The sequence below is a fragment of the Ammodytes marinus genome (assembly GCF_949987685.1).
Source record: "Ammodytes marinus genome assembly, chromosome: 16".
Taxonomy (NCBI): domain Eukaryota; kingdom Metazoa; phylum Chordata; class Actinopteri; order Uranoscopiformes; family Ammodytidae; genus Ammodytes; species Ammodytes marinus.
In genome coordinates, this window is record NC_137220.1 from 22,455,671 (window position 1) to 22,521,197 (window position 65,527).

General features: G+C 44.1%; 1 protein-coding gene across 2 annotated transcripts; it reads right to left on the reverse strand.

The window, feature by feature from the left end:
* Positions 1 to 1,683: 1,683 nt before the first annotated feature.
* Positions 1,684 to 45,778, reverse strand: tnrc6c1 (trinucleotide repeat containing adaptor 6C1). Of its 2 annotated transcripts, none has more exons than XM_080043277.1 (20): positions 45,689 to 45,778; positions 39,121 to 39,223; positions 38,085 to 38,106; positions 25,647 to 26,033; positions 12,832 to 15,339; positions 10,493 to 10,690; positions 10,169 to 10,335; positions 9,977 to 10,054; positions 9,262 to 9,492; positions 8,115 to 8,285; positions 7,620 to 7,739; positions 7,245 to 7,328; positions 6,790 to 7,024; positions 6,550 to 6,714; positions 5,930 to 6,106; positions 5,670 to 5,819; positions 4,529 to 4,747; positions 3,638 to 3,711; positions 3,373 to 3,512; positions 1,684 to 2,907 (listed from the first exon to the last, which is right to left on the reverse strand). In XM_080043277.1, the coding sequence occupies exons 2-20, from the start codon at positions 39,181 to 39,183 to the stop codon at positions 2,517 to 2,519; spliced, it is 5,580 nt and encodes a 1,859-aa protein (XP_079899403.1). In that variant the 5' UTR covers positions 39,184 to 39,223; positions 45,689 to 45,778; the 3' UTR covers positions 1,684 to 2,516. The 2 variants fall into 2 exon arrangements, with proteins under 2 accessions (XP_079899403.1, XP_079899402.1); XM_080043276.1 differs by having other exon boundaries at positions 8,115 to 8,288.
* Between the last annotated feature and the right edge of the window lie 19,749 nt (positions 45,779 to 65,527).

Consider the following 65,527-nt stretch of genomic DNA (forward strand, 5'->3'; position numbering starts at 1 on the left):
GACAGACTCTGGCGCAGCAGTAGTAGTAAATTGAATACTGGTGGGCCAGTTCTGAGAGAGCTGCTCTTGTGGGGAGGAGGGGAGAGGAGGGCAGCCAGTCTGTCGGGAATGGGCAGGGAGGGATGAGGGGGCTGCTGCAGAGCGCTGCACCCTGCAGCAGGCAGGCACTCAGTGGCCACACTATCACACAGGTTGGCAGGGCCTCCAGTAGAAAGACAACAAGAAGAGGAAAGGGGGAAAAAAAGGACAAAAAAAAGATGGCGATCCTCCCTGCTGGACCCAGTAGAACATAAACACGTCGAGCGTTTTCTTTTTTTTCTTCCAGATACCAAGGCTAAAGATTTCAAAGTATGCAATGTAACAGTGATATTTACTTTGATAGAGAGGGTGAGGATGAGTGCTTTTAGGGGGGTCCTTCCCCTGCTGCACCCAGCATCAGTTTGAGTTAGTTCTTTCTTTGCATTTCCCTTCACTTTGCTACCAAGTTTGACATCCTTCCCTGGTCCCAGCAACTTGAGGGAAAGAAGGATTGAGGAAAAAAAAAAAACATCTTCACATCCAAGTTCAGTTCAAAAATAAGTAGAAAGAGAAGCCACAAAGCAGATTGCTTTTCTGTCTTTTTTTTCAGTTTTTATTTGCCAGTGTTGCTTCTCCTTTCTTCTAGAAGTTGGCATTAAGGGTATAACGAGCTGCGACGCTCTTGCTAAGTGCTATGATAGACCAACTGTTGACAAAATCTTTGCTTCATACTTTCCTACAGATGCAACATTTAGGCAAAAAAAAAAGAAAAAAAAAAGGTCATCTGGTCTTATGGGTGAAAAAGGAAAAAAACAGACTCCTCTTGTTTTGGTTTGATGCCTTCTTCCCAAGCAAACACACACACACACACACATCTTTCCCTCCTTCTCCCCCCAAAACTAGTCACTGGCATAAGTGTGGAGAGTAGGCTGGCTGAAGAAGTGCTTTGTTTTGTACGTCCTTGTATCTTGGACAGAGGGTGGTTGAAGACCAGCTTGATACTCTCCTGAGCTCATGCACTCTTGTGGGGGGGGGGGGGGGGGGGGAAGGGTGAAGGGTAGTAGTGGCAGTTTAAGGGTGGGCCAGGGGGATTTGGGGGTTGGAGGCGGGGGGGGGTTAGATTTTGCTTTTGCAGTTCAATCCTTCCTTTATTATCTCCTCTCCTTTCCGTGTTAGAGGGCATGGTAGGATGCTTGGACGGTAGTAGAGTCTGTGGCTTTATATTGCACGTCACTTGAAATGGTGTTTTTGCAGGCGGAGGACAAACCAGCGTGGGGAAACATTTACGACTTGAGGTTTTTTTCATCCACAACATCAGTGAGAAGGTCCGAGACTGAGAACCAAAAAGGTGAGTTGAGGTGCATTGAAGTATTCTGTCTTTACAGTTCCATAGTAATAATAGCAGTGGTTCATTTTAGTCATCCATCACGTCTTCAACTGTACATATAACGACCCCCCCCCCCCCGCCCCAAAACTCCCCCCCCCCCCCCTCTTCCTCCAAGAAAGATTGACAAACACATATTTGAATAATATCAGTTCTTAGCATTTGTTTGCAATGCTTTTAGGAAGGAAAAAAAACTATTAAAAGAAATGGCTTGAACACGGTCGAACAGAGTTGCATCATTCCCTTTGAGCGTTGTGTGTGTGTGTGTGGGGAAAATGCACTGAAATCGTGAGCTGTGTTTTTTTTTTTTTTGCTTAATGTGAAGCCGCAGCAGCAGCATCATCATCATCATCATGAATTCTCCACTCAGGTTTCACTGGCTCAGAAATAAGGGTGTGCAAGTGTCCGTATGCTTCTTCACCGTAGTACAGAGTGAGTGAGGATAGCAGTGGCAGGAGAGAGAGATAGAGAGAGAGAGAGAGCGAGAGACAGACAGACAGAGAGAGAGAGAGAGAGAGGGGGTTAAGGCTAGAATATTAGTGCTGCTGAGAGAGTCTAGACCAGCTGAAAAGTTCAACAACCACTCTGATTGAAGGGTTTTTTTTACTTTGGGAATGATGCCTTTTTTTTTTTTTTTTTTTTTTTAATGGATCTCTGAGGTGCAGTATGATTGCCTCCAAAAAGGCAGAGAGGGATTTTTTACGCAAGTTCAAAGATGGCAGCTCGTCATTGTGTCAGTTTGACTAAAAAGGTACATGTTTCACGCGGCGGCCACTTTCTCTCAAAAGTTTAGTTCTGTAAAAAGTGATCTTCCTTTGTCCAACGAAAGACTTCTTTCCTGTGTCTCCAAAACGTAAAGAACTGAAACAGTGTGACCACAACAATCTCTCACTGGAGATTCTCACAACAACTGCAAATGAAATGTAAAAAAAAAAAAAAAAAGGAGTCGAGGAGGTTGGCGGGGGGTGAGCAGCGAGGATGTGTCCCCGCCCTCCTCTCGTTCTCTCCTTTGTTTTCTACCGCTACGTCCACACTTGATTATCTCCACAATGATTTGCAAGGTTTTTTTTTTGCTCCTGTTGGTGTGTTTGTTAAGCCTGGGCTCTTTGTTTTCTTACATGGACTCCCCACTCAGCAAGTCACCAGGCAGTAGCGTATTGATTGGTGTGGGGCTCCCCATGACGCGGCCTTCCTCACCACTGGGGGGCCCCCATAGGCTGGAATACTGCTGCACACCGCCCCACAGCATCTCCCCACGGTCCTTTGCACTGCTGCTATTGCCGCCGCCGCCATTGTTGTTGTTGTTCCAGTGCGGTGAGTGGCCGATGGGATGATGGTGGGAGCCTCCAGACCCGGAGCCACCCATCCTGGTCTGATTAGCGCCTCCGCCCGGTGAGGCCTGCCAGCTGGTCGTTCCCCCGAGCAACTGGCCCTGTGCAAAGAAGCGGGTCACTTCCTCTTCCCCGGCAAACTCCGCCAGGATGGTGGTGTTTCCCAGCACGCACCTGGATGTAGATGAGAGAAAATACATATTGATGAGAATTGGTTGAAACAAAGTCAAAGTCAATACAGCACATTTAAAACAACCTCATTTGACCAAAGTGCTGTACAAGCTTTAAACAAAAGTGTTGAAATGTCAAGCTCAACTTGTTATAAAAGCCAGTGCAAAGAGTCGGGTTTTTAGCAACAATTTAAAATTGTCAACGGACTGGGCAGTGCTTATATTTAAATGTCCTAAAAATCAACACTTTTGGAGCGTTGCGTGGCATAGTGGGTAGAACGCGCACCATATTGGCTCAGTCCTGGTCGCGGGTTCAAATCCGACCCGTGGAACTTTACTGCATGTCCTCCCCCTCTCTCTCTCCCCCCATTTCCACTCTGTCACTACCTACTTCAAACTGTCAATAAAAGGTTGAAATATATATATTTTTAAAAATCAACACTTTGAGGCCGTTTATTAAGACACGTACATGTGCAGGGACTTCTGAGCCTTGGCAGCTTCGTCCTTGGAGCTGTAGCGCACCACAGCGTTGCCTTGTGTCAGGTTGAGGTGGAATGTGATGAGGGGGCCGTGCTGCATACACAGTGTACGCAGAGTGGAACCGTCAATCTGGCACACAAAGCAGAAAAGAGTAAAGCCATTAGGTTTGCAGGTCAATTCACTTCTCTGTGGGGCTTTAAGGGCTTTAAGGGCTTACAAGCTGATAGAAATGATGTTGATTGGACATAAGTTACCTGTGGAGTGAGGTTCCTCAGAACCAGCCAGCTACTGGTCCTGGTGGAGCTGTCAGTGCTCCATGTGGTACCGGCTGTATCGGGGGAAAGACACAAATATTTAAATGGAATGGTGGAGATTTGTTAGCCTTTAAGTGTATGCTTACCAAGCTAGCCTGAAACCAAATCAGATACCAAAACTGAATGGGTGTTGTCGATGCTACAGTGATAAAGGATGCACCACCCCATTGTCAGTTGACACTTCTTCAACCACAACATCTTCTTACGTTGGTGTCAATGTTGTCGATGCTGTACCTTCAAAATCGGCCCGTGGTTTTATGCCACATCAAAGCGCGTGTGCTCATAGTGTTAACTTCACAACCATACTTCACGTGCTAACACACTATGGTTCCACACCCTGAACTTTATACAACTCAAATGACACAACAGCATACGAGATATGTTGAGGTCTGTGTCGGAACTCTTCAGTTTGTCTCCACTCATTTCTTCATTTTCATTCTTATGTCAAATATTTTGACATCATTATTACATGTCTGTGCTGCCAAATGGTCTACAAAAATGGCGATACATTTAAATCTATTACTCACTGATAACAGAAACTAATAAACCCGTTACATTATATTTTGTAAATAAGTAATATTACAGTATTGTAAGTAGTAATACACTCAGTTAAGAAGACATGCTTTTCATTGAAATTATTTCTTTGCATGAGATTTTATGTTTACCTAGGGGTTTAAAGCTATTTATTGTGATAACGAGAGATAACAGTAAAATATGCCCGTTTTCATTGTAAGATCAGTCCTTTCACTTTTGCATACGGAAGCCATTAAACAGTGGAGCATAGAGTAACTGTAATGCCCGGCTCCCTGAACAGTTGACTTTCAGACTGACCTGAGGTGTAATTGCTGCTCCAGCCTTGAGCCAGCCCCAGGGAGTTGCCTCCCCATGTGGAGGAAGGCTTGCTGCTGGTGAGGCCGGGCGGGGGGCGTGAAGGGGCCACGCTGCTGCTCCGCGGGCCCTGGGGAACCTTCCACAGCTCGTGGGACAGAGAGGCCTGGTTGTGAGAGATGGGGCCCGGAGACCAAGTAGATTTCATCTCTGACAGTTTACCTGCATGGAAGAAGAGCCAGGGAAACGTTAGCAATGAACAACAGGACAGACAGACAGCTGCTACCACACAAGGGGAGTCCTGCAGAGCTAAATGATCCCACTCAAGGGTTGTTTCAGATTTGCCCAAACTTCCAATGCCACACACAAGGAGGAGGGACATAGACTAGTTACACTAACACCACAGAGGAAATATGGGCTGCATGAGAGGCAAGGTTGACGGGGAGAGAGCTCAAATGAGGGTCATGTTTAATCAGGAGCAGTGGCTTGAATGGGCAGGAGAGATGTGGTTCTCCAGTGAGTGGTTTAGGAGGGACAGGATCAGGTTAATTTGCAGTGATTCAGACACTGAGGGGAGAACGGTGTGGATAAACCATGTACCTGCATCGTCTGTCTCCGGAGACGAGAGACTGAACGAGCTAGTGTAGGCACTGACTGGCCAATCAGAGGAGGGAGGCGGAGCCTCGCTCTGAGATGAAGTAGGAGAGGAGCCTAAGCACAGCCCATCAACACAAACAAATAGACAAACACAAACAAATAAGGAAAAAATTGCAGAGAGAAAATGGAGTAAAGGAAATATGCACTACATGATGATGAAAGTAAGCTCATCAAGAAGAGAAGAGTATTAACTGGTAAATGACAATGATAACAGAAGCAGTTAAAAGTAGGAAGATGAAAAACAGAAAAGAATAAGAAGCATGTTATCTGGAGGAGGCAGCAGCATGATACTGTGAGACTATTTAAGTGGACTTCAAATTTATTGGGCCTCAGCTAATTCACTGTATTTCTCAAATTGTGGGGGAAAAATATGTCCAAAATATATTCTTGGATTCACTGTGTTTCGCCAAGCTTCGACCCACACAGACACGTCTTACCAAGACCCATTTTCAGGCCTTTCTCTAAAACCCTTTGCCTGTGCTCTCACCTCCACTCCTGTCCCTCAGCAGGTAGCGGTTGACATCCTGGATGTTGGTGTTGATGGTGGGCCCGCTGGGGACACTGCCGGGGGTCATGTTGGGGTCGTTCTCTGGGTCAATATTCTGGAGGCCCTTCCACGGCACACCGGGGCAGAACTCTGAAAATGAAATGTTTGCAAATGTTTATTTGTTTCTGCCATGATCATGATTTAGAGCATTCATTTTCCAAATCGAAAATGTGTTTCCAAACACTTCATGTGTTCCTAACCTGGTGGCCAGTTGATATTGGTCCCATTGGCCATCTTGTCATTGCTGCTCTTGCCCTGGCCCCAGTTGTCTTGTTGGACCAGGGGGCTGGTAGGAGACTCGGAGCTGGACATCAGGTTGTACGGGCTGTATGAGTCCTCCATCTGATGGGGCTTACCATGGGGGCCCAGGTTGACACCTGGAATGAAAATAAAAAACATTGATCAAAGTGTAATTGTTGATATAAGTGAAATGAAGAACTGTTGAGGATTTCTCCCCATCAGGATAAAATCAATAATTGTTCATATTACCTTAGTGCTTAGTAGTCTAATGATATTTAAATCATAATTACATTTTAAATAACTTAGCATCTTTCTTGCATATATCATGGTGTCACCCACTTATTCAGTAGAAACTTCCTGCCGGACCCAAATCTTAAAATCTGCACCCTACAAGCTGAACAAATGTCCTAGTGTGTAAAAGGGGCTTGAGGGGAAACAGTAAATGAGATTTCATTTAGAAAAGGAGTACCTTTTTGTTGTCGTCTATTACAGAAAATGACCAGTCATCACAAACACAAAATTGGCATTACAAAGTGTTCCCTAGTGGGGACTTCATTTAAATGAGCCCCTATCTTCTTACCATGCTTGCCCAGGTGTGGCTCTAGAGGAGAGGAGTTTCCAGAGAGGCTTTCCATGGAGTTTGGATGCGTCCACTGCGACAGGCGCGATTGAGGCTGGGGGGGTTCCTTCATGGACAGCCCTCCCACCTCCATGCAGTTTACATTCATGTTTGGATTCAGTCCAGCTGAGGAGAGAGAGTCATGTCACTACACAGCCTTATGTATTAACCATTGAAAGACAGAAGGTTAAGGCCACTCACAGAGAGAGTAGGGGCTGTAGGCGTTGAGAGATGACTGCGGCTCTTTGGTCTGCAGGTCAGGGAGGCCTGGAGCCTGGGGGTGACCTGGGTAAGAGTCCAGGCTGGATTTGGCCCCAGGGTGCAGGCCGGAGTGGGAGGGAGGCGGCTGCTGCTGCTGCTTCATCAGCAGGGCCTGGGCCAGCTGACGCTGGTGTTGTTGGATCTGCTGCTGCATGTTATTGATTGTACGTGCAACCTGGGAGGACATCACAATGGAGACATGCTTAGGATCTATACAGGTGGCATGCATAGAACACTGAAATGAACATAGGTTTTTGACTGCTTTTACAATAGTTTTTTCTTCAATTGGCTTAATTTTAGGAAATATAATTATAGGTCAGTAAAGTTTGGATTTCCCCAGTGATAGATACATACTGTATCAGGAACACAATCTCAAGGTTAAGGTTCAAACTTACTTGCTGCTCTTGTTGTCGAATGGGGCCAGAAACGTTGCGTTGCGCCTGCAACATCTGCTGCTGAATTTGTAAACGCTGGTATGCCTGTGTATCAGGTATAAGCATGCTTTCAATGTCACAAGATGTTGCTGTATCCAGTAATAACAACTTAGAAATTCTCAAATGTAATACAAATGGCATGCAATAAAGTGTCTTAATCTGTACATACTAAACACACTACATGTACAGCCCAATCAAAAAAATGCTCCCAATGCATTTGGTCTTTGTACTGTAGGTTTGGTGTCACAGATATTGGCTGTCTGCGGTCCAATACAGGCAATTCTATCCGACAAGTTTTACCAAAACTGAAAGGAGAGAAGGCAAAAGGAGACTCACCAGTTGCAGCTGGTAAAGTTGGTTCAGAAGGGTCATATGTTGAGGGTTTATTGGTGAGGTTAAAAGTGCAGGATTCAGACCAATGTTTTTTGCTGCAAACTGTAAGAGCTGTGCTTGAACCTATGGGGCAAAGTATCAACACATTAAAAACCCAATTGAAATGTAAAAAAAAAAAAAAGAAGAGAGAATGTGTTTGGTTTATGCATTCCCTATGTGAACAAGAAGTCGCAGAGCACTAATCTGCCCTATTTACTGGAATATCTCAGTTCAAGGAGGTCTAAAGTGATTCATAATTAATGAGAACCCCATAGAGGGTGATGTTTTTAAAGACTGTAATATGGAGGTAAAATATTTATAATTGCATACATTAAAACACTTTGCCTACTAATGTGTTTGTGCAGTAAGTGAGGGACGAAGCTGTGTCTCTGCTTGTGCTTGTGTGTGTGTGTGTGTGTGTGTGTGTGTGTGTGTGTGTGTGTGTGTGTGTGTGTGTACCTGAGGGGAGAGAAACGGAGGCACTTGCGCACGTAGACTAGGCTGAGAGGAGCTGGGAGGCGGCACTGGCGGCTGAGGAGGCGGCGGCTGCTGCTGCTGCTGCTGCTGCTGCTGCTGCTGCATGGCCCGGGCTTGTGCTGCTCCAACACCACCAAACATTCCACTCTGCATCTGCTGGACATGGCAATGGTCAAAGGAAGGGATAGTCAGTCAACCTCTACTTCAGCCAAAACACACAGGCTTGATCCACAACAGTTTATTGAATGATCCATTTTCATGTTAATTTGCCTCGCATCTATTCCACCATAGTGATCTTCAGAAAGGTGCCAGCAGAGCCTGAAGAAGCCTTGAAATCAATCAATCGTGGCTTTTAAATGTCTTGATTATTTGATCTTAAGTTGCACCAGACAAATTCAGATGATGGGGTATCACAAAATGGCAGCGTATCATGTCTTGCAGTTGAAGAAAATATGTGATATCCAACGTGTAGAGGAGGGGGAGGTTAAAGCTGCAGTTGGTAACTTTGGAGAAAATGGCAAGAGAGAGAGAGAGATTTTTTAAGAGAGATTTTGAACCCTCACGTAACTGACGCAAGAACAACAACAGTGCCAAGATGTAAGGGACGGCCCCTCAACCAATCAGTGCGGAGAGCCAGAGCGAGGCTGTGATTGGTCAAAGAGAATGCGAGCGATGGAAATTTCACACTGCAGCATACAGAGGCAGGGGAGAACACAGTGATGAGGATTTACTCTCAGACCACTGCAGTTACTGAGAGCTGGATGGCTAGTTATTTTATACTGCAGCTTTAAATAAAGGTTTAGATTCCATTTGAATACATAGGGCAAATTTAAGATGTGTTGTTTGTTTGAGGATAGGATGCTATTCTTTGTTGAACACCAATGTAAACATTTTTGATGAAGGGTTGATTTTAGTTTTACAGAAACTTAAGAGCAGCTTGCCCTGGATAGGGTCTCTCAACTAGTCTTACAATTTACAGACTTACCGTTTGATCCAAGAATTTCCCCAGGAATACCATTCAAACAAACCATTTTAGATATTGCCTACACCGTGCATGGGGGCTAACCAGCATTACAATCCAAAACTTCTTAATGAACACTAGATAGTTTATGTGAATGAAATGCCTTACTTTATCCATGTAGGGCAAGCGGGGGTCTGCGGAGGGGTCTTTGGAGAGCAGCGGAGGCCGGGGGCAGCTCATGGGCTTGTTGATGAGCCCGTTGTTGTAGTCGTGGCCGCTCATCCCCATCCCCATCCCCATCCCCCGCTTGTCCAGCTCCGTCTTCTTCTCCAGCAGGGCGCTCATGGCCTGGTCCAGGTTCATGTTGCTGCTCTTTAGAGCCTCCTCTGCTGGATCCCTCTGGAGGACAACACAGAAAAACATTAGCATTGCACGGGAAAAAAAAGCAATCCCAAAAATGCATGGTATGAACAATGCATTGCTAAAAAAAAACCTCCCTATTGTAACCAATACAAATAATATAGTTCATTGTAAGGTTACTGGTCTCGTACATATTGCAATTAAAAGACCAATTAGAAAAGGAAACCAGAAAATATTCCCATCCGAGATGATCAAAACATTTGCAGATTCATTTTCTGGACATGACTAATATATGAATCAGCTAAATGTAGCTCTTTTTTTTTTTAACGGCGGTCCAAATGAATACAGTGGACAAAGGCAACCATTAAGAATAATCTTTGGAAAAACATTAATAATTTTTTTCGTGAGTATTAAAGATACAGGCGTGCATTTGCTGTCTGTCAAAGTTATTTTCTGACATGTCACAATGTTATTTCCTAGAATTGACTGCCGGCAATGTGAGCGCAGTTTCACTTCAACTCACAGGGAAGCCCATGTCCGTCAGCTGTTTGATGAGACGATTCATAATCCAGGCGTCCTCTTGCTTCACCGGGACCTTTATCTGGAAGAGATGGAGACAGAGAGTGGTTACTATTACCATACTAACTTTTAAAAATATATTTTCATAGTAAAATATTAATGAAGGGACTAATCTGTATGTATGTCTGCTTCACACCTTCTGCGGGCCCTTTTTAGATGCATTGCCCCAGGAGTTACAGGAGGAGTTGCTCTCCTGGGAGGCAGTGTTGTTCCACATGTCTCCCTCCTCAGCGTCCCACTGACCCCCTGACATGTTCATCTCTTCACCTCCACCTCCCCATCCTTCTTGCATAGGCTTGGGGGCTGCAAAACACACCAAAAGGAGATGATGTCATTGTCAAGCAAGAATACGTGACATGTTACACGTTACATAAAAGTAATCTGAAAACACTGCATTAAACTGCCACTAGGGGTCAGTGTGGATTCCTGGGTAAAATCGTGGAGGACCAAGCTAGATTACCAGGTTTGCAAGATGCAGATGTCATGGCGGGGTTGCCCCTTCCGTAGCCGTCCGGGTTGTTGTCTCCCCAGCCCCCACTGTTCCCGGTATGTTTGCCCCAGGCAGACGTCCCATTGTCCAGGCTGACCGGAGGAGGTGCCGGTTCCCCCCAAGAGTTATCGGGTTTAGTGTGGGAGCTAGGTATCTCTCCCCCCCATCCTGTAGGACAAACAAAAAGAAAAAAGGACATGTCAATAAAAGTGCACTGCAAAAATACTATCATCTCAAATAAGTCAATAATACCTGCAGCCTCTTGTCTCATGTACCTACATTGTTTTTGGGGATGGGGGTTCTCATTCGATGGACGATTGATTATTATTAAAGTACTCCTTTCCAAATTAGGTATTTCTTTTCTAGAAATATCAGAGGCACTGACAAATAGAGCTGTTTGAAATTAGCTGCATTTTCACATGCTATTTTACAGTCCAACCCGATGGTATATTTACTTATGGTTACTGTTTTTTTTATTTATGAACATTGAATTACTTTAATAATTGTACAGCTTTAATTGCATTGCGCATATAACAAATAGACCTACAAAAACATACCACTTGCGTTTTCCTTTTTTTTTTTTTGCCTCAAGCCCAACTAAGCATTTGGTTAAAACGATCCCTGTGTTCATCCTTCTGTTTTGGAGTGTGAAGTGACACTCTTGGAGGTAGGCAGATAACTGAGCATGGTTTAGCAGGTTGGGGAGACAGAGGGAGAAGATGCCCATTTAATACTTGGCACGAAGCTGTCTGTCTTGGCATGAGAGAGACAGTCCTGTCTCTGGGCCTGTGGCAGTGCCAGGATCAGCTTAGCTCTTTCCACAGGGAAAGGTCAAGTCCTAGAGGCTGCTCCAGAATTACAGTTAACATTTAACCTTCAGGTATGACTGGCTAAGGCGCTACACTGATCTATATATGGCATACTGGGACAACCAATTGTACTCATCTTTCCCTTACTTTCTGCCCTCATGTATAACTAGTAGTTAGGTGTTGTACCTCTTTGTTTAAACCCTCTAAAAAAGGTCAACAGGCCATCATACCAGCAAAAGGGGCCACTATCAGGTGTTACGAGGAAGCAAATTAATCCAACGTGGAGTCAGCAGCATGCAAAGTCAAGTGAGTGACAGCAGGGGGCATCTGCCCAGCTCCTCGGGACTTGCTCCAGCTACTCCATTCAACTACTGACAGATGGCGGCTCCCATATAATCACACACTTCCGATCCGTCTCAAACAGTTTGTGGTGAAACGCTATTTGCACAAGGCACTTTGTAAACAGCATTCTTGTGCTTCCTTTGGGTACCCATGAGAGGTTGCCAGGGTTACCCACACAGACGTGTCCGGTGTTGTGAAATGTGAGGAGCGGGACTGCCACTGCACAACTCAATTGGATAGTCGATTAGATGTAAATCCAGAGAGGGGCTAAACTAGGTCAAGATTTTACCTTTAAGTGGATCAACAGATTGGAGCTTACCAGTGCACAGTGCTAACCACCAAGCCAGCTTTCATGTATGACACCTCTACTTTGAATGGTTAAAAAGAAAATCACAATATGACATTTAAACACGAAGATAAAATAGCATTTACCTTGAGCTGCAGTTTGAATGTCTGCAATCAAATTCCATTAAAATCTAAATTGGACTATGACAACATATACTGCCCGGCCCCAGAAAAAGTCACACTCAAATATTTAATTTCAAACACCTTTAGCTTTGACTATGGCACAGATTCGCCGTGGCATCTTTTTGTTAAGCTTTATTTGGCACATAAGGTGACTGAACCTAGACCTGGCCAACTGAAGCAACCCTTGGTCATACTGTACACTGCCACACAGGCTTGTACAGTAGGCACTAGGTATAATGGGAGCGTCACTTAATTTGCCTCTCTTCTTACACTGATGTACCCATCACTCTAGAACACGGTCAATCTGAGCTCATCAGACCACACAACCCTTTTCCATTGTTCCAGAGTCCAACCTTTATGCTCCCTAGCTAATTGAAGTCTTCTTTTGTGATTCACCTTACTGGTAAGTGGTCTTCTTAAGTCTACACGGATGTTTAGTCCCAATCCCTTGAGTTCTCTTTGCATTGCGAGTGAGGAAATGCCCGTACATTCACTAATAAACATAGCCGTGTGTTCTACTGTTGTTATTTTTACAATTTAACCATTAAAACCAGGTGGTGACTTTTTTTTGGCATGGCAGTGTAGTTTATCGTTATATACTGTAACCCAATGATTGATAATTGCTTAAACAGGACTGTTTTGGGCTATGTGGCACTATTACACACTATTCAAATCATTATCTTTTCTTACCTTTAGCTATCAGGGGTCCCCTGTTGTGAGATTGTCCAGACTGGTGGTGTTGGACAACAGGATCCATGGGCCCACTGGGGGGCCCTGGGTTTTGAGAGTTCTGGGTGTGGTTCTGTAAAGGTGCAGGCGGCCCATGATAGGGGTGATTGTGAGAGGGAGGGTGGTTGTTGTTAGGGCCTGGGGGATTATTGCCTCCAGGTGGGACTTTACCCTGGGATGTTCCTGGATTGTTCTTGTCCCACAGGTTGACTTGCTTGCTGTAGGTACCGGGATCACCCCAAGCTGAGGTCCCATCATCTATCTCCATTTTACGTCGGATTGAAGGTGGGGAAGGCTCTTCCCAGCCTGTAGGCTCAGCTGTGGACTCCTGCTTACTGCCACTCCAGCCTCCAGGCTGCTTTACTGGGGCTGAGCCACTCCAAGAGCCAATGTTCCCTCCTCCACTACCACCACTACTACTGGGCCCATCTTGAGGTTTGCCCCCCCACCCTTGTGGAGGGCCACTGGGACGCTGGCAAACTTGCTCTCCCCAGCCTCCATTTCCTCCAGGTCTAGGTTTTTCAGGTCCTGAAGAAGACCAGCCTCGAGGGTTTTCCTTCCAACCTCCTCCTTCTCCCTCCCATCCAGAGGTGGCAGGACTCTTTTTGCTCTCTTCTGGTTCTCTCCAGTCCCCTGCATTATTGCTCCCTCCACTATTGCCCCAGTTCTGGGATGCTTTGGGTTGCTCTCCCCAGCCCTGGGATGTTGTTTTGGTGTGAGAATCATCCCACCCAGTTGACTTCTCTTCTCCCCAGGACTGACCCCCATTCTTGGGTAAAGTGGTGGTAGGGCCTCCTGTTGGAGGGTTGCCCCAGCCACTAGGGCCAGCTGGAGGCTTAATGTTGTTTGGTTGCTCAACCCAACCAGAGCTAGGCTGGTTGGTGGCAGCTATGCTTCCACCCCAACCTGAAGCTCCCTGAGAACCAGGCACATCATTTTTTCTCCCAGGGTCAGTCCTCTGAGAGGGGCCCATGTTAGTGTTGGAGGGCCCCTGCGCATCGCTGGGAGTGCTTGGGCCGGAGCCCCATGATTCAGTGCTAACAGCATTCTTGCGTTTACTCTTCTCCATGTCCCAGGAGGTGTGCTGGCGAACAGGGGTCTGTCCCCAGCCAGTGTTACACAACACCCTGGGGTCCAGATCCTGTGCAGGCAGAGGAGGAGGAGCCTGATTATCTCTTGATGAGCTGTCTCTTTGCTGGGGATGTCCTTCCATGCTGTCACTGCTCCCTTCACTGGCACCAGCTGTGTTCACAGCTCTGTTCCAAGGACTAGCCTGTTGATCCTGGGGAGGAGAGCTAGGAGCATTCCAGCCTCCCTGTGCCTCTTCAGTGTGCTGCTTCCCCCAGCCTCCACCAGACTGGTCCCCCCATCCACTAGATTTATCTGCTCCACCTCCTCCGTGGCCCCAGCCAGAGTCCCAGCCAGGGGCATCCTTAGATGAAGGTGCCTTTGAGTCAACACTGTTACCCCAAACTGGGCTACCATCTTCTCCGTTGACCTGTGGGCCCCCTGGTGGGGGTGGGCCCATGGAACCCAAGCCTACAGGTGCAGTACCCCAGCCAGGCAAACTGCGGATGGGGCTGGGGGGTTCCTGCTTGTTAGTGTGATTTGGTCCATCAGTTTTAAGGTTCTGAGGTTCTGAACTGAAAGACACATTCGTGGACGGGGAGGAGTGTGGCTCTGACGTATCAGATGCCATCATGCTACCCCAGTTGCTGCCAATCCCCGATGAGTTGCTGTTAGTGTTGGCTCCGGTACAGGTGCTGGTCTGCGCTGGTGGGGGGCCAGGTGGATTACAGAGGTTTGGTGTGGGTTGAGGAGGTGAAATGGTGTTGGCTCCCCCTGAGCTGCCTCCCCCTGTGCCACCTGCTTCATGCCCCAGTGCAGGCCAGGCAGAAGGGTTGGCATTAGGGTTTAGGTTCAAGTTAAAGTTGGTGGTGGAGGATGATGAAGAGCCCCACCCCCTGCTGCCTCCTGCCCCCACTGGGCTGTCACTCTTCCCTTCAATCCCCACTGAGGACTGAGGGGGGGGATGGGAGGGTCCAGGCCCAGAGCCCCAGCTGCGATTAGCTGCAACCTGGCTAGAAAGCATGCTGGTTCCAGTATGATTGGCAGGGCTGGGCCCACTGTTGGCCTTGTTGCTAAGGTGGTTGGCAGGGAAGTGGCCTGTCTGGCTATTAGCCCCCGTGGCCATACTCAAAGTACTACAACAACTACTACTACTAGTACTACTGCTGCTGCTGGTCAGGCGACCAGGGTCAGTGTCCAAAGGGCATCCTTCTGGAGGGGCCTGGCTCTGGCTGAGTGTGATAGAAGGCCAAGCCTCTGAATCCTTCTGGTCAATTATCAGTTGATCCCAGCCACTGAGACTGGTAGAAGATACAGCACTTGTGGTACTCCTGTTGGCTGGCAGGTGTCCCCAGAGGGGATTCTCATACTGGGCTCCCTGGCCACTCTGTGTGGGCAGTTCTGTATGTGAGGGAAAAACACAAAAGGACATAAGCATGATCAATTGGATGAATAGAGGCACAAGTTATTTACGTCATCACACCCACATAGGAAGGTTGAAATACCATGGTAACATACATGTCTACTTGTGCGAAAGGAATGCTTTATTAATATAAAAAATAAATACCACCCACACATTATATGCAAACACTGAGTGGATACTACTTTTATGATTTATGCCTAGGAAGCTTTAAATGCGGAAATAAATGCAACTTTTACAACTCCATTTGAACAATTCAAATGTATAGTCACTCACATTTTTTTTTACACGCTTCCAAATAGACCTTGACTCAGATACGGACCAATGCCCTCCATGATGTAAGCTTAAAGAGTATATTGCTGTATCTGAAAACTAGTTATTGTTTAAAAAAATATATATATATATATTTTATTTATCAATGTAGTGGGAACTTAGACATGAATGAAGCTATTCAAGAGTCTTCAAAGTACATATTATTCATAGTCTGAAGGGCCTTGCGTGTAGTCAACCTCCTGCTCAGGTTTTACAAAAATATTTAATCTCGTGAAATGTTTTCAAACCAAAAATGTAAATATAACCTTTAGACTTCACTGCAGTTGCAGGCAACACCACTGATACTATTGACAGTTGCAAAAAAACACTTTATTGTGGGCAATAAGCTAAATAGGGTCAGAAAATAACAAATTGGAAATTACAACATGCAACTACGTCATCAAACCACAATGGCTGACACAAACAGTTGCAGGGGCCATGCAGCGGAGTCACCCTTAACTACTGACCTCCTAACCACTGCAGTTTATGACCTCTGTTTGACACCAAACATAAATACTCAGCACTGGCCCTCGGCAGCCTATATCTTGACCAACACGTCAGCCTCTGTTTGTATGTACAACTGCACTGACAAAGTATTCTGCTTTGGTTTATTTTCTCTTAGATCCCAATGGAGTGAGTGACGCGATCTCCATGGAGTTCCAGTGTGCATAGGGGTCGTGTTAGTTTGAACTGTTCCCAGTTGCAGATCATGATTGCTGCAATAATCAATCCGCTGCCACCTCATCGCCTCATTTCTGCTGTCCCTCGTTCTGCATCAGCTTGTTGTTTAATGTGCCTTCACATAGGCCTAGACTGACAGTGTAACAACTACAGGAGGGAAATGACTGCGTGTGTGCACTACCCCCTGTTTGCAAGCTTACTTCAATGCTTGAAAGTACAGGAGAGAGAGGAGGCAGTGAACGAGTAGGGGGGAGACAGGGCAGTGTGTTTCTGACACACACACACACACACACACACACACAGCGCTGTCCTTCTGTAGCGTCACTGTGCTGAGAAGTGCAGGACCGCCATTTTCTCAGTCCTGAACCACAGCCAAAAAGACTCCGTCTGTATCTCTCCACCGTTGCTGCTTTAATAGCATGCATGTCTCACTCACAATAACAAACACAAACCATTAGAACTCAACACTGCATGCCCAGAGTCCACTGTCGCTGCAGCTTTAATGTCTAGAAAAGTGCTCCTCCGCACCGTGCAAACACACACACCATCAAAACAACAACACAGAAGAAGCAGGGAAGAGAGGGAAGAAAAGGGTGACTGAAAATAGAAAGCAGGGGACGTGTGAAACATAGTAGTGAAATACCTGTGGAGAGATGCCTCCCAACCATCCTGCAAAGAGCTAGGTTGTGTGTGTCGCAGCCACCATCCTTGTTTCAATATGTCTGCGCGGCTCGCCAAGCTACTGAAGCTCGTTTCTGAAATTGTGCCAAGAAGTTGCACAGCTCTTGCGCGGCATGAGACAACCTCCCTCCCTCCCTCCCCACCACCCTTCCTTCCTCACCCCTCATGCTCGGTCCCTCCCACCACAACACTGCCTTGGCTGGGTCTCTCCTCTTCTATCTATTGCCTCCCTCTGGCTTTATTTATATCATGCTCTATTCCTATCCCGACGGAGGATATTCTCACTCTCTGGAAAAGCACTGTACGGTTGTGTGGCGGCTGGTTGGGGGAGGGGAGCGTTGGGGAGAGTATTGGCAGTGGAAAGGGGGTCAGTAGTTAAACAGCTGAGTGAAATAAGCCTGGATACTTCCATTATGCACTCACGAGACATGAGGTAAAACAAAACAAAAAAGGGGGAGACTCTTCTTCTAATTTCCCTCCTTTGTTGACGTCTTTCAACCTTTCCAAACTGTCACTAAATATTTAGCCAAGAACACTTCATTGCAATTAGCAATACCACCCACAATGGAAAAGCTTCTTGAAAAGCAGTGGCAAGAGAGAGCAAGAGAAATGCCCACAAAATCCTGCTACACCACTGGTTTCTGAAATGCCATTTTGTCACACTTGTGCTTGTTTATGTCTTGTAACAAGCATTTGTACACAGACAGAAGAACAATCATACTTCATGAGTTTGCTTTGTGATCACAGGGCAAGGACATGATACGAGCAAGCTGTGCATGATAAGAGGCCGGTGATCTGGTTCATACCATGGCCCTGGAGCTACAAGGTTGCTTAGAGAGACAACAGAGGAAAATAATGAGACGGCAGAGGCTGGGAGCTCTGCAGAAGAAGAAAAAAAAGTGCAGCAAGCAGTCCCCTGGATCAAAGCTGGTATTGTTTACAAATGATGTCGGCGCCCACGTAACAACACAACAAGTCAATGTTTGGTAGAGAACAGAGTGTCTTTATGGTTACGCTTCAGCCCACTCTGCCTCTCCACTGCGAGGACCTAACATGTGGTGAGGTCATGCCGTGCCACTGCATTGCCACTTGCTCTTTTGTGTGATAACGTACACACAGTGTAGATACTGCATTTTTTTTACTGTGTGTGGATGCATGCACACTTGCAAACAGAAGCAAACACACAAAACTTCGGTGCTCGGATTAAAAGGCATTCCATGCTTTGTTTCAGCCTCCTTGCCTTTTCCCTTTAACATAACCAGTGCACTTGTGTATGACATGTGGGTGCAGTAAGGTGTGCATGCGTGTTAGAGGGCCAAATATAAGGAAAACAACTAGAGGAATCACAAGGACTGAACACAGATGGAGAGGACAGAAAGTGAAGGGCATGGGTGGATGGATGAAGGAGGAAGTAATCTAGGAGGGCTGAGTGGGTCTCAGCTGGACTGATCCTGGCCTAATGAAGTCCCTGAGGGGGCAGAGAGACGGGATGGTATAGAGCTGACAATGCACACTGCCAGCCAGATGAAGCATCCTCTCTGACAGACATGGACACATGAATATGCACCTCACAGGAATGTGCTAACACACTGTTTAACCACCACAATCGCCACCAAAGATTGCTGCTGGTTGTTGTTTTTGATTTAACATTAAAATACATTGATTTTAATTGGACTGATGAAAAATTATTTGGAATGTATTGTTGATAATTGATAGGGGAGAGTGGCCTAAGTTGTGCAACTTTTTACTCAAAGTAACTTTAAAGTGAGGCCTTGACAGTAAAGTCTCCAACTCAAATATGTACATATATTTCGGGGTGTTGTGCATCCCTGGCAATAAAAACTTTGGATCTGGAATAAACTGTTGAAGAAATATAGCTTTCGGAAAAAAAGTTGTCTTGTGGCACAACTGTGTGTGGTGTAAGTTGTGCCACAAGAGAGAATACCATGGGGTAAATTGTGCCATTGATATATATCTCATAAACTGTAATGCAAGACAAATCCATTAGACAATCACTTATTTAAGGTTTATTTAAAGTAAATATTTTACAGAGATTGAAGGTCAATTTTCTTAAACAAGGCCTAGCAGATGTAGGTGGTTTTACCTGCTAAGCTCACACTGACAAAGTCACCATCATCATCTTTCTGGCCATCTGAACTCTCATCAGTGGTGTCGTTAAGTGGAATGGAGATGTCTGTCTCTTCTGAGCTACTGTAGACAATCACTTTCTTTTGGTGACCAGCGTATACAGCCATGGCAATGGCACAACTCTCAGAAATGTACTTTGCACTAGCTGCTCCGCCTTTGTAGAACCAACTGTCACCTGGCATATGCGATTCCCCCTCCATTTCTGCCTTTAAATCAAGGTTCAAAACCCATCTGTACACCCTGGTTTTTCCTCTTCTTACCTTTGCACTACTATCTTTGTTTATATGTGGATGTCTGGGCTTTATGTCTTTTATTTTGGTTATTGTTATTTTACCTACTGAATGCACTATATAAAGCACTTTGGACAGTGCAAACTGTTATAAATGTGCTTTTATAAATACATTTTACTTACTTACTTACTTACTTACTTATAACTCACCTAGGCCCTTTGGCACAAATCACCCCATCCCCAGAATTTTGGATAATAAGCATGATGCAGCAGTTTAGGGCTGACATTGTGATAACTGTATAGACTCAAAGTGAAGCATACTAAAGCACTAAAACATATGTCAAATGCTTTCAAACTTGTCTATCATTGTTCAGACACAGTAATCAAAAAACCTTGATCATGGAAATTATACTTTGAAAGGCAAAAAACTGTTTTTTTTTTTAGCTTAAATGTGCTTAAATCTTATTCCATGTTTCTCCCTTCTTTACAGGATAAGTTAAATGGATGGCTCTTCTTAAATAGGTGGTCACATTTCCAATTTCTTCTACGGTTTTCCAGAAACAAGGGGTGGCACAACTTCCCCACCGGCACAACTTAGGCAACTCTCCCCTATCTGAAATAAATCTTTATGGATCGCGTTCTTTGCATCTGCTTTGCTGTTAATCAGTGTTTCCCCTAGAATTTTTTTTAGGCCCGGTGGTAAGAGCTGATAAAGAGTATGCGTGCCGCGTGCGTACCAAATTTCTAGAAGAAATTGACCAAAACGAACCCCATTTGGGATGAGCCTCTTTTGACAGCCTGTTAAAAATAAGGGCATAGGGTTATGCTTTCACATTCAGTACGTTTGTACATGTGGTGTTTCTCACAGGATTTTTAGATCCTGCTGGGTGAGAATGGACATTCTAGGGGGGTCTGGGGGCATCCCCCTGCAGAAGAAAACCTTATCCTTTTTAAAGTTAAATGCATCAATCTGGTGCACTTTGAGAGGCGAAATCTGATTAATTCTGTGCTCTGTAAACAACATATGCCCTGCCTATAACTATTTTCTGTAATAATTTGGAGACACAAGCCACGTAAACTATTGAAGAAAAACACATGGATTTCAATAAAAAAACAATAAACACTAAGATCTAATATAGACAGGTCCTGTTTAGACTCATTTCTGGAATAATCTGAATCACCTCACCTTGAAGCTAGCCTATTGAAAAATGTTCTTTATTTTTTTTTAATGCAAATAGCCTTGTTGAAAATAAATGAATTAACATAGGCTACACATCATGATTAGCCTATCAACATGTGTGCTACATAAGGCAAATTCCCTATTCCGACCATTATATTTCATCTAGCCTATTTCTCAATTTAAAACATACAAATAAAGTAGCATTGAAAATACAAAAACATAAAGCTTGTAGGCCTACAATAGCCTGCTGTTTTCAAGATAACTTGACAGTTAAAACAATAAATAAATTAATATGTCCCTTGAAAATAAATGAATGCTTTTCTGAGAATGTCAAAGGCAGTAGCAGTGTGGCACTTCGGTAAACTTACTGAAACGAGTGCATGCCGTTTTTTTCAGCGCTGTCTCAGCTGTTGATACAGATTGGTTGTGTTGCCACGGCGACGTAGCGATTTTAACTTTCTAAACTTTGCGCAGCACTTTTTCCTGTTCAACGTCCCTGTTACTGAGTCCTTAGTATCTCCATAGAGCAGGCGCTGGTTTTATTTTCGCCACTAGTTCAACGTTTGCTTGCTAGTCATGCTCCTGCTCATTGTCTTCCGTGTTTTAACAAGTGCGCACCCGCACCGAATACACACGCGCATCGCGCCGCGCGCAGACACACATACACACACGCAGACACACAGATCAGCTGATGGGATGATCAGACGAGAGGTTGTAAAGACAGGCGCACACGAGGGGTAGACCGACAGCGCCGCGCAGACGCTCGCATATTATTATTACGGAATCAATGAAAAATTGATAATCATTTTTTTTTTTTTATTATTATTTTTTTTTAAAGTTAGGCTGCTGTTGGCCTGGCGGGGGGTCCCGTTGGCCTGGCGGCCCCGCCAGGCCTGTACAATGGTAGGGGAAACACTGTGTTAATACTATCTCCACATTATCTCAGGGACAAAACATGTATTTAAAAAAATAATAAGTTCACATCTAAGACATCTCTCTCGGCTCTCGTGTTTGTCTGTGAGTATCCTCTTTCTCTACTCCCGCTGAAAGGATAAACCAGGTCAAGGGCTTTCTCCAGCACGTCAAGCCTTAAAATAGATTGGTCGCTCACACCTCCTCTCTACATGAAAGGGCCCTGGGATGTGGATTGTTACTGGGGGGAGAGAGGGCTATAATAATGGCGAGATTGAAGGACATACATATAGGGGCACTTTACACGGTGAAAACGTGACAGTTTTCCCGTTTTTGGTTTAAAAAAAAAAAACCCCGTTCAGACACAGTTCATCTGACATCTTCACTCGTACACATGTTTTCAGAGGAAACGGGACAAAATCGCTGTAGTAGCAGTGTAGCAGCCATGCCAAGCCAATAGTCAGCGGTGACTTAGCCAAGTAGATAGCTCTTCCGGTACAATTTGATGCATACAACCTTACTGTAACCGAAAAGTAATGCCATTAACGTTCATAAAGCGGTTGGTGTAAGCTTGGGGTTACAAGTATTGTAAATTACAAGCTTTCTGTCCTCTTATTTTTTATTTTTTTAACCTTTTATTTATACAGGTAAATCCCATTGAGTCCGAAGACTCTTTTGCAAGGGAGACCTGTTCCCATTTACACGTTACCATTCACACACACATTCATACACCGATAGCAGGCTAACTATCGACATTCACACGAGGCAAGGTGGGTGAAGTGTCTTGCCCAAGGACACAACAACTATGACACAGGTGGCAGGGCGAGGATCGAACCTCCAACCCTTTGATAATTTCACCGCATTGAACTCGTGAAAACAGAAGACATGCTTATAGTGAAGGGGCTTTGTGAGCGGCTACTTTCCTGTTAGGCGTACTTCAAAATAAAAGTCGACTCACGTTTGTCCAGTGAAATGCTGTTAATGTTTAGCCAGTGAAATGCTTTTACTGTGAAGCCGTAGCCTTAATGCTCCTTTTGTTGAACAGTAACTTAACCGCTGCGCGCAGAACTATGGATAGTGTTTTTTTAATGTAGAGAGCCGTGTCCCTGGCATATAGAAGCTACACACGTTTATTTTGCAAGAAAAACCGGCAGAGCACAAATCTTTCCCCAGAAAAAGTGTTGGGTGGTCTCAATAATTTACTAATCGCTTAGACTAAATTGGCGAGTGTTATATTTGAGCCCTGCACGACACTCTCCTCTGAACACAGTGATGGTGCCGCGAAGACACCTTTCATGTTATGTTGTCTTCTAACTTTATAACTCGCATGTGGGTATTTTGACAGCAAATGTTATAGACTACGCATATGTGAAGTGGAGCCGGGACGTCAGCGTTACCAGGGAAAATGGTTTCGGTGTTTACAAGAAACCAAAACCGTTGTGTTTTCCAAAAAATCCTCCCTGGGAGTAGATCTCAAAAACTTGCGGTTTCATGCTTGCGTTTGCTGTTTTCATGTAAATTATATAGTGCAACCGCGAGAATATTTCCGCGTTTGCACCGTTTCGTGTTGTCGTGTTGTGTGCAGCATGACTAATCCTGGCTAGCCCGGGGCAAAATGAGCGAATGTATGATGATGTGGTGTTTGTATTGCGGAGGTGGAGGATGTGAATGCATGGCAGAGAGAGAGAGAGCAGCATGGGCACACAGAGCAAGCCAGACAAGATCCAGCGCTGAACAGTTGTGGTTAACAGAGTCCTGATGTTTAATCACATCACAAGACGTCCCAGTCCTCTTTGAGGGGATTCCCAAGGCTCTTTCACAGCATCATCAGCGGACTTTAAAGAGCACATCAAGTCGAGCATTGCATACCCTGTCTCCGTTTCTCTACTAGACGAGCTATTAGCAATTTAGCTGCACTGTTTTCACTAGACGAGGCACGTTTACATTAAGATGTTTTTTATTGTTGGTGTTGGCCCCTGTTGTGCTTTAAGCAAGTACAGTGCCTGCTGGTTAGATAACACCTTGATCATTACTTTATGGTCTTTAACTAGGGGATATCAGACAAATGAAAAGGGGAGTTGCTATAAATCTTGAGTGCTACAGCCGAGAAATTAAAAAGGACTACAATTAACGGTCAAATTAAACATGTCCGGGCCTGCTTAGTGCATTATTGCCCACAGAGAGGCTAATAAAAGGCACTTCATTTGAGAGAACTGTGTGCTTAAAAAAGGGATTTCGCTGTGTAATGTATTCAATGAGGATAAGTGTAACGTTCATTGACTGTCACTATTTATCTGAATTCTGGTTCATTTACCTTGGTCAGTTAAACACCCCTATAGCTGTTAGTGCTGCTTTCCTTTACAGCGGAATAAGACTATTCGAGTCCAAGTTGAGCAGGGAAACATGATGCTAAGACCGCAGAGTGAGATAATGTTTGTGTTTACATACGGACACACAGACCACGTTTATCAGCCCTACTTTTAAAGAGAGCAGACATGTGACCGGGTAATGAAAGACGGGCTAAGGCCGGGGGGGGGGGGGGGGGGGGGGGCGGCGGATGGAGGGAGCAGAGGAGGGAGAGGAGAAGGAATGAATGCAGCTAGTGTGCTTCTACTGTCAACGTTTGGCAAGAAGTGAAAGCAGGCAGGAGGGCGACAATCAGCAGACAAGAAGACTGCAGGGACGCCGTTACCGAGGCGGGTTTACCTGTGTGGCGCTCTGCACCTTTGTTAAAATGACACAAGGTGTGCAAGAACCTTTTGCCGTGCACCTTTGACTTGCTTTGAATGTTAATGTTCAGTATGCAGTATTTAAAAAGAGACATACACAAAACAAACCTCCCACTGTGACTCGACTTCTATCAGTCTTTCATATCTGGAGGGTCCTCCTGCTCGTCTGTCCTAATGTAAGCAGCCAGTTCAAAGACAAGTCACAGAGAGCAGAAATCAGTGCAGAGCGAGGCCTGCCAGCGCGGGGCGGGGAGACGCAGCAGCTTTTACCGTAAGCCATGAGTCACTTCAGCCCACAACACTGGACCTCTGCCATGTTCGCTCTCTCGTTCTCTCTCTTCTTTCTCTTTCTCTGTCTCTCTCTATAAGCGCCAGGGCCAGCCCACTGAGGCGGCCAGCCAACGAGCTCGCTCCGTTTAATGGCTCCTCCCTCCAAAAAAAAAAAAGACAGGAAATACTGTAGGGCTGGTCAGCAGTGCGAAATGAAGAACAGCAGAAGGATGACAAGAGGGACAGGATAAACATCTGGTTGCCATGGAGACGGGACTTGCATTCAGACAGCAGCATCAAAGGGGGTTGGATGATGCCCAGACACACACTTATGGTAAAAATGAGTTTGTCTTTTCCAGACAATGAAAACTTCCCTTAGAAAGATTTGTCAGCATCGTCTTCAAAGAGCAGACGGCACTTTTATTAATAACGAGTAGACCTCCACTGCTTGAAGACACATGAGAAACTGGTGTACTGTGACATGCAGAGCCTCAGGAAGGAGAAACACACACACACACACACACACACACACACACACACACACACACACACACACACACACACACACACACACACACACACACACACACACACACACACACACACACACACACACACACACACACACACACACACACACACAGCTGTGTTTACTCCCCATCCCCTACCCCTGTATTCCTCCATCCATCCCCATTTCAAATACCCAGCCAGGGCAGAGGCAAATAAACAACAGTTAGCAATAACTTTGATGCGAGTGCTTTTGCGATGTCTACGACCACTCTCTCATAAATAAAAATTCAAACCATACAGCCACTGTCTCTCAAGAGGCCGCAGTGCCAGTTTACACAAAACACATCCACTTCTTACATACTCGACAAATATAAAGGGAGAATGTATTCCCAGCTTCAAACTACCCTATCTCCAACTGAATTCCACTCACTCTAGGTGAAAGTCAAGTTACATGACTAGTACTTCATGGCAGGTCATGGATATTGCCAGATACATTGAAAGTCACACACAACAACCTTCAACTCTCTCAGCGTGTTAAAGAAACATTCAAAAGGTCCCTGCAATCAAAATGAATTGCATTCCCCCTTTTATTAATATCTAGGAAGTATGAGATAGATAGTGACTGTGTGGGCTGACCTGTGTGTGGGCTGGCTATGGAGGAAGAGGAGCAGGAGGGAGAGGACTGTATGGCTAGTGCTGCTGCAGGTTCAGTAGTGGCAGCAGGAGGACGTGCCCCCGTGTTGGTGAGCGTCAGGGTCCCAGAGGAGGGCAGAGGCTGGCCCCTCTTCAACAGCTGCTTGTGCTCCTGCTGGCGGAAGCGCGGGGGCACCTCTCTCGGTGGGTATCGCTGCTGCTGCTGCTGGAGCAGAGTGTGGGGGGGCTGCTGCGGTGCTGTCTGGAGGGGTGCTCCGGAGGGGGCGCGCTTGCCATTGCCACTGCTGGGGGTCGGAGGAGGGATGGCACCGGGGTTGACGGGGGGAAGAGGAGGAGGAGGGGCGGGGTCGAGCTTGGCAGAGTCTGGCACTGTGGGGAGAGGGAGGGGGACAGGTAAAGGTAAAAGGAGCATTAGCCAAAGCACTAGTGTCAAAACAATGATGGACCAGTTGATGACTAGTAAATCAAATCGTCCAAAAACACATCGCTCCCCCCAAAAAGGTGAGTTAATGCCCTATAGCAGATATAACCAGTCTCTGTCACTTTATAGATCAATAGTCACTTTTGGAAGACGACCATCATGTTAAAAGGTGCACGAGGAACCTTCTTAATATGACTGAAACGGTCTCATTTGTCCTCTGATGATCATGAATTACATGTAACAGCAAAGGAGACCATCAGTGCAAAGAATGCTATTTTTGTATAGTTATTCTTAATGCCTTTGTCATGGGTAGGGCCGCCCATAAGGGGTAGAAAGTGGGAAAGCTTTCTAGGGCCCAGCCACCAGGGGGGGCCCAGAAAAAAAACATTTATTTTTTCTTTGCAGATGAACTAACTTAGCCAACCTTTATTATGAACGCTATATTCGCAAGAGAACTTTCTATAATAAAAGAAAACATTAGGTGAAAGTCAAGTTACATGACTAGTACTTCATGGCAGGTCATGGATATTGCCATATACATTGAAAGTCACACACAACAACCTTCAACTCTCTCAGCGTGTTAAAGAAACATTCAAAAGGTCCCTGCAATCAAAATGAATTGCATTCCCCTTTTATTAATATCTAGGAAGTATGAGATAGATAGTGACTGTGTGGGCTGACCTGTGTGTGGGCTGGCTATGGAGGAAGAGGAGCAGGAGGGAGAGGACTGTATGGCTAGTGCTGCTGCAGGTTTGATATTGTTACTTGGGTAAAATATATCAAATTTTATATTGAAAAACTAAAAATATCATGGGTCGTTTTTCCCCCCTCAAAACTGTTGCATGCAGCAGGTCAACCAAACAAGCGTTAGCTATGTATTGATGATGAGCAAGCTAACCTAGCAAGCTCAGTGATGCCAGGACCTGGACACAAATCAAGGTACCAGAAAAGAAAGGAAAAAAAAGAGGGAACTTTCAAGGGCTTTAGACCCCCGGAAAATTCCTTAATATATCAGTATTTCTGCCAGCAGAAGTGGATTTTCAATTCGGAGCAACTGCGATATTTCATCAAGTTTTGAGGTGTCTTTGTGAGGGTGTTCTGCAAATTATTATGTATATTTGATCTATTAATTACTAAGAAAATTAGAAAATTACATATTTAGCCTTTAAACGAAGGTGGCAGATGGTTGTTATACTGATGCGGAAACCTTCTGGTAGCAGTGCTATCATGGTAGACCCCCCCTACAGCATTGGTGTGTCTAAAAGCTTACATTACAGTAAATGTTACAGTAAATGTGCCAAAAAGCAGGTACAGAGATCTTGCAAGGGCAAAAAATGTCCACTCGCGCGCTACACACGCTCTCGCATCATCAGTATCTCTGCCCACTATTATTTCAGTAGCCCACCCTAACCTAACTGGCTAGAACCGGCCCTGTGTACAGGTATGTGTTTATGTAGGAATAAGCGCATCATGCACATTGATACAAGTTCAGTATGAGTAAAGGGGGCCCAATGACTGGACCTTCTCAGGGGCCCAGTCATTTGTCTGTTCAGGCCTGGTCATGGGTACTCACTCACCCAGGAACTACAGCTGGTGTAGTAAAAACACTACCTCTTTTGTCCAAAGGGGGTGCAAGACTCAACACAAGCTGAAAGTTCCTCGGAGCACCTTTAAGTTCAGAAAGTCAAAATCAGGCGAGATGTCCATAAACGCACCATATTGGCTGGATCTCCTGGCTTTGTGAAGCTTGACTCAGTGGCTGATTTTTGGAGACTCAGAGGACTGAAATAATGTCTGAGTGGTTCTGTAATAAACCTTCAGTTTTAAAGAAAAAAAGCCAAGACACACAACTCTCACACAGTCGCTGCTGGTCACAGATTAGAAGTGATAAGGAGGTCAAGTACGTACCAGATAATTGACTTAGATCCAACTATTGCATTACTGTCTGTAACGGGGTTAGTACTGTAAAGAGTGCTCAGCCCCATCAACTACTCGTGCAGCTGCTGAAGCAAAGTGGCTCATGTCCCACTAGCTTTAGTTACCCGTGGCAACAGAGTGTGATTATCCCTCTCACTCTCACTCACACAGACACAGACTAACCTTGGCCCCTGCAGCCATTTCCTATGGTCTGTGTTTGACTAGGAGTCAATTAAATGTTCTGTTCTCATCTTTCTTAAAATTGCGATGAATATGCTTGTTGGCCACTTGGGGGCGACATAAACTATTTGTGAACACAACAGCAATAACAGGAGAAAGCTTATCCTTCATTTGGACACGTGTGTGGCCACCTGGTCGATGGAAGTCTAATATCCACTCTCTCTTACCTCTGGCTCTTTAGCTGCTAAATGTTTCACTTTGTGCATAAGTCGTTAACTTTGTCTCTCTGACATTTGGTCCTAAACTGGTAGTGTACAAGTTTTTTTTTTTTTTTTTGATTTTCACTGTAAATGACGTGCTAAATGCAAATCAGGGTGAACCAAAACAGTTAAGTTGCAAGCTGCATGGTTAAACAATGAGCTGAGACTGACTCCAGAGCTCAATAAAGCCAAGTGAAGCCGTGGACTTGGGTTATACTCCTAAATTAGGTTAATGACCACAAGTGAAGCCTCTCATCTAATGATTTGATTAATCGTTATGATGAGGATGATAGTGTGTAGCCGGTTTAAATAAAAGCACTAGATTGAGATCTGTGCACTGTAATAAAAGGGAGGCCACGTTGTTTCAAGAAGAAAAGGGCACTGTGCGCTGTGAAGTGTAACCTCGTCAGCAGGCTAATGAGTTGAATATGGAAGTTAAAGGTTAGGAGGTCACCACTAAGTCAAACAGGATGATGAGCTCAGGGTCACGTACAGGCCGCTGGGTGAAATGCATTATGGGACACACAAAGCACACTGGATAATCGCCTCAGTACACTTCATTACATAATACAATAAGCCGGTAAACTACAATGTAAACAGGTTGTGGGAAATCTACACGTTTTGTACAAGAACAAATCCAAACATCAGCTGATCTGACAGACTGTGCACTCTAAAAATGTATTGGAGTTGTCGCTGGGTAGTAAAATACAGTGGGGAAGAATCCTTGTAAAAGGCGGCAGGCAAAAGCAAAAGCAAATCTTTGTGTGGCCTGAATGAGTTATGAAGAGCCGTGCTCGGCCATTGGCTGCCATCCCCGAGTCTGTGTGCAGTGAAGCAATGAATAACTGGCACACATGCGGCTAGCCCCGACGCACACAAACACAAAGAGTTATGTAATGCTGAGGCCCACAGTGAAGGGGAGAGGCCAGGATGGTGTCGTGGGGTATATATTCACTCAGCCTTGTAAAGGTTGACGGACGTGTTCGCTCACAGACAACAACAAACTGAAGCTCTTCCTCATTTTCCTGTGTATGTTTATGTCTGTCAAGCATGTGTTGGGGGGGGGGGGCTGGGGAGGTGGAGGTGGGGAGGGATTTCCCATGTCATTTTTTTTGCCCAGTGTACAGCAGCCCCTCTATGGGCTACAACCAAAAACTGCATGGTCTGATTGGGTTTCACCCATATCAGTCTGCGCGTCTCCCTCTCCCTGCAGCTTCAGAGGTGGGGAGAGGGGGGGAGGGGCTCTACAGCTTTAGCTTGCCTCTCATCGGATTTCTCTACATCTGCTCCATTTGCACTGCGCGCTCCATCCCTCCCCACCTTCCTTTTGATCTCCTCTCCCTTTCTCCTTGCTTCACTGTGATCTACTATTATCCTCTGCTCATTATTACTGTATTAGGGCCGGCAGATGGACACAATAATTCCCTGCCAATTCTCTCCGCTGATTTTACGAGGTGATTTCCTTTTCTAAAAAACACATAGGACTTTGTGGTCATGCCACACTGTATAATAGTAGTTGTGAAAGCCGTGGTTATACAGTTCGGGACTCTCTGATGTGTGACGTAGATCCTTCTGGAAGCTGGGGGAAGGGGGAAGCAGGCTGCTGTGTCAGCCAATCAGACGGAGGAGACGAGGAGGCAGAGGAAGAGAGAGAGAGAGAGCGAAAGAGAGAGCTGATGTACAGAAGAAAAGGAAGGAGGTAGAGAGGGGAGGGGAAGTGTCACATACACACACACACAGACACGTGCACACACATACACCATTCTCTAGTTCAATCTCCACCCACTTGCGCGCTCCACTGTGAGCTCACGTCTCGCTGACTGAAACAGCTTGGATCCAAATCCGCTTACAATTAGAACACTGTTTGTGCATAGTAGCCATGCTGTGCTGGATTCTTCCTTTCAAAAGAATGACAAGTCCTGCACATTTAAAAGTGGCTGATGCATCAAGAACATTACAAATAATAGAATTATGATGATGATGAAAAGCTGATGAGGGGGATCAGGAGAGAAAAACAAACACACCTCTCGTGTCAAAGAGGTGCTTTGCAGAGAAGAAAGGAGTAAAGAGAGATCAGAGCCACTTGCTCTGACAGCCTATATGCTAAAACAGAGTCATCAGCTGCGTGGGTGCACAGGAGAATTCCCAGTTCATCAAAGAGGCACATCAAACTGCGGCCTCGGGGCTGTGTGCACTTTCACGCAGAGGAAGATATCCCATTTTCTACTTTAAAAAAGGAGTCTTAATATTCGGAGAGAAATGATGATAGCATGCATGTTTAAGACCTAGAGGTGTTTGGAGGGGGGAGGGGAAGGGTGAAGAGCTTCTGTCTCCCTTGTGTGTGAAAGCAGGAAAACAGGCACCACATGACCTTGAAGAATAAGGATCCTTGCGTGTGTGTGTGTGTGTGTGTGTGTGTGTGTGTGTGCGCATGAGTTGTATGAGTGGAGGCCCATTGATAGCAACTGTTCAGGTCCCACAAGGAAAACGTATACTACTGTCACTGGTAGATTGTCCAATGCAACCATCAATATTGATAAAAATGAAAACGCTCCTGATTCCACACAGGTCTCTGAATATCACCGGTTGGGACTGAAAATAAACTGAGAGCAAGCTACCTTATAAAGACAGTAGAAGAGACCACGCTGTTTAGCCAAATGTTTTTCTACACAAAATGTGCTGCTCATATCAACTTTATAAAGCATTAAGAAAAAAAAATTGTGCTGAATTTTGTAGAGAATGGTTTTTCATTCAACACTCAATACTAATAGTAAAAGGGCTTGGGATATTGAGCCGAGTCCAATACTACAAAAGCAATTCTATGCGAGAGGTTTAATAATGCTTTCCTTGCACAGAAGTGGACCAACTTGCTCTTGAGTGGACTGTACAGACAGATAGACTTGCCATAGCTGAGCCTTTTATAGGCCAAGTTCAGGCCTGAATGAATCTTGTTGCAGGTTTGTTGGATAGAGTCATCAAACAGACGTACAGCTATTGTTTTAGAAACCTTTTGATTAATAGAAACGGCAGCGCAGACACAAATTCTGTATGAACAGTGCGACGGAATCAGGGCTGTACGCTTATTTTTTAAAGTGGTAGCACTGGTGCTAGCAAGCAAAAAAAATCAGTAGCACAAAAATAAATTTGGTAGCACACAAAGTATGATCGAAAACTTGCATAACCTTAACCCTTGCATTTCGCTCTAATTACCTTTGAGCATGTCATCTTGGTCTCATTTGAGATTCTCAATTAATATTATTTCCTAGTGTGTGCAGTAATAATTGTAGAAAAATTAATAGGGGTGCACTGATTGCAATTTAGACAAAATAATCTAACCTGCCAATTGCAATTTGGCAGGCTGTCGCACTAGTTAGGGTTGCCACCTTGGATTTAGGAAAAAAAGGGACACTTGAATGTTTGGGGCGGAGGGCTCGGCCATTATTAGGCTACCAGTTCAGACTGACCAGTGTAATGACCTATAATAACCATACACACCTACAGTGCTTTTTACAGTATAGGCTAAATAGGGAGACTGAGGTGGGTGGGGACCCTGGACCTTGTAGGGGGGCCCCGGAAGAAAAAAATGCAACCTTTTAAAGTAAAATTCATCAATCTGGTGCACTTTGAGAATAATATTGCATGCAACCATGCCCAGGGGCCCAAGGGCTCGGGGGGGGGGGGGGCCTAAGCCAGAAATACTGATAGTAACTTTAAATGTTGCATTGTCAAAGAGCTCAGTCACTCATGTCAATAACAGGGTCCAACAAGGAATAGCCTAAATATAAGGAAATAAATCATCATGGCCCCAACTAGGTGACAAATAGAAAAGCAAGTGCAAAACAAAAGCATTATTAGCTCTGTCTAAGGGGCTTCATGAGGGACAGCTAAGCCCCCCACACACAAACAGGAATAAGCTTGCTATGTGTAAATTCTATACTGTTCATGAAAAGTAGCTTTCCACCCTGTATATGTTGCAATGGGCCCCTCCATCATATAACATGCAGAGTAAAGAGTGCCTGTTTAAGAAAAATAATGTTCCTTCTGCAGCTCAAGATTTGATTAAAATGTTCCTCTGCTCTGATGCATTTAACTTTAAAACGGTACAAAGAGTCTGGGCCCATTATCTCATAATCCGTCTATGAACCAACTGGTTTCCACAATCTTTTTTATTTTCGCGGGCAGCATGCACAAGCATTATTTATTAAAAAAAAAAAAAAAAAAAAAAAAAAAAAGTGTGGGGCCCCACACAGGGTCTTGAAACGGGCCCCGAGATCGTTAAGACCGCCCCTGCCCGCCCGCCTCTCCGATGCAATAGCGGGCGCAACAAACTCCTCGGCCCGTGTGAGACGGCCTTAACTACTGAACGAAGGAAGGAAATCAAATGAGGTTTTGGCATTTTCCCCAAAAAACGGGTCACAGCTGGTGAAAAAAAGAGAACAATTCTGGGAAAAACGGGACGGGTGGCAACACTAGCACGAGTGCGATTGGAGTTGTATTCATCATCGCACGTGATCAATTTCAGTAGCAAATGCGATCAAAACTGTCGCACTGTACAGCCCTGGACGGAATACAGTTTTGAAAAATGAAATACTAATTGACGCAATCTGGTGAGGGGGGGATTTTAGTTAGCCACACTAAAATGAACACCCATACACAAAACACACGTATCCTATCTCCCCTTTCATCCATTACAAATTCTCCATCATGCATGTTATCTCTTTAAGTGTAGCATATAATCAGGTTTTGCAGCTAAAGTAGTACACTCCTCCAATTGAAGTTAAAACAAAAGGAAACATAGAAACCCTAGATCCTTATCTAATGAGGAGGAGAACAAGGAGTATCAGCCAATCACGACTGAGGAAGGGAGGCATGATGTCATAAGGGTTCTCCATCTCTTTCCTCCTGTGGGCTTTAAAATGTGAGCAGCAAGAGAAAAGATTAAAGGGCTTAATTAGAAGGGAATAAATATGACACTGTAGTTAAGAGAGGGGAAGAAAAAAAACCTCCCTCCCTCCCTCCCTCGCCACATCACATTCAACACAGAGATAAGTGTAATTTAAAAGCACTTAATGTCCTGACAGCACAGTGTGAAGAACACAAGGCAATACACTACGGAGCATTGGTAGAAATCTGAATGGGGCGACATAATCACACACCTGAGTGGTGTAATATAATGCAAGTCGACTGGAAGCTCTCGCCAGCAACAATCGCTCCCATCGGTTAAAAGGAAGGGGTTGTCTGTATGCACACGCTGCTCTCAGGGATCCAGGTGGCCACCCAAACAAACATCCTTCATATGACATACAGTAATATAATAAATAGTTTGGTTTAAACTACTTAACAAATTCAAGTAGGAATATCTTTAACAAAAACACTGTAAAAGGCATATTTTTGTATAATTATAGGTTTTGCACTGTGCAGCTTAGCTCTGCCATAACCAAAATAATCCATCATCCCTCTGCATCACAGCTCCCTTTACAGCCAGCTATCCCCATCACACCTTTTAATTCAAAACCACTTAATGTAATATAAACAACATACATCTCTGAGCCGCTAACCTCCGTATTCAAAACTGCTCTTTTTGAGGACGGATTGTAGCCTGAAAAGACTAACTATAATAAAATGTATTAATTTAACAGCATTAAATAAGCTTGTATGCACAATGAATAGTGCAACACTCCACAATGGCAGAATCCAACCAGTGTAGATCTTTAAAATGTGGTTTATCATCATCACCTCTGCTTCATCCATCAAGGCTCTGCTGCTTAGGATAAGACATGTAGAAGAGGCGGAGACCACGACAAGAAGCACATTACAGTAGAAATGTCCCCCACTGATCACACTGCAATTTATGACTCTCCAACACAAAGCGCTGGGCGTAATTAAGTGAAAGCAATACGGCAAATTAATCTCTTTGGAAATGACTGCTGTGACATTACTTTATAACAATGCTATCTTTTATTGCAATATTTAAATGTGCGCCTTGATGTGTGTACTTTGTGCACTAATTGTATGGGGATACAAACAGAAATGCAAAAGTTAATTTGTTGGTAGACAAGGCCTTTGTTGTGGTACACAATATGGGGGTCAATACAAATCTATCTGGTACTTTCTTGAGGACGTTTGGTCAGTGGCACTACACAGAAACTAATGGTTCAAGGTTGTGAAGTTCCAACACCAAACACACGCACATTTTTGCCTTTTTAGTTTTGGGCCCGCTTGTGCTGAAAGCATGAAGTCACATTGACTGGCAACTCTTTAATTGGACAGTTCTGTCGACATGATCAGCAGCACTACATGGCTAGTACTAGCCTGGTCCAACCAGACCATCGTACTTCATTTCATTTGTACAGAAGGTCTGGAAGTGCTGTAATTGGCAAACGTTCACTCACTTGGAGGCGGGTGTCTGTTGAAGTTTAAAACTATTGGATCTGCCCAGTGCCACTCTGGATTAGCCAACCAATCGCATAACGTTTGGTAGTCACGTGTGTCATGAGCCGGCTTCTGACGGTGCGTTCCAGTTGTACAGGCAACTCGGAAATTTCCGTCTTCACTACATATTGTCTATGGATCTACCGGTACCTGGCAACGGTAACTTGTTAGAGCCTAACGTTTAGTTATTTGGACGAGAAAGGTTGTCGCCGTCCATACTTTCGCGAGCAGATGCACTGGAACACAGACAGGTCGGAACTCGGAACTACCAAGTCGGAAATCTCTGAGTATAAAGGAACGCAGCATTCAACTGAAACTGGAGCGCGACTTCGACGTCATCGTTCTCAGCCACTCGCTCTGTTCGCTGATTGGACGGCTGTAGATTTTCCTGAGAAATTCACCGCACCCCCAGACTGACTACTGAAGGGAAAATAAAATTTGAGCGGAAGTAGGTAGGCGGGCGGAGCCAGGCTAGGCTAGTACTACATGGCTATAAAATGGAGATTATAGTACTGCTGCTGGTTGGTCTGTTATGCTTTCGAACCGCAAAACTAAACACATTGAAATCTTGGAAGCGGATTAGGACCCTCTTTTTCAGGCTGTCTCGACGTCGTCTGGTTGTCAGTGTTCAACAGAAAGCTTCACAACACACATGTACTAACCAAGCATTCGCATCAGGGATTTAACTGAAGCAACCAGGATAGGTGGGAAAGCCCCCTAGACAGAGGGGTCTGGGATGAATTTATGAGTAGCAATGTAAAACTATATGATAAAAAAAACATAGTGTGTTTGCACAGGCACACAATCTGTACATAGGCTGCTGGTGTTTGCCTGTCCCATATGGGTACTGCTAAAGTTAGTGTGTGTCTGTGTGTCAGAGAAGGGAGCCAGTACAAGTACCTACAAAGGGCCCCCTCAGCTGTGCCGGCAAACAGGAAACTGCAGTGCATTCTCACTTTCACATGGCTGCCTTTTCTTTGCCTCTCAAAGCAACCAAAGGCACCATATTTTACCAGCCCCCCTCCCTTCACTTTGCACAAACGTTACAACAACTCAGCGTTTCCCCTATCATTGTATATATAACATTTATATAGCCTATATTTATAACAGAAGTCATCTATATACGGTCTCTTTTCATATAGAACAGGTGCTTTTTATATTAAATAAACTAAACGCTTATGTTTATCTGATTAATGTGCAGGCAGTGTCACACACACACACACACACACACACACACACACACACACACACACACACACACACACACACACACACACACACACACACACACACACACACACACACACACACACACACACACACACACACACACACACACACACACACACACACACACACACACACACACACACACACACACACACACACACACACACACACACACACACACAAACACACACACACACACACACACACACACACACACACACACACACACACACACACACACACACACACACACACACACACACACACACACACACACACACACACACAGTCAGAGAGACAGAGAAGAGAACTCAATAAATGGACCAAAGGTGTCTGACTTCACATATCTATTGTAAAATAATGTAGTTGTAATAAGCCCCCAAAGCAGAAAAGCTTGCTGGTCCCAGGGTGGGCCTCTCTGCTAGACCAGCCAGGGGGTGGTCTAGTGTTACTATGGTGCCTGGGCTCTTCTGGGAGACCTCCTGTGCATGGATGCCTGTTTATTCAGACTATGCGCCAGCCATGTTGTCCTAATTGGTTCCCAATGCACCCTGCACTAGTACGAGAGACAATCTGCTTCTCTTTGTTGACTAATCAAGCATATGTCAAAACGTGTATTTCTTCAAACGGTGTTCCATGGGACCTCTCTTCCTGCGAGGAGAGGTTGTTTGTTAAGTTATGAGAGTATACCATGGACAATGTTGCACGTCTCTGACACACCCAAAAGTGCTCCTTGAAACTGATCGGTCAAGAAAATCCTAAAATGAATCCCTAAGTGTGAACTGCTTTAGTCAAGAACTAAACAGACCACAGCGTCACATGGCTAAAGACAACGGGTATGTATTCACTAAAGTACACACATTTACATAATGTGCTATAAAATCAAAATGTGACCACAAACAAGGTTATGGCACACTGCAGAGAACATAATTGTGCACATCACAGGCGAGCTTGAATGTGGCAAGAAAAGGGCATAGTATGTAGGTCAATTTGCGGATCTCGTCAAACAACGCTGAAGTAGATAAAAGACAAAGGGAATGCTCACACAGCTAAGCCAGATCACATTCATTAGGGCAGGACTGTGAGGGGCTGTGGGCTGATGGTGACTCAGGCTAGAGGAATAAGGCGTGGGAGGGAGCACCTCTGTGACATTACAGTCTAATTAACTCATCCTTCAGGGGGAGAGTGGGACCGACCAGAACCACACTGCACAGTGGAAACGAGGCATTATGCTCTAATCAGGTTTGTATTTTTCTTGCTTCCATTAAAGCCACGCTGCCAAAGTCTAACAGAAGTTCTTATCAGAGTTTGCACTGCCCATCTCCCATCTGCCAGCTCATCTCAACCTGGAGATATCTGGTCATGGCTAACATGGTGCAGAAAAAAACTGCATATCCACGTCTCTGCAATCTCGGGGGGAGACAATGTGAAGACTTTGTCTGGCATTAAAGAGTTGATATAGCGCAAGTTCTGCACACGCTTTAAAGCAACTTTATCCACCTCTCAGATTTCTTGTGTGGTTCTTGCGCTCTGTTTCCCTCTCTTGTGAGACTTCTCCTCACCTCTACCCTCCTAGGTATGCCGAAGAGCCCATTGGGAAGCGTCAGGAAGCAGCTGCACCGTCCCCAAGCCTCTTATTAGTCTAGTATGGGCACCTGGCCATCACTGTTGGCTCAGGTAGTATGGACCGCATGGCTGCTGCTAATGTTTAAACATAAAAAGATGTTTGTCCGTATACTAAAAGCTAAATGTTTCATATCCACAGCAGTGAACAGAAGGCAAATGGAGGTTCTGAGGCAAAAAATAAAGCAATGCACATGAGTCCAATACCATGATTCTTATCAAAACTCATTGCAAGATTCATGGCAGATCATTTCTCCTGTACCCATAAGTCTTGTGTTAATGCAAGTGCAGGACATTGTAGCACAAAACAAAGAAAGACCCACCATCACAGGCAAAAGAAAAAGAGACACAACTCACCTTTTGTTATCTGTTCTGTGGCCTGAAATAAAGAAAAGAGAGAAAATATATTTAATCAGCACGCAGTAGCAAGAAGACTCAGAATGACGTATAATGAAACACTTGGCATCTTTTCCACATAGTAGAAGTGTAACTGGTGTGTGGGGCCTAATGTCTGCATCGACATCTGAGCTGCATTTACTGGCTGGCCAGCTGCACAACAGGGCTGGAGCAACTATAGCCGGGGCAATCGGAACAAAATGTTCAGGGGCTGGTTGTGCTCATCTATTGAAATGCTAAGAGGTTCATGTTCATTCGTACTCCTCTCTACGGGGTGAATGGGTTCGCACTGGGCTTGTAGTCGGAGAGAGAGAGAGAGAGAGGGAGTAAAAGAGAGATAAACCACAATGCTCCAGGATGGTCAAGCATACATAAAACATACGACTAAGAACAGCAGGTTAATCTGTTAAGACACTCAAACACACACACATGACCCACTAAAGGAAAATGTGGGGACTACAATGTGGAAACATGGATCATAAAATACATTAAGTTCTGCTTAAAGGCTTCCCGTGGAAATGCCCATGAGAAAAAATGCACATGGTCGATTTGATACAGCTGCAAAAAAAACACCTGAGCGTACTTTAAAATAGTACAGATTGAATTACAGCAATTAATTAACTTCACAATTTGAAGTGGATGGTGCGGGCTCTGTCATTCTGCAATTATTTTTCATTGACCTGAGGGTTACAGTATCTTTCCATGTTGGTTTAAATGAATGACAGGCAATTCATTAAGACAATTAATACATTTATTAATCCCAAAATGACAAATAACGACTTTGCCTCTAGGGGCTTTACAATCTTAACAGCGGGACACCTATATCCTTACATCCTTGATTTGGATAAGGAAAAACTCCCTTAAAAAAAATCTTTAATTGAGTAATAATCTAATGTAACACAATGAAACCCCTTAGGCAGAGCAACAGAGCAGGGATCCCTCTACCAGGACAGACAGACATGGAATAGAAATGAGACTTCCCCCTCCACAAGCTTACCTTTTTCTGAGCAGCTTCTTTCTTTTTCTTCTCTTCTTGCTTTTTCTTTTTCTTATCTTCCATCAATTGGTTCTCTTCTGGTGTTTTTGGCTTCTTCTCACAGCTGGAATACACAGAGAGAGAGAGAGAGAGAGAGAGAGAGAGAGAGAGAGAGAGAGAGAGACAGAGGTATATGAGGATAACAGTACTGTGCTTTGGTGGACGATCACCTGCAAAAGTGAGTACTTTACATTTATTATGCTGCATTGTTCAATTGTTGCACAGCACTCCAAGGTACAGTGTGTGTGTGTGTGTGTGTGTGTGTGTGTGTGTGTGTGTGTGTGTGTGTGTGTGTGTGTGTGTGTGTGTGTGTGTGTGTGTGTGTGTGTGTGTGTGTGTGTGTGTGTATGTGTGTGTGTGTGTGTGTGTGTGTGTGTGTGTGTGTGTGTGTGTGTGTGTGTGTGTGTGTGTGTGTGTGTGTTGTCAATGGCTGCTGTGTTAACACACAAGATCACTTGTATTGCGTAGTAGCAGCAATACAACTGCCGGACAGAAGAATGTGAGTTTGTTTTGCACTTCACTCGCACATTCTTCTTGACAAACTGATGTTTTGAACTGTGCCAACTGTGTGTGTGTGTGTGTGTGTGTGTGTGTGTGTGTGTGTGTGTGTGTGTGTGTGTGTGTGTGTGTGTGTGTGTTTTATTTTGGTGGTCTTTGGGGTTTGCTCTGGAACCCATTAGCGAGGCCTTGCAGGTCCCTTTTCTTCAGTCTTCTACGCACACAACCAAGGCAACAGATTCTGACAGAACTTATGTTTGGGCAGACCACAGAAAAACAAAACCGATGCCCTCATTTCAGGGTCACAGTCAACTTTATGCACACCTTTGACAGAGTCTCTACCTGGTTATAGCCTACACCTTCTCTACCTAGTCCTGAAGCTTCCAGAGCAGACACACAGCCACACACACACACACAAGCTGAAAACCACCTGACAATGAGCCATTGTTTCATGTGGAATTGCATCTAGATGAGAGCTACTCTTTATCTATCCTAATCCTCAACACGGGAAAATAAATGAATAAATGAATAGCTAAGCCGGGTTTTTTAAGGACCTGAACAAATATATAATTAAAAATAAAAATCAGGTCCTCTAATTTGAAGTGTGAAACCAGCAGCCTTTTCTCCTGCCATGCCTCTGCTGCTGCAGGAGACAGTGGTGTGTGCCATTGCCTGGCAACAAGCACTCCCAGAGGACCTGCTGTGCAACCAGGTGGAGACAGACAGACAGCACCCTTTAGCACTGCACTGAAATCACTTTGTTGTGGAGTGTGTGTGTGTGTGTGTGTGTGTGTGTGTGTGTGTGTGTGTGTGGGGGGGGGGGGGGTCGACCAATTGTCGGCCCTAGATGATTATCATGCCGATATTTGGACATTTTGCAGATTCTCTGTATGGGCATTTCAAACAACCGATAACTGATCATTTCATTCATTTAAAAGTGCCCTACTTTGGCTCGGCTACGGCTGTCTCTCCCTCTGTTCCAATTTCATTCACATCACCACACTGAGTCTTACCTAATGTCCCGCCTACATCACTTTATGATTGGCTAGATATTATATGAGTTATAGCTAATCAACATTGAAGCCACTTCATGTCCAGCCCACTACACTATGTGATTGTCTAGACACCATATGCCAATACACGTCGCTTTATTGGTTTCAAATATCGGTTTCATTAGCTACTAATTATCGGTATCGGCGCGGGAAAAAACAGTATTGGTTGACCCCTTTTTGAAGAGGTTCTGTTAAGGAATTGAAAATATAATTGAGAAGGAAAGCTGGACTTTTACAATCATTAAAGCTTAAACAACTAAAGCATAAATCAATTGAGTAAGGGCTAAGAGCATATCATGAGAGGAAACTGCTTCTAAGACCAAGCTTGTGAAATAATCAAAAGAACATGGCAGTGTTGGACATATTCTGTGAATTTCTAGTAAGCTTTATTTTTTTAACAAGAAGTCAGCAGCGTTTAGGAGAACTTTACAGCCGTGTTGATGAGCGATTTCTACAAGATGTGATGTCATTGGTCCTATCATATTCCAAAGATGGTTACAACTTACAGTAATTCCCTAGTGTTTTCTATATGGCTGAGATGAGCTACTCCTTCAGCCATATAGAGTGCAGTTTCCTCAGGCCTAGTAAATATGTGAACAGGTAAGACAACATGTATGAGTAATCATCCAACACATGATGACTAATCATCCTGCACATGTTGCGTGCGTTATGCCTTCATGACAACATTTGCAACCTGACTGAAAGTGTACAATTAGGAATTCTTTACGTCTTTCATACATGTTTCCAATCTGATCTTGAGCATTGCTTTGTAGGGCAGCTGCTGTAGCTGTCGTCACCTCCCCAAGTTCAGGGTCACCTCTGCTCTCCGACTGAGTGGCTGGCAAACAGGTGACAGGCAGAGGGTCACCATGGAGGAAGCCTCCTCTTTACCGCAAAGATCACAACCAACTACATTTCTTTATCTCTTTTTTCTATGCTCTTTAACGCGGCCATCCCATGCGGATTTTTTTTACACATTCCGCTAAGTCATCAATCAAACTAGAGTACACTAGTTCATTCAGTAGAGGGAGGGTTTTGTATTATTATTTTTTTTGTGTAGATTACGGTTCCCTGTTAGTTAAAAAGTAAGTCTTTGCATTTCAAACGGCCAATGGATCAGTTACACGCAAATCACGCAGTAAAAGAAAAACCTAAACAGTTAAATAAATAGGCGAGTGAAATCAAACCAGAAACCTGACTAGTAATATCCTTAAAGACAAATGCTGAAGATCAAATAAGCAAAACCAGTATCGGTAAGTATCAACAGTAACGAACTGGCTGTATTACCACTCACTCACACACTGGGCCTCCTGGCTAGCTTAGCATATGCTGTCAATGCTTGCAGAAGCTGAAAACTGAAGTCAGCCAAATCCTGCAACACAGCAGCAGGCCTGGTGGTTGAAAAGAGCGCCAATGAAAAGTAGCTGCATGGTAAACAGAGCGCCTTCAGAATTGCATCGTGGTCCAGATTTATTGCGTACCTGAGATTAAGGGGTCGGATTGGCTTCAACACAAAAACATACCCAGCATACACCACCTATCCACCTATCCACATCATTAACTTATTTTTACCTCCAAGAGACTGGATATGGAACCTGCCGCTTGCAGCTGCCATGCTAAATATAGCTGCTGCTGCTCCTTTCAAAGGCATCAGTGAGGCTTGTGCCGTGTAGGATAGAGAGAGATGCTCCAGTTAATGTGAGCTGCTGTCTGCCTCCCAACCGGACCACAAGAGCTTGTGCAGAGCAAAGTGTCAGAATGCTTTGAGTTTAAGAAACATTTGGTCCCCGAGCAGCAGGACAGAGAGAGTCTCTATCATTTTATATCCAAACATCTGCCTGGCTTGGACAGATGTGCTTCCTTTGGGTTGTGCTGACTGATACAGTGAGATGGGGAGGATGCAGTTATGGTATCTCCTGTCCATTTGGATTCTGCAGCTATACGGTGATACAATACAAGCAATAAGCATAGAACAAAACTTTCTTCTTCAAAAGTTGATATGGGTGGATATGGGTGCGGTCTGTCCCTGTGCATTGTTTATACGTTTGTTTAGTGGGGCTCTATATCAAGGAGATTTAGTTATGTTAATTACCTCTCAATTTGGCAAAAAATATTTAAAAACTGACTATTTAAAGTATAGAGACTTTCCTATACACAACCGATCATGTTTTGCAATAAAAGTACAATTCCAAGTCCATGCTACTACTTAATAAAAACACCCGTAGCAGTGGATTTCTGCGAGGAAGCACAGCTTGTGGCTATGAAGGACGAGGGTCAATGAGCTCAGCTCTGTTGTGGAATTACACCCTCCTGTCAGAACAACAGGATTACAGCGCGGTGTCCCTCTTAAAACCAGACACTCAATAGGAAAAAAAAAACTAAACACACAGAACTGACTGGGGAGAGACCAAGACCAGCCCAATAAAAGCAGGTGTGAGTTGAAAAAATGTAATGGAGATGGGAGAAGATGGAGAGAGTCAATGCGTGCAAGGTGAATTGTGAAATATGTAAATGCCTGGCTGCCCCAGATTGGAGCAGAGAATATGAGGTGTGGGGGGGGGGGCTCCGACTGATGGGGGCTGGCTTGTGTGTATGTGTGAGGGATGGGGGAAGGGGTGCTAGACGGCAGTCGCTGGGCATGGAGCCAGGAATGCCATCGCTGCAAGCCAAACAAGAGCACGCCGAGCCCCGGGGAGAATGCTCGCTAGCTCGCTAGCAACAACAGCAGCAACAGCCACTAGTATGAGCTATGGCAGAATGTGCAGCCCACTATGCTCTTCTGCGCAACCGCAGGGAGACAGGCAGCTTTTTCAACTTGCTTTGAAAAAAATATGTGATATGCCATATTGTTTGGCCGGTTTAATGCATTACTTCAAAGGCAACACAAAAACAAAACAAGTCAAAAAGAAACAAAATGCCAGGTAAGTCATATTACCTTTCAAATAGTGGAATAGTTTTAGGGGTTTTAAAAAACTGCTGGGTAAGCACTGACAAAGTCCTTGTGCAAAGAGGATTGCACTCTGTAAAGTACTTGGAGCTATTCTCAGCGTGGTCATGTTAATGCTTTCTGACCCGGCCTGACGACAAGGGAAAGAGAAACTTATGCTGCAGTCCTGGCACTGGGAACCGGCCCCTAAAATAACTTGGGATATGGACACACTCCAAAAGCTGCTCCAGGAGTAATGGGAACACTTTGGCCAGTCTGCTTGACCATTTATTGGTCCAACAGATCAAAGAACATGCCTAACAAACGTCTTATTAAATAGTAATCAGGAGGATTTCTCACTGTTTCCACATTTGCCTTCATAAATCAAAACAAATGAAGCCTCTGTGTGTGAAGCATACGCCACAGTAAGGCAGAGAGCTCAAAGAACTCTGAGCGACAGTGAGACACAAGGCACGTGCTGCTATAGGCAATTAGAAAACATTCTTAATATAAAACACTTCCAAGTGTTATGATTCCCCATTACAGAGAAGTACACTTTGTTTAATACTTCAAATAAAAGGTGAAGTGCCTAAAGTTTTAAAGAAGTAATCTGCTTTCAACAGATTGCAAGCTCATCATTTCCACTGAGGACTCCAGCTCAGCATCTGATCACTGACACCACACAAGTGGCCAAACCAAATGACACAATCTGGCAAAATGCCCCGTCTCCTTTTCCAGCGCTGAGCAAAACTCCATGGAGAGTTTTGAACTGAAAGTCAGGCTGTGACCTAAGCCGTATAGTAATCGCAGTATTTAGTAGGCCTGTTTTTGTTATCAAGCCCCCTTTGGCGCCTCTCTGTGAATACACACTGCCTCTTTCAGAGGGCTTGGGTGCGGACTGGGGGCCCTGACCCAGAAGGGACAGAAAATACCCCCCCCCAACCACACACACACACCTTCCCCTTTACCGCCATGATCTCTTCATCTCTTGCCAGCCCAAGGCCCAAATTGGGGACTCTAACACATTAGTAAAACCAGCGGGCCTCAAAGCTTACGTCAGCCTGCCCTCTACATGCATCAGGGTGCTGGCATTCCCCGTCTGGTCTGTGCACACTGCCCCCTCAATGAGGAGCGAGTGTCACTGCGGGGTACCAAGCTGCAGCAGTGATGGACGTCTCTATGATGAATGAGGGGGGCGACACAGGAAGCAAGCACCGATGCTTCATGTCTCCAGGTTTACACAACCCTCTGATGCTCAAGTGAGGCCACTGACGAGTTAGATTGACAACTGATACATATAAAGCAGTGTGGCTACAGTTGCAACAACCGACTCAAGGTAATGTCAAAGCTATGAAACCTAGTCCATTGTAAAATCTCAGCATTTGTAATCGCTGCATAAAAAGTAGCAACTCCAACATGTATTTACAGTGGAGACCAACAGTTATCAAACTACAGGCTGTCCAATGAGTAATGGCTGAATGGATAATAAGGATGCATAAGCAACAAATAGCCTATCCTTAGTAAAATAAACAGGCTGGTGGTGCATGTAAGATTCAGGCTGCAGCACGGACCATGTTTTTGTACGAATGAACTGCAACAACATCCATGTCAACTCTCTTGCACACCAGTGCAACAGCAAAGCGTCCGACCAATGCCTGCCAAGTTACAGCAAAATACGGCAACTCAACAGGCAATAACACGGGGTGCCCTTGAATAATTTGAACCGTGAAGGCACTGCGCCGGGTTTTAGGGCAAACTAGTCCGGTGAAAAACATAGGAAAATCCACGCTGATGTCAGGACCATGGACCTATAAAGAAGGACGCCCATGCAACTGGAAATCAGGACTCGTGTGTGTCACCGATAATAACTGCGAAAAGGAGCTTCTCGCAGCGAAGAAAACATTGATGTCAAAGTGGGCTGAACCGAAAATATTTTCATTCCCGTTACAGCTGTCGTATTTAACTTGTAAACTCCGCATATTTCCGGCAGCGGGGAGCGACAAGGTGCAAAATGTGTCGTGCTAAAGCGCCCAAAGGGACCATTAAATCCTACCATGAAGCGTTCAGGAGGTTCTCGTTGGCGGCGGAGCCTCTGCAGCCATTTTGTAGTAACTGACCGGAGCAGCAGCTCGAGACGGTTGAATCGGTGGTAACCGGGGGGAGGGGGGAGGAGCGTCGCCCTGCCACGTGACCTTCAATAACAAAACAAACTCGGCCGTCCCACCACCTCCCAGAATGCTCCAGAATGCTCCACCCCCGGCGTTTCCATGACAACTGCAGCCCCTCCATCACTCCCCTCTCCCCCTGCACCGATGCTCTCGCCGCGTACCCTCCCCTTTTCTTTATAGCACATAAAAGCTAAAAAAGAAAGTAAGCCAGTATACAACATACTGTGAAAATTCATACGTCCCATAGGTATAACTATGACAGCCTATCCCAGGTTGCATTTTGTGTAGCCTATAACATGGAGCCTGCCCGTGCTATGTTTTTACACCAATAGAGGGCACACTTTCTGTTATAGTCCTAAATAAAATGTGGTTTATCACCTGCTGTTATGGTGTCATTACTATTTGTGTGACCTTATATGTGTGAGAATATGTCATATCACTGGTGGAAAGAAATTGAGTAGGTCTACATTTAGGCTATTTTAAATATGGCTACTGTAGCCTACAATTCTGGAATGCTATCTCCGGGCCTTTTGCAGGGGGCTTGACCCCTTTGGTTTTGAACCACTAGTTTAAACTGTCTAACTGAACATGAACTAGTTAAATCAAGCATCTCCTTTACCAGCTACAACAGTAAAATACTGCTTAATAATATTATACACAGGGTTTGTTTTTCTGCAGAACAAGTAAGCCTAAGCCGCCTACTTTACTTTTGATAGGCTACTTTATTTAAGTATTTGTTTACTGATAGCACTTGTATTAAGTATAATTTTAAATGCAGGACTTTTACTTGTTGTATTGAAACTTATAGGCTACTTAAGTAAAGGATCTGACGGCTTCTTCCACTGCTGGGTTTCACTTTATATTGTGTAATGTTGATTCCGAATGTTTGCACCGTGAACCAGGTTGTGAAAGCCTCTGACTGTAACAATGTTCAAACCATTTATTCTCTTAACCCACTTAATCCTTTTAGGATCATGGTTAGCTGGTTGGTTACTCCTTTAGTAAATTTAGTAAGTTAGTCCATTTCTTCATAGTATAATTTCACAAACTATTTGGTTTTCGCCTTATTACCATTTTAAAGTTGTTGTACTTTTTCTTATAAGGCTAAGGACTAAGGATGGTGTTGTATGTTATACACATTTGATGGAAATTTGTGATTTTCGGCGATACTCTAACAACACTGAGTTGAGTTGACGTGAGAAATGCAATTGATTGATTGACATATAAGCCTATACCTGTTGTCACATGAACACCTTCAAATGTACTTCTGTTTAGGGATCACACTTTCCTTCTGGTTCGTTGCAATAGTACAACCATTTTATTGCCTATAATGAATGAACTGATCAAAAACTGGAGTACAGTAGCGTTATCTTTGCCTTCAAGCCATCAAATTACTTTGTATTTAATACACTGTTGGTGAGACCAGTCACTTCCCACTGTCAATATTTTAGTCTCTTGGAGGTGTGAAAATTCTCTCTGCACATGGCTCAGTGGAAACCTTATCTCCACCATCCAAACCGAGGAGAAACAAATGTCTTGCCAGCAGGCCAATATCTCAACCAATCAATGAGCCAGATCTTGATCTTGTCTGTTTCTCATTAGCACGACGCTGAAGTCCACTCTAAATGACACTCCAGTGGCATCTGACGAGGAAATTCATTTTGGAATAAAAATTCAACTGGTGAACACCCACAAGAAATAAATCATACATCTGAATACAAAGCATGGGCTCCCAATTACAAAACCATCTGTACCGGGTATCTCTCAGGCATATGGATAATGGTGTCCCCCACATCTGGATAATCACAGAGACATGCAGTACAGCGGCGGTGGCAAAACACAATTATTCCATCTACGTGATGATGGAGTGCAAGGGGAGGAGTGTGCGGAGAGGAGAGGAGAGGAGAGGAGAGGAGAGGAGAGGAGAGGAGAGGAGAGGAGAGGAGAGGAGAGGAGAGGAGAGGAGAGGAGAGGAGAGGAGAGGTGGGGAGGCACTAATCATGCACCATGGTGATGAATATATGGTGCATCATGGCAGTAGATATATATAATCTTTTGCATGAATGGGTGATATATCTCTTTTGCTGTTCTATTCATAATAATCTACTGTGATGTGTGTCTGTCTTACAAACCTACACTAAAACAAATCTATCCTGGTTGTGTGGTAGCTAAAGTGAAGTGGACTGTCGCGTCTGTGGTCTTGGCATTTCATTTTGAACAATATAGAACCGCATACGAGAATATATTGATGGCAAATTGGTTCACTGTTAGCTGTCACCTTCCTCACTGTATTTCAGTGATAAATAGTGCCATGCTTTGTGCCCCTGAACAGGCAGATTTAGGTCAACTGGAGCCATCCATTGTTTTACAGCTTTAGTGCAGAGGCAGCAGGTGATATATTGGTCTTAATATAATAATGCTTTGCAGTTTACTCAATGTACACCTGCTTACTCACCAGTTTAAGGGGAAAAAACACTTGCTGGTATATTGTCCACATAACATTCAAACTGATGGTCAGATACAGTGTGTGTGTGTGTGTGTGTGTGTGTGTGTGTGTGTGTGTGTGTGTGTGTGTGTGTGTGTGTGTGTGTGTGTATAAGACATCATGTTATTTGGGACACAGACAATAAAAAATCAGACCTATCTGTCTCCACTGTGGTCGTTAGCAGCATGGATCAATTGATCAGTGTGCTCATCCAGTAAACTTGAATCTGAAAAAAAATCAATCCAATGATCCTAGCCAGCTGACCTGTCTGGCAGACGGTATAGAGTTCAACCTGAGACTGTTACCATATCAACCCGCCCCTTGTATGGGAGAGCATAGGGGGTCAATCAAAGTGTCATGTCTTAAGGAGGCAGATGTGGGAGACCTCTTTGGAGCAGACAGACATTTGTTTCAATTCAGTTAAAGGTATATTGTCTGAGCTGGAAACACAACTTGTGACATACACATGAGTACACATGTTGTCTTAATAGGCTGATGCTTCTTGGAGATAACATGTAACAGTAACGTAAGATTCTAGAAATAATTCACATAGTGTATGCTTCGTCATCACATATGTATATGATAAATGTCAACACTGCTGAGTGGTCCATTCACTTAAGTCTACCTCGACTAACAACAACAGTACAATGTCAATTCAATTTTCATGAGACAGTTTAAAAAGATAGATAGATCAGCACAAAATTCACTGGAGGCTGCACGGCCGCGAGGTAACTCATGTCTGACGTGTAGTGAGACAGCAGGAGACAGTGTAGTTGCATGCAGCATGTCCATCACAGTAAGATGACATTGCCTACGTCAGAGGGAGTCCAGCTGTCTGCTGCAATGATGGAATTCTTCTCAGACATCTCTGTAGTGTTTCAGTAAAGACTTGGTATCCCATCCATTCAAAATTGGTAGATAAACATGTATATACCTACCTAATATATATGTATTTTTTCCAATGTTGCCAACCCTTAGGGAATTTTCTCTTTGAAAGCTGGGATAACGGAGAATGTTGGTGTCATGAAAAGGAGTTGGAGGCAAGTCAATTACACAGGTAGTGATGATTATACACAGTGATGAATTGCCAGACAGTGTGAAAAAAATGGCCACTAAAGGCATTGAATCATAACTTTAATTAATATATAACCATATGTTTTTAACAGAAACAAATTGTAAAAAACTGCCTCCACCAAACACAACAAATACAGCGACTGAAAGACTGAGGGTCTCTCTTTCAGCATGGTGGTCATTTGCCACTGATGTTTGAGTTTCACATGGAGAGACTGTGCAATTACTCAGAGTGATACATCATCACTTCACCTCATAGACTGTGCACTAATAGTAAAGGAGACAAGTGATGGTGTTTTTCAGGTAATCAGATGTGAGCTGTGTGGGTGGGCATCAGCCCCCCATACAGACTCTGTTGTGTTTGCAGAGCGACACTAATCAGATTTATGACAAATTTGACATAATTGTGTGCCTTTATTTATTCAATTGAACAATTAAGCTGGGGAAAATTCGCTTCCTCAATGCTGTAACAATTAAGCTTTCGTGCACCACTCGTGCTAATTGGCTGTGTCATGTTAGGAAGACCCTTTCCCCTCCCTTTACTCTTTTGACCAACACCAAATCAACTTGTTTATAATCAGCTAAGCACATATGTACACACACACACACACACACACACACACACACACACACACACACACACACACACACACACACACACACACACACACACACACACACACACACACACACACACACACATAAGAAGCACATCTTTCTCACAGAGGGAAACAATTGGGAGATAGAGATGAAACAGTAACATGCTATGGAAGCTAGTCTGTTGTTTGTCATCCTTCAAAGGCAGCGCATCAAATTGCTGACTGCACCTGCCAAGGTCACTCTGTTGTTTGGGGTGGGGAGTGGAGAGGAGGGAGAGCGATACAGTGCCAAGAGTGTTTCATATTGGCCCCATCAACACCTATGATTATGCGTATTTTCATTTGAGATTTAACTGAAGTCCTTGGGGGCACACATATATCAATCTGTTGTAACAAAATGAGCTTTTTCCTAGAAAGTAAGTAGACACTTGAGCCAACAATGGCCATGGTCGATATTTGTCTGCCACTCGTGATTATATGCAGAGAAAAGCAGGAGTGAATCAGAGTGATGAAGTGAGACTATAGGCACATAAAAGAAAGAGCTGGAGTGGAAGATATGTCCTTCTTCGACACAAAGAATATGTCTTTGAATAACCATCATATCTAAATATAATTTCAATCAATGACAGCGTGATGTAAGAACTGCATATATTCATCTACAGTGCTTCAAGAATATTGGGAGAATAAGGGTTGGATGGATGGATACTGTATACTTGTAATAGTTATTTTTTTAAAGATATTTTTTTGGCATTTTTTTATGCTTTATTAATAGTGTAGAGACAGAGTTGAAATGGGGCAGAGAGGGGAGTGACATGCAGAGAATGACCGCGGGCTGGAATCGAACCCGGGTCCGCTGCTGGCCGAGGCCCATGGAGGGGACGCCCTACCAACTGAGCTAAAGGCGCCCCCTATACTTGTAATAGTTGACACACACACACACACACACACACACACACACACACACACACACACACACACACACACACACACACACACACACACACACACACACACACACACACACACACACACACACACACACACACACACACACCCCACAGCATCCATGTGTCAGAGTGATGAATGTCTTCTTTCCTGGGAGTGACCTACAAGGTCAGTGGCATCGGGGCAAATGCAGTGTAGCTGCCTCATTTCCCCGCAAGGTAACAGCTCAGGCATAATTCACCAGCGCTTGGCCACCAGCTTTAGTCGCAAATCTAATCAAACTGGCCGGGGTGCTACAGACCTATCAGCGCTATGGGCTAGGCTAGAACAGGATGGGGGTGTGTGCTGGAAGGAGGTTTTGTTTCATTGTGTTTGAACCTGCTGGATGCATCATCACCACCAACACACATTCCTTCACAGGGTCTAAAGTGTACATTACACCGCATCATGTCATTTCACGGAGCACTGCACTTAACATTACTGTCAAAAGTCCACCATCTGCTTGTATGACAGACCAGTTAAGCACACTGCTGGCATAAAGAAACAAACTGGACATAGGCCTACTCCATGCTTCACTACACACAAACACGTATACACTTCAGAGAGAGAGAGAGAGAGAAGATCAAAAGAGAAATGAAACAGAAATAAACCAATTGAGGAATCGATCGGTCACACTTTTATGGGAACAAATAGGATTAAAGAAAGTGGAAGAAGTCCATATGCCTCGTGCCAAAAAAAAGCCTGTTTGTTCCGTTGCATCATGTAAGCCACCTCTGCCCTGGGACATGGCTGTAAATTATATATAACTATGTCATTATGCACGGTATAGCCAATGACAATGGCTTAATGAATATGGGCATTTGCCGCCTTCTGCCGCATCACCCTCGCTGGAGAGATGCTATCTAGGCCACAGCATCAATCTTCAGCTGTCAGCGCTACAGCAACCCACTATCTAGTATAAACGGCTGGCCATCATAAACACATATATTATTCAGGAATTAGCATTATTTGTCCACTTAATTATTCAGCAGGTCTTAATCATCCGGCTGATAATCTATTCCAGGTCGTGGGAAATTAGATGATGAAAGATAACGTTGTTTCAAAGGGGGGTCTCGACGTCTTAAGGGGACGCGCTTGGAGTGGATATGAATAATCTGAGAGGTTACTGTAAGAGATGGGTGTTTTTGTTTTTCTATATTCCATTGGTTAAAAAAAAAGGACGGATAAAGTAGATAACTACACAAGCCTGAGATGTATTTAGATGAATGGAACACAATATAGATGTGATTTTACAAGGATGATAAATTACAAATTAGCCCCCTGAGACTGACTGGGAACATTCATTTCAGGAGTCTTCTGTCAATGAAGGTAAAGACCGTCCCAAAGAAAATAAACCTCTGTTTCATCTAAAAATCACCCAAATCATTTCTCCATTTGTTTTTTTTTCTTTCTTCTCTTCTGCTGCTGCCGTCCACTGCCCCCACTACTCATGGCTATCAACTCTCCACTGTGACCTCATCTCCCCCTTCAGCTACCTTATCCTCTCGCTGCTTTCTTGTTTTTCTAGTCCAAGCACATAGAGGGGCCAATGAATCATTCATAGCAGCACATCATGCCCACAGCTCTCCAGAGAGAGAGAGAGAGAGAGAGAGAGAGAGAGAGAGAGAGAGAGAGAGAGACATACACATAAAGACAGTGAGACAAGTAGAGACAGAACAGAGAGAAGGGGGTCCTAATTGAGAGAGACTAGGAATGCAATGTGTTAAAATGCAAGACAATACAGCGTGTGATAGGCTGGTTAAGACATGTGACAGTGTAAGGTCTGATTCACTGATACAGACATTTTTAATATATACACAAGACTGACATAGTTCTATGTGTTTAATAAAGGACACCCATGACTCAGAGTGGTGGTGCAGTAAAGTATAGTACTTTTTTTTTGGCATTTTCAAGCTTGTATTTGATAGTACAGAGTTGACATGGGGAGACAGAGAGAGAGGGGGGATGAGAGAGGGGGGATGACCTGCAGTAAAGGCCCACGGGTCGGATTCGAACCCGCAACCACTGCAACGAAGGCCGGAGCCAATATGGTACGCGCTCTATCCACTACGCCACCGGAGCGCTAGAGTACATTTTAACATTCTACACTGTAATGTTAACAATTTGAACCATGCATCCATTAACTTTAGTCACTTCCACTATTTTCTTTTCGTAAAAGTTTCAACCGTTTTGAAAAGGGAAATCTTGGAAAATGTCAGATATAGGCAAAAAATGCGCCACCATGCTTTTGGAACCTAGTGAAAATGCAATGAATAAAAAAAAAAAAATTCTTAATAGTCAAAATAATACCTAGCAGTAAACATGACAATATTGGTCTTGCATCATCATCCTCACCACCACCAAGAGACCATAACAAATCATTTCACGTATTAAACAGCTCTGTGTCTCCATTCTTTCCTCCATCTTTCTTCTTATTTTACCCTTACTCACCTATCAAAGCCATAGACAATGAAATGGCCTGTTTGGCTTGCACTGTTTTACATTACGGCCGCAGGACTTTGGTTAGCTAACAATCACTTTTGGGTCACGATGGAACACTGTTAGAAATAAAACACCAAAGATCCATCTTAGAGAGCCCAAAAAAAGGAAAAAGTAAGAAAAGAAAAGCAAGTTCAACTATTTATGGCCTCTTACGATATAAGGCTGACTTTTGTCTATGCCACAGTGTGAAACACAACAATGCTGCATTTCATGTATGTTAGAAAGTGAGACAATGCGAAATAATGCGGTTTATCAAAATGAGCCATCATGTTGGGGCGTTCGTGGTGTAGTGGTTAGAGCGCCTTGTCCATGAGGGTTGTTCCTCTTCACAGCAGACCCGTGTTTGAGTCCGATCGGGTCTTTCTCTGCATATCATCCCCCTATCTGCCCCATTTCATCTCTGTCTCTCCAAACTGTCTAAACAATATCAAAAACTGACAAAATAATCATCTTTAAAAAAAAGGGGGGGGAGGTGGGGAAAAGCAATCATGTTAATGCACTGTATTTCCATATTAATTTGCTTTTGTCAAATTATATTAGGATCGACTTCTACAGACCGGTTGCTTTGCACGCAGCACTTAGTAGTCAAAAGAAGAAACACAACATCCTGTGTGACAGGTATACGGTCAGATGAGTGCTGGAAAGTACCAAAGAGTTACAAGGGAAAAGCAAATGTCTCCCTTATTAGCATCTCTTGTGACAGTGCCGAGTTGTTTGTCTATCTGTCTGTTCAATACAGGTGGCCCCACGTTGTGAGAGTGTTGCTGATGACAGACTGTGTGTATAATGCACGGCAATCATACATCCTCATCTTTGCCATTATTTCCTTCATGGCCCTTTTTTCACACGTCAAGTGCTGTACACCCTGCCTCCCACCGACTTATCAACTTCACAACCTTTTTTAATGCTTGTCACAAACACAAAATATACAGAGAGATATAGGGAGAGAGAGAGAGAGAGAGACACAGAGAGGCTTCTAGGTTCTAGGCAGTAATAAAGAAAAGTGAAAGCCACACTGACAAATGCAGCAATTACCCAACACAAGGCCGCAACATGACAAACCTGGAATATATGGAAGATGGAACAAGTGCTGTGAAGTCCTCCATTATCGCCCACCCTCTGCAACCTACAAAAGCCTATTTTTCCATCTCGGGGACCTTGAGTTTTGTTTTTCACTGTTAATGCATCCACTCACCAAAGACATCACCTCATCCCTCTCCTGTATTCCCCTCTCTCAGGCCTTTAATGTCTTCATTGGGAGCACAAGGGCGCACTAAGTGTGTGTGTGTGTGTGTGTGTGTGCGTGTGTGTGTGTGTGTGTGTGTGTGCGTGTGTGTGTGTGTGTGTGCGTGTGTGCGTGTGTGTGTGTGTGTGTGTGTGTGTGTGTGTGTGTGTGTGTGTGTGTGTGTGTGTGCGTGTGTGCGAGTGTGTGTTTGTGTGTGTATTTTGTATAGATGTGCATTCGTTCTCACTGTTATCTTGACAGGCTCTCGAGATCCTAATTGCTGCACTACAAGCGGAGCTGCTTGGACAGAGCCTCTAAACTCTCACCCTGTTTTTACTCTTTTCAAATAAAGATTGGAAAGAGACGGAGAAAAAGAGAGTGGTGGACGCAGTGACAAAGAGATGAAAAGAGGGGCGTGAAGAGAGAGAATGAAGGGATGAGGGATGAATACAAGTGAGAGAGACAGTAATGGGTATGGTGTATGTATGTGTAGGAGAAATTTGGATGAGTAAAAGCAAAAATGTGAGAGGATGGAGAGGAAAAGGCACACAAAAAAAAACGATGTCCTCGCCTCTCTAAAGACAAACACCTGGTACATTACACAATATGTATTTCCATATCAGCCCCAAATTACATTTAAAATCCACTTCATTTATCTTCTGGACATGCCATGCGTCGTTATCACCTGGAATATGATTACTGAATCAGCTGGTGTTATTCTCTGCATCAAGCTTAAACAGTGAAATATATCCAATGGATCAGCAGCACTTTCACTGAAGGATAAATGAAAAATAAAATAATTTCCTTAACCCCAGTAAGGGAACTTTTCAGGTGTGACAGCTGTTGTTAGAATGTGCATCACCCCACTCCCCACACACACACACTAAGTAGCTCACTGGCTCATAATTATGAGCCTAAATGGAATGAGGTATTATTAGAGTGTCTGTCGGCCTATTTACCTTATTAAATGGGCAGTAAGAAAATCCCCTGTGCTCTCTTGTCAGCTTTCGGGCAGGCAGACACCTCGGCCCAAGGGGCGCATGCTAACTCACTCAGCTCAGGCCCCCACCGCTGGTTGCCATAGAAATAACGGGGTGGAGAGACACAGAACTTGCCAAATGGAAAATGTCAATTACTGTACATAGATATGCAGATACAGGCAGGGAGGGTGGGCTATCTGGGGGGGGGGGGGGTCTGGTAGGGAGAGAGGAGGCAGAGTAGACATTGTTTATTTCAAAGTACTTTGCCTCTGTCCACTGTCATCTACACAGACAAACAAAGTAAGTGAATGAATGCGTCTGTCTTTTCTCATGGTTTACACACTGCTGATCAGGTGCTGAGAGTGAATGTGAGAGAAAGGGGAGGGGAGGGGGGGTGTTCTAAAGGCAGAACAGAGGCAGTAACTCCCCCCTATAATCCACATATTGATCCTTCTGCCCGGCGCGAGCCACGATCAATACAGGCAATAAAACCCAACCCAGCAGCCTCTCTGGGGAACTGTGACAGGCCCCTCAGGCGAGGTGTGTGTGTGTGTGTGTGTGTGTGTGTGTGTCTCTGTGGATTTGAGATGTACACACACACACACACACACATATATTTCTCCTCTGTGTCAGCAGCACAGTGTGTGAGGTGATGCCCCGTGTATGGTTTGTGTGTCTGTGTGTCCCAACACAAATCAGTCAACTGGACAGTCCTCGGTGGCTGTCATGCGCGCTTCCCTCTCGGGACACTCTGAACGTTCAACATGACATGAACATGAACAGTCTGCTGAGCCTGCCACCGGAGAGAAGCTGCACCACAGCATATGCCATCAGGAACCACACACACACACACACACACACACACACACACACACACACACACACACACACACACACACACACACACACACACACACACACACATTGTTCACTGATGCGTAATTTGCTAAATCGCAGCTGCATTTCCGCTCCATCAATGTCATACACACAAACCTGCAGCCATATGTATACACATCTGCAGTAACACACCGCTACCCATGGGTGACAGGTAACAGCATTTATAATCTTTCAGGATGTTTTGCCACAAATATATGTTATATTTCCACATCCCCTTCTTAAACTGTGAATACTTTCATTATAATCGACAGCAACAGTAAGCTATAAAATATAAAATGGACAAGCAAAATCACAGGGATAGTGCTTTTGCTTACACACTAGACAGATGAAGTCATACGTGCAATATAAAACTTCTGTTGAAGATAACATCCCTTTAGTTTACATTAGGCTTATTTGCAATCATGTACACACACACACACACGCACGCACACACACACACACACACACACACACACACACATACAAAACACACACACACACACATTTCCCACAGCTCTGAGCTAGAGAGCCAATTTTCCTAACCCTGAATAAGATTATGAATTAACTATGAAATTACAGCAGGGAGGATGTTTATAATTCACTATACATCACAAGGTTTGTTATTGTTACTATACCCCCATGGTCTGGGCAATCATCATTACTTTTATTGTGGCTGTTAGCGTAGCACATTAGCATAATGTATTGCGGTGGGTGAGGGGAGACCTGAGGTGGATTGTGATGCTCATCATAATGTCATCGTGGGTCCAAACTATTGTTACGCAGGCAACACAATTATGCAATTCCACATCTTTTAATATCTGTTGGAAATTACTTAGTTCCGGTCTCAATCAAATTCATGAGGTGTGTGAGGTGCAATGGCAGATGATATTATGATGTGTATGGTAATCAGCCTATGAAAATCACATTTTCTGTGATTAGACCACGTCTCCCAGGCCGTAGTTATAATACTCTTAGCCGCAAAATATTATGCATATCATTTGTGTATGTGGAATAAACAATGCTTTTCTGGGGCAACATAAACTAATTCATGGACTCTATAATGACTTGATGCTGATGCTTGTAAACAGAGAATAACATTTGACCTGATAGGGGGCTCCTGGCAGTCCACTCTGATCCTCAGCAGTAGCAACTGCAGTAGAGAGAGAGAGAGAGAGAGAGAGAGAGAGAGAGAGAGAGAGAGAGAGAGAGAGAGAGGCAGAGAGAGAGAGAGAGGAAGAGAGAGAGAGGCAGAGAGAGAGAAAGAGAGAGAGAGAGAGGAAGAGAGAGAGAGGCAGAGAGAGAGAGAGAGAGGAAGAGAGAGAGAGAAAGAGAGAGAGAGAAAGAGATAGAGATAGGCAGAGAGAGAGAGATACGGAGACAGAGAGAGAGGTAGAGAGCGAGAGATACAGAGTAGGGAGAGAGAGAGAGAGAGAGAGAAACAGACACAGAGGGAGAGGAAGGTGGTCATAAAGAGCCGCACGAGAGGATTTGTCACACAGCAGGATGAGAAGTGAATGATTGGCTGAGAAGTATTTTGAAGCACGGGTAAAACATACAAACGAACCTGGAAACACTAACCTAACACAGCAGACAGATGGGCAGACACGGGGCTTAGACACACAGGCTGTAATATTAAAGAGTATAGCAGCGGAGTGTTGAGCCACGCAGACGAGGCAGGCCTGTGATAACTTGACAAATCCCAGCTCTTGCGCTCCTGAGAGGATTGTGCTTCATTAACAGATAAAGAGTGGAGGAGACAGAGGAGAAGAAAGAGAAGGGTGAGGGGAGAGCCGGCTCCCTGTCTTTGTTCCAAAGCCTTTACTCATTTCACTGTTATCTGCTTCAGGGAGCTTTATGTGAAGACATGACCTTTAAGTTGCAGCAGCATGGAATTGATGATGAGGACAGAGTTTCTAGCGGTATACGTTGAGTTGTGTTTCATCTCCTACTAGGAAGGCTCTCTTATCACATCCACTCCAGCATTGGCAAGGATAAGTAAAAGTGTGTGTGTGTGTGTGTGTGTGTGTGTGTGTGTGTGTGTGTGTGTGTGTGTGTGTGTGTGTGTGTGTGAGAGAGAGAAAGAGACAAGTAGAGAGTAGAGCTTTACTGTGTTATATATATAAATATGCTGCACTCACAAACCACACTAAAGTGTCCCAGTGGAAAAAACACAAACTATGTTGCCTAAATCATTTTCAAGAAAATAGCATATACGAAAAAAAGAATTGCGCTTATTTTCTTTCTGGTGGAGAGGTACATGAGTGGATTCATTCTGTTCTCATGTCTGTGTGGTTAATATATATAAAACGCAATGTAAATTTTGGAGGCAGTTAAACTGCAGAGATAGTCAATGAAAGACGAGAGCGGGGGAGAATTAGCCCCTGGAGTGGCAGGAAATACGCAGTTAAAAATGTTTTAACCGGAGTGCAAAACTCACCTTAATCCTGGGGCTTAATAAATGAGCTTCATAGGCCTACAGAGTTGAGAGGAAAATGGAGACTGGAGACTGGAAATGAAAAAGATCAATAACTTGAGTTTCTGGTGAGTTCTGAGGTTCAGTCAGAGCCTGAGCTGAATATTAACACAAAAGGCATACTACTCCAACACAGGCGGGGGTCAGTACGTCTGTAGCAAGCTAGCTTACAGCAGTACAGTGGACAATTTTGTAGCCCTACAAATGACAAGAAGGCAGAAAAATTCACCCACTTTGCCTACTAGAAGCCTAGAAGGCAAACAGACTGAACACAAGGGGGAAATTAGCCAGACTTAGTCCAAAAGTGAAGGTCAAAATCTTTCTCAAAACGTCGAACTACACCTTTAAAGGGAGAGCCATTTAAACAGTAGTTGTCCTTGAGTCAATACGAGGCCGTTTTCACCTCGTCAATCCTCGAGACTCCCATGGGGCTGAGGTCAGGGGGTCAGGTCTTCAGACAGAGCAGCCCAGACACCACCCCTGACATCATGACCTTTACAACAGCTGATCAATAACCAAAATGGCCACCAGCCAGACTTCTAAAATGTATTAGCCATTGTCATCGGGAGGAAAATATAAGATGCTCTGTTGTCTGTACTTCCTCACATACAGTTTTTCTCTTAGTGAAGCCAAATGTGTTGTTATAATAGCACAATTTCCTTTGCAGAGTGAATCCTTGTTTGTAGATTTCCAGCAGACAAATAGAATATTGTAAATGCATACTATGTAGCCCGGGGGATAGCTGATGAATGTGCAGTTACAGAAAAATATTTTATTATTACAATGAGTGAGGAAGTGAAGAGAGGGTATGTGAAGGGGATGATGAATAAGGGTGTCATTGTGTGTGTGTGTGTGTGTGTGTGTGTGTGTGTGTAGAGATGAAGGAATTATACCGTATATGGACCATTATTGCATTTAAATCATAAACAGTATTTGCAATGACGTAGGTGCGCACGCACACACACACACACACACACACACACACACACACACACACACACACACACACACACACACACACACACACACACACACACACACACACACACACACACACGTTTATGTTCAGCACAGTCCAGCATTTCATTCCAGTGATGAATGTAAGGCTGAGGTGTTTTTTTAATCATCTCTCTCTCACACACACACACACACACACACACACACACACACGCACACGCACACAAACACAAACACACGCTCACACACACCCAGGTGATTGAGTGAGAGTTCATAGGAGAAACTTAGATTGATATCACGCCTCTCCTGTTAGTGAGGCAGGATAAAAACACACCGCCTGCCCTCAAGACAGCACGTCCTCGTTTATTCATCTCAGTCCTGCTGTTACCACTGTAATCGTCTACTTATAGTGGCCCAACACATCACACTTTTTCATTTACAAAAATAAATCTAGCCATGCTGTGAATGTAGCAGATAAAGCTGTTTGAAAAAGATGTTTTGTGCACCCATTCATTGTCTCCTATTGACATCGGTGGTCCCTACTTTTCCTCTGGTGCCACAATAAGGTTGAAATGTACTGATTCAGAGGCAAACGTCCCTACTACTGTTGCATGGATTGCCATGTCATGTCGTACACATACAGTATTTAGATCTTCCTCGGGATGAAGAGTTATAACGTCTTCCTCTTCATCCTCTGACGTTTTGTCTTGTGTCACGATGAGATCAAACTACGGTCAATTAACTTTACTCAAATATATCAAAATGGTTGCTCTTTTAATGTCTCTTGCCTTTTAATCTTTGTTTTTGACATTAGTTTACAAATCCCTTACTACATATCCTTTTCTTTCTTTGTCCAAAATATTAGTTTATGAACAAAAATCCCAGAAAAATGACATAACCCAGCTGTTCTTTATGTTTAGTGCTAGTCACAAAATGTCAGCACTCTAGACTTAAAAATGCTACCTGCTTAACATCAGCATGTTAGCATTGTTACTGTCAACAACATGGAAGCGCTTAGCAAACAAAAAGAACTAAATGTATAGTTATTATCTTGGATAATCTTCTTCCAGAGGTCATATCTGTTGTGTCTGTTGGGTGTACATAATCGTCAATACCCCCCCCCCCCCCCGCCCCCCCTTTCCTATGTGCTTGCATCAACAGAACAGAATTTGCTGTATCTATTTGTGTATACGCTGCACCACTCAGCCTCCAATCAGTCCTGCCTGTGCTCCTGTGTGCTTTGCCTAACCCCTAATGTACCTGAGTGGGCAGTGAGTTTGAGTTAATTGCCATTTCATTTGGCCCTCACCAAAGACAGAGACTGCATGCTAAATAGAGCCGTTTCCCTGGCAACCCACATTGAACCCAGTGTCTGACATGTAACCAATGCCTTGACGGTTGACAGTGTTTTATTTTTTGGGTGGAAATGTCATTGTGTGGGATGTCTATGTCCCCAGTGAGCTCACAAAGGTCTGGAAATCACCTAGCAGCCACGGACTCACAAAGCTCATATTGACTGAGGAAGCTGTGGTCTGCCAAAGTAATCACAGTGAGTTATACTTCATCTCTCGCCCGCTCTCATTCTCTCACTGATCAAACATTAACTCCATGGGGGAGTGATAGACACACACTGAGCACACCTGTGCTGCTCACCGCACAATCTCAGCAGAGCACGGGTGTGTGTGTGTGTGTTTGTGTGTGTGTGTGTGTGTGTGTGTGTGTTTGTGTGTGTGTGTGTGTGTGTGTATGTGTGTGTGTGTGTGTGTGTGTGCGACAAGCTGTTTTCACTATCCTCTCTCTCAAATACACACACACAAACACACACACACACACACGCACGCACGCACGCACACACACACAAACACACACACACACACACACACACACACACACACACACACACACACACACACACACACACACACACACACACACACACACACACACACACACACAAACAACAGTGATACAACCAAGAAATACAAAGCAAACAAACACCATATAGGAAGAGTCAATCCACCAATCAGAAACACTCACAGGCACACCATCCAGTGACATGTTGGTAATGAATCTGTGCCCGGCTGAGTGAAGGCACAGACTGGGGGAGGGAGAAGGGATTACAGCCAAATGGACAATTCTGCTCTCAACAGCAACCAGCCAGCCAGAGAGACAGCCAGACAGACAGGCAGGCAGACAGACAGCCGAGATGAGCTCCATTCACCATTCCTATCTCGTAGCTGCAGCCTCGGAGGATCATCCATCTCACTTTCCCGCTCCCTGTCGCGGTGTCTGCAGCCTCAGCTCAGCCTTAATCAATCTAATTACCAACGGCAGAATAGACTGCAGACCCCTCTACCTGTCTGCTTAACCTACCAGACCCTCTCCCCGTGCCCCTGCTCTAAACAGCCCCCTCCCTGGGAGAGCTTGATTAAAAAGTACCTGATCATTTGACTGTTCACATAAAAAGAGAATCGGGGAATGGCAGCATGATTTCACACATAAGAGCAGTTTGATTATTCTAGTCACTCTGAATGTTAAAATTGATTTTAATTAAGTTGATGTTAATAATTTAACATCAACTGCTGTTGAATATTGGCCAAGTTGACATCAATATTTACACCAATGCCAGTTAACATGTTTAAGTGAGTAATGTTCCAAACAGGTCATTTTTTGATAATTCTACAGCTTTTCCAATCTTTTAATACCACTGTCCAAACTTTTTTTGAAATGTGTTGGTGGCATCAAATTCAGAATAAGCATATATTTATGAAAAACAATTCAATCTATTGGGTAAAACATTAACAATATTGCTTTTTTATTGTTTTCAACTTGATTGTGTGTGAAAAAGGATTAAAAAATGATCACAATCCGTCTTGTATATGTTTTACATAGCGTCCCAACTTTTGTACATTATTAAATGAGGTTTGTGAATCATTTGGTTAGATTATTAATATCATATGGTGTAAAAGCTATCAGCAAAATGTATCACCAACATCAAGTTACTCCAATTGAACGTGAAACCAATGCAAATATTAACAGATATTACCCAGAATTGAAAACCCACAGTCCTTAAAAACACATTAAGCGAGTGAAAATGAACTTTAATGTACTCTGCTACAACTCACTGATTATTACAAAGGACTCAAATCCCATTCCTAGTAGGTCTTTATGATATTAAGTGTGACCAAGCACAGAGAGAAAATGAGTCTGGGATCTCTCTCTGTCCCTGACAATGGCGGGCTAATTAAACTCCTGGCATTTCATATTGCCGACTAATGAGCTAAACGAGATGGCAGCTCCAAAGCGGACTGCTCTTAATTAAGTCGGAGGATTTCAGTCACACCTTGCTGCTTGCTGCTGCAGAGGTGATTTGTGTCTCTATATGCGCACTGTGCGTGTTTATGTGCTTGCATCCAGGCTATATTAATCTTGTCTTGTGCCCTGGCATTTTCCATGAGCTGACCCCATGTCTCAGTGGTGGAGACAGAGGCTAAAGGTCATTTAATGCTGCCTGTATATAGTAACACACCATCTGTGTTGTTCCATACGGGTCTGCAGTCCTATTTCATACCTTCTGGCTAATTATTAAAGGTGTTATTGCAGTAGCCATTTTTTCACACAAACTGCTTAAGGGATTTAATTGTATATAAACTGTGGGAAACGTTTGCTCCAGTTAACTTACAATAGCATGGAGAGGCACTTTTTCTTTGGAGCAAATGACAATCAACAAACATGGTTATAGAATTGGGTTGAAGAGTCTATACTGGCTTGTTTCTTCCCCATCTCATCGCTGCTCCCATGCAATACACTTTTGTGCAATCTCTTAAGTTAATGTGTTGAGCCAGTTGATATCCTGATGAACTTTGTTGTTTAAATGATCTCATACAAGCCAAAACACAAGCCATTAGTGCCATGTGAAGTCTTTTGTCTGCAGATTTGCATTTGCACCATTAGCATCATGTTAGCTTTCCAACCTCCACTTCTAAAACTCATGAATCAACACCTTATATCTTGTGTTCATCTTGTACAAAAATTTAAATCTTCCGAAAAATCTTGGGAGGCCTTTTCACCGTGTATAATACAGGCCTCTGTCAAGATACATTACTATTTAAGATGAACAGAAGCTTATTTGTGCTTCTGTCCTTCTGTATTCAGGCTTTTGTGCCTGTGTGATTGTATTCAGTTGGTCCAACGTGGCCATTACATCTTAAAAGAAAGCCTTTATCGTGTCGGCTCCACACAACAGGATAAACAATTCACTCAGGCTTCAGTCTGCTTCTCACACAGTGCAAAGCTAGACACACTGTTCAACCAACAGCTCCAATTTAGTCGTATTACGTATTTTGGGTTGACTCACACACACAGACACAGACACACAGACACACACACACACACACACACACACACACACACACACACACACACACACACACACACACACACACACACACAGACACACACACACACACACACACACACACACACACACACACACACACACACAGAGAACTTCTATAGTTGTTCTTCGTGTACTGTTCAGATGAGAGAGAGGTTAAGCATTAATTTCAGTTTCTTGCATAAATTAAGACTCTCAAGAGCTTTTATAATGTGTGTATTCTCTTGTTTTGTACAATTTAAAAAAGAAAATGTGTTTATTTTCTCCTACTCTGTAGTGCCGTAAGCAGGGGAGAAAGACGAAAGAGAAAAGACAGGCACGTCTAACTTTCCAGTCCCCTGTTTCTGATTCTCGTATATAATCTCAGACAGAAAATCCTCTTTCATTCTCTACAAGATTCCCAAAATCCTGGATAAATCCACAGCGAGACATCAGCGTGCCGCTAACCCCTCTCTGACTTTAGAGAGATTTGCATCCTTCAAAGCTCTCAGAGCCCGACTATGTTCATGGGCTTCTGTTGAAGAGAAGCTCAACTGCACTGCTGTGAGGATGGCACTATAGTAGTAGTAGTATAACATTTTTATTTTTGGTCCATGACCACAAAGACACAATACAAACAAGACCAATCATTTACTTTTAAATTAACATTGGTGTAAAGGGGGCGCCTTTAGCTCAGTTGGTAAGGCGTCCCCCCCCATGGGCCTCGGCCAGCAGCGGACCCGGGTTCGATTCCAGCCCGCGGTCGTTCTCTGCATGTCACTCCCCTCTCTGCCCCATTTCAACTCTGTCTCTACACTATCAATAAAGCATAAAAATGCCCAAAAAATATCTTAAAAAAAAGAAAAAAAAAGTAACAATGGCCGAAAAAGGGTGTAGGAAGAAGCCGAGGCTTATTATCTTTACATATAATATATTATGTATCACAAAAACTAAATATTTGAAACAAAAAAAACCAAGCAGAAAACTAAAAGAAAGCATTAACCTGAAAATATAAAACAATGCAACACAGTATGGATTTATACAGTTATAGTTTGGTTAAGTTATTATAATGAATTACACAGTTATAGTTTGATTATACTTATACATTATTATATCCTTTCTATACATTTTATTCCATATAGTGCACAGTGTTACCATATAAATATATATTAACAATACTTAAACTATCTGCGCTAC

What these genes read in the sequence shown, in the direction of transcription:
- tnrc6c1 (XM_080043276.1), bottom strand. Translation starts at nt 39,183, where the DNA reads ATGGAAGATAAGAAAAAGAAAAAGCAAGAAGAGAAGAAAAAGAAAGAA. An exon ending in AAGAAGCTGCTCAGAAAAAG is followed by an intron (nt 38,107 to 39,120) that starts GTAAGCTTGTGG and finishes TCTTTATTTCAG; the next exon opens with GCCACAGAACAGATAACAAA. An exon ending in CACAGAACAGATAACAAAAG is followed by an intron (nt 26,034 to 38,084) that starts GTGAGTTGTGTC and finishes CTCTCCCCACAG; the next exon opens with TGCCAGACTCTGCCAAGCTC.